The following is a 72,089-nucleotide window of genomic DNA, read 5'->3' as shown; positions in this document are numbered from 1 at the left end:
TGATAATTAATTATAGCTGTAAGAATTCTCAAAATCAATCACTCAAGCATTTAAGAGTTTTAGCAACTTTTCACATCATTTTGCAGATAAACTCAATTTGTGTCAGTAAAACATTAACTATGAGTAGGTAACATATACTAAAAATAAAAAACAAACAAACCTGAAATACAAGATAGTTTACTGCATACCTAATTCATCTATTGAGCTGGCTGTTTGCTTATATAAATACAATGATGCAATCTTAATATATATATATTCATTACCTGGGTGAAACAATAAGGACAATTTAATTTTTAATCATGTGTACACCTTGAAATATTAAGTTATTAAAGTTAACAACTATGCATATTGGTATATTGTTTATAGAAAGTCAAGCCAAAGCCTTTATAACCTTGGAAAGTACAGACCTTAAGATATAAAATTATTGTATAAGCTCTTATTTAATTCTTTAAATTTCCATATTTGGCATGTTGAACATGAGTAGGATGAGTTGTTACTGTGTTAGCAATTTTCATGTCTGTTCTTTGTCAACCTCATTTGTTACTGTAAAGAGACTTTGGAACCAATGGGGCACTGAAAATGTGTGCATTAAACACTAGATTTGTATAAACATACTACATTATTGATCGTTCATTATTTTTCAGAGAGCATTCAGCTATGAAAAGAAGCAGCTAAAAAAGCAGTCTGGGGAGCCCTTGGAAGATTACTGGACAGCCTCCAAGGGTTTCCTTGGGGATATATTGGACAACCAGGACCAGGACAAATGGGTCCAGCTTAAAGACCGAGAAGTCAAGAGAATTGAGAGATATAATAAGTATGTAATATAAATATAATTTACACTTTCGCTAGCTTGTGACATATTATGTATACAAAGATGTCATATTATTTCAATATTCTTCTTTGTCATCATCATGACCAAGCCACACATACTCTCTTGAAAATATTAAATAAGATTAATTCCATAAGAAAATATAAGGAAAAGTTATATGTATTTGGTTCTTTTAATTAAAAGGCACAATCATTTGGAAATAACTTTATTTGGATGTAAAGTTTTTATTGAACTAACAATTTAAGTCACGTCTCTAAGGCATCTTGTATGAGATATGTGTCAAGGTTTGAGTACGCAATCAGAAACTTTTAAACTGTATGTTTTCAGTAAAACAAGTTTTAGGCAAGCAAGTTTTGGAATAATTTATATGAAAAGATCATTATATTTTCTACCATATATTATATTTATTATTTCTAAAATATTAGGATCAGACCCTACATCATACTTTACTGGTTAAAAAAAAATGCATGAAAAGAAGTGTACATGTAAACATACAATATAACGATTGAGCTTAATACGTCATTATACATCTTATTTTTATTTGGAAAGGAAAGTTCATTGTGTAATCATACGTTTTTTGATTGAGTTAAGTCTGCCAATTGATATTTTATCGTATGTTTTTATATGTTGTGATGTTATGCTATTGTTTCAGAAAAAGGGAGAAGGTTTGGGCCCATTAAAACGTTTAATCCCGCTGCAAATGTTTGCACCTGTCCTAAGTCAGGAATCTGATGTACAGTAGTTGTCGTTTGTTTATGTAATATATACGTGTTTCTCGTTTCTCGTTTTGTTTATATAGATTAGACCGTTGGTTTTCCCGTTTGAATGGTTTTACACTAGTAATTTTGGGGCCCTTTATAGCTTGTTGTTCGGTGTGAGCCAAGGCTCCGTGTTGAAGGCCGTACTTTAACCTATAATGGTTTAATTTTTAAATTGTTATTTGGATGGAGAGTTGTCTCATTGGCACTCACACCACATCTTCCTATATCTATATAAAGAACTAAAAATTAATCAAAATCGAGGGTTCATTCTATCTAAGTCTACTTAAAAGATAACTGTATTGTATTTGAAGCTCTTAGGACGTCCATCAGTAGTTTTTATTGTCGCAAAGGTTTACCTTGGGACGCATAGCAGATACAGGTATACGGGTATTTGCGACAATAAAACTACCGATGGACGTCCTCAAAGCTTTTAATAAAATACAGGCATCGCTATTTTAATGCAAAACAAGTTAATATATAAGTTTCAATCATTATTTTATTGTAAAATCTTCATTAAAGAAAATTCCGAGAAAAAATGTTATCTTCTTAATTTGGTCCCTTCACTAGGTGACGTAATAAGTATGCTTCCGTCCTCAAACATAAACACCAGGTGTTTTCTGGCTTCTGTGCCGCTTCAGAATGTATAAAATTTGATAAAAAATAAGATTTATAGGTGCAACATGTGATTTTTTTGGCTTATTATTGTAGAAATTACATGTCAATACATTCAGCAATTTTAAATGTCGGCTTCCTTCGATACAGACAGGGAGATAGAGAATTTTACACTAACCGTCATCCAATCAGAACCATTGATACAAAATGAATGCATTAGAATTAAACATAACTCTTTGTATTCTTCGTTAATAGAATAGCTAAATTAAAATGTGTCCTGTATAAATATGAGAATTCCTTTTTTACAGATGAAGATGGATCGACATGATTAATGGAGTGCTGGAAAAACAATATGAAAACACTTAATGGTATGATTTTCTCTTTATATATTTCTTTCTTTATATGTAATATAAGTATATAATTGTAATTAATTGTTGTTATTTTTTTTCTTATCAATTTAGTGGTTTGCAATTTGGAAAAAGAATTATAGCATCTAAATTGAAAAAAAACATAAGACAAACATAAAGGGAAAGTTTGTTCGTATGATGTACAGGTACACCTCTACCCAGTTTAGAGGAGGATTTGTGCATTAAAACCAGTTTAACTCAACCACATTTTGTATGTGTCTGTCTCAAGTCAAGAGTCTGTAATCGGTGGGTTTTGGTGTTTGCTTTGTTACATATATAATTTTTGGTTAGAAAAGTTGGACAAAAATAAGGCTGTTTACTTTCTGGTTTGTATTGTTTTAAAACCTTCTTAAAATAATTGGCATCTTGTGCAGGTACTTTTCAATACTGTGATTGGTTTGTGTCAACACTGATGACCATACAATACGACTAATACATACATACTTAATACAGATCAACTAAAATGAAATAAACATCAGTGCAAACATCTGCTATAAATCACATAAATCATTTACAAATAAGGATTGATACTCCAGCACAACCAAAATAGTGAACTAAGGTGCCCTGGATATTATTTATAATCTGTGATGATTTATTGCTTTCTTCGTTTAAAACCAAAAACATTTGGAAACAAAGAAAGCAGAAATAGGATGGAAGCATGAACACATGGTCAAGACTAAGAAGAATGTTAAATAAGCTCAAATCCTGTGAAATGTGTGTGATTGAGGCTGAATTCACTTTAATTTTATTTTAAAAAAAGAAGCTCGATTTATGTTAATTTCATGTTAATTTCACATCAGATTCACGGGGAAAGTTCACGCGAGTTTCATGTATAAGCTCGTTTGAGGTGAAAAATTTTGCGTGAACCAAATTTTCTTGTGCAGAACACAGCCTTATACGAATATTGATCATCCATATTAGATGTATGGAATGTTTGCAAAATTTCAATAGAAGCAATGTCTTAGCATGCTTTATGTAAATGTAAATGTAGCGGAATTTGATGAGACTGTTATTAAAGTGAGAGGGTTAGCGCTATAGAACCAGGTATTCACCATTTTCTACCTTTGAAAATGCCTGTACCAAGTCAGGAATATGACAGTTCTTGTCCATTCGTTTTTGATGCGTTTTGTTTTTTGATTTTGCCATGTGATTATGGACTTTCCAAATTGATTTTCCTCTGAGTTCAGTATTTTTGTGATTTTACTTTTTAAAAACATTAATAATGTATCACAATAATGTCTTGCAGTACATATTAATTCGTATTTTTTTTTTTGATCCCGTCTTGTACGGAATTTAGAATAGATAAAAGATGATATATTGATAAAAGAGAGGAAACAGATACCGAAGGGACATTCAAATTCATGAAACGAAAATAGACTGACAACGTCATGGCTGAAAAAAGAAAGGACTAACAGACAAACACTGCAAAGACCTACTTTGACCTATAATGGTTGAATTTTACAAATTATGACTTGGATGGAGAGTTGTCTCATTGGCACTTATAACACATCTTCTTATGTCTATATATCTGAAGAAACAAGTTAAAGGTAAATGATTTAGTATTATTAACAATATAAGTTTTGTGGTCGTCCACGCTGTTTTAAAAATGATTCTATAAGGATTTGTTTATTGTGTACCTTTTCGTATTCAATAAGCAGAAACGTAGCTGACTGTTTTATTTTCAGATTCCGACGTTCCAAATGAAGATGAACCTATGGTCGGTTGTGAGAACCGGGAATTGAAACGAGGCGAATGGTTTCACTTGTCTTGTGTAAACTTGCCCAAACTACCGTCTTGTGGTAATTCACGTTAGATTGAGTTTATAGCTCTGGTTTGTAAAATTGTAGAATTTGCAAGAGCTCTTATTCTATATTGTGTTTGTCTAAATTTTCTGAGCAATTAAGTTTCCTTTTCCTTCATCAAATCGTTCACTTTATTTCAATAGTTTCATTTTGAATTGGACATTATTTAATAATATCTCTAGTTGTAATGTTTCTATCTTTTACCTATGTCTTTGCTTATGGTTCTCAATTGTAATGTTTCTATCTTTTACCTATTTCTTTGCTTATGGTTCGCAATTGTAAGTTATCTTTTACCTATTTCTTTGCTTATGGTTCTCAATTGTAAGTTATCTTTTACCTAATTCTTTGCTTATGGTTCTCAATTGTAAGTTATGTTTCTTACAGATGAAGTTTGGTATTGTTCTGACGTTTGCCGACATGAATCTACCAGGTCTGTCGGTATTGACCATACATATGAATATATTAAATCAGTAATGGGGAAGGCTTGAACCAGATGGTTAGGCATGACGCAATCAGGCAAAATGACGGACCAGCTATAAGATTTTGGCACCATAACATGCTGCAATTTCACCAACACCATCATCCCCAAGACATTATTCCTGGTCAAAGACTTCTTGCTAGTATGTTATTCTATATTTTTATATATCGTATAAGGTCGTGTTTTGTTTATTGATATGCACGTATTTATTGTAAAAGCACCAGCTTTTTCAGTAAACAAATCACCTAAATCAAGAAAGACATTGTTGTCTAGTTCAATGTGTGCCTATGTGTAAGTAATACAGTATACGGTACACACACCAAAAGTGCAATAAAACAGCAGCTTAATTGACTTTGTGAATAGCCGGCATTAAAACTTGGTCACGGAGAAGTCTAAGTATAAAAATATATTTGTTACAAAAAGAGCAATTTCTCTTAAAGGGAGTTTGTACGATGGACAATTATATAAGACATAAGCTCGTGCAATATTCATTACATAGGCCCCAGTTAATGATAATGATCATTTGGAAATATGTTTCCGAAGTAGAAAAAAACCAGAAGTAATAAAAAAAAAAAAGAACGAAGAAAAGAAAAAATAACACCACTAAAAGGAAAAGCAAAATAAACAATCAATAAGCAAGCACTTCTATTTTTTTACAATTCATAGGCATCGATGGTTGGTTTCCAGAGAAACAACACAACGACCTTATATTAAATAGGACGGTCAATTACAGAGGAGGTGCTGGACACAAACGGGAAAGGGATCTTATGAATGAGTATTTGAACCGAGAATTTACAATGTATTATTATACAATTATATATATAAAACAGAAACAAAAACCAAATCAATATTTCATGAAAATGGTTATCAAATTGATACAATTTAAAAGTAGTCCTAAACTCACAAGAATGATCAAGGTGGTCAAAATTTGGTCGTACTGGTGGTTTAACTTATACAAAATGAAGTTTGATTAACGATATTTAAAATAAATAGCAAGAAATTATATTATTGTTATACAGATGCAACGGCTAAATAGGCATAGTGTAAAGTTCATGAAAAGGATACTATAAATGTCATAAAAGGCAGATATAGTTTTGAAAAGTATGTATTACTTGCAAGCAACGTTCACAAAATGGTGGATGTATCTAAAATTATAGGATCGTTATTTTTTTTTCCAAACCAGCTGTTTCTGCCAATGAAGTTTAACTTCGACTTCGACATTACCAAAGAGTTACATAGTGTACGTATTAGTATACAATAAATAAGGACAACAAGTAGTATACCGCTGTTCAAAACTCATAAATCCATGGACAGAAAAACAAAATCGGGGTAACAAACTAAAACCGAGGGAAACGCATTAAATATAAGAGGAGAAACAACGACACAACATTAAAATGTAACACACCAAGAAACGGACTAAGCATTAGACAATAAGATCTCTTAAATTGTTATTGGAATATGAAAATCTGTGACTTAATTTATATAGTTTGCGAAGTTTATACTGTAAATCTTAATACTCATCTCTTCATTTACAGATCGTATATGTTCATCTGCTAATGTGTTGACAGACGCTGTAATTGCTCGGCATGCACAGCTGTCTGGTCGAATTGGCCAAACTATTGACAGTTTGTATCAGTATTCAGTGGCCACGAAGACAGCCGATTTTCATAGCACTGGCTCCAAAAGGGATAATGAAAAGGACATTATAACTTTTGTAAAAAGAAAAACTGACTACAATTGTAAAAGATAGAAAAATTCAGAGTTCCCTACGTTTTTACAAACAAAAGATTAAATCCCCAGGATTTTTTTCTCTCAAGAAAATGGTCCAATTGTCCATTAAATTTGACAAGTGGAAACACCAGATTGCCAATGAATAAAATCTCTATCTCCATTGATATACAACCTTTATTTTATTTCGCTACTGTCACTGTAGACCTTTATGACTGGAGTCTAAAAGTTAAAAAATAGTGATTTGTCCTTGGTGTATTACCCATTTTAAAGAAGTTAATAAATCACAAGTATCGGACAATGTGGTATCAATTTTGTCGTTCTAATAGTAATACAAAATGAATTTTGTTTGTCGGTATTTTAATTGCGGTATAAGGTGAAAGCTGTTAACACCAGCACGATACTACATTCCGTTGATGGGTTAGTTTGGTTGAGCGTTTGGTTTCGGTAAATTTCCTGGACTGTTTTCCATGACCTTAGAATTCAGTATTCTTTGTTAGTAGATATACCATAATTGATGATCATACACAACAATATATATTCGATATTGTCACTGCAATGAAAACCTTTTCAACTTTTGATCTTCAGTGCTGTACAACTTTGTACTTTTTTCACTTTCGATCTTTTATATCTGGGCGTTATGTATTCGGGTTTAGTTTTCTGTAATTAGTTAATACTTCAGTTTCATTATGTATATCTCTTTCATATTCATTTGATTTACTGTTTGCAATAGCATGAATTGTTCTATATAATAAGAAAGTTCTTATCCCGGGCATACAAACAATGCCGTATTTGGCAAAACCTTTTCAACTTTTGATCTTCAGTGCTGTACAACTTTGTACTTTTTTCACTTTCGATCTTTTATATCTGGGCACCACTGGTGAGTCTTGTGTGGACAAGACGCGTTTTTGGCGTATTGAATTTTAAACCTGATGCTTTTTGTTATCTATTAATCATGCTTCTTGTCTAATATGTTCTCCTTTTTATTTGTATTGTAGTCCTGTAATATTATGTTGTCATTTCAATGTTATATTTAACTTTGCCATTAAAGTGCGAGGTTTGGCATGCCATAAAACCAGGTTCAACCCACCACTTTTATTCCCCTTTAAAAGTGTCCTGTACCAAGTCAGGAAGATGGCCATTGTTATAATATTGTACGATTCTGTGTGTGTTGCATTTTAACGTTGAGTCGTTTGTGTTTTCTCTTATTTTTTTTAAGATATTGAGATAAGACGTGGCACGGTACTTGTCTATCCCAAATTCATGTATTTGGTTTTGATGTTATATTTGTTATTCTAGTGGTGTTTTGTCTGTTGCTTGGTCCGTTTCTGTGTGTGTTGCGTTTCGGTGTTGTGTCGTTGATCTCTTATATTTAATGCGTTTCCCTCGGTTTTAGCTTGTTACCCCGATTTTGTTTTTTGTCCATGGATTTATGAGTTTTGAACAGCGGTATACTACTGTTGCCTTTATTTATGTCTGGAGAATTTCAGACAATTTTTTTTCTTCAACTTCTTGGAGACAGGACAACTGTTTAAAGCCCTCTCCTTTATTCCCAAGGCTGTTATTTTTATGCTTTCTGTGAAATTCCATTATATTTGTGTTTCTGTTTACTATGAACATACGTATACTTTTAACAAAGTGTAAATAAACTCATCATAGAGACCAGGATTGAAATTTTATATTTACGCCAGACACGGGTTTCGTCTACAAAAGAATCATCAGTGACACTTAAAGTCAACAGAATCAAACAAGTTTTTTTTTTTAAATTGTGCTTCAGGCTTTGCGAAGACTAGATATGTACCTTATGATACGAAACTTATCCAGATACCAAGCTGACTTTACCTTTCAACATAAGATATAATCAATACCTAACATTAAATTAATATTTATTCGTGTAGTCAAACAGGGTCTTTCCTTGTTCTGTTCTTCAAAATTTAGTAAAATCCTGCTTTTTCTTTAAAATTGAAACTAAAATACGATTTCAGTGTTTGATGTTGGATAATAATACCACTGGTTTAATTGTTTAACATTCAGTATTGTAAAAGACGGACTAAAGATACCAGAGGGACAGTCAATGTTTTGAACACTTTCTTTATACTGTATACATGTTTTGGCCGTTGTTAAGCAAGGAATTTACTTTGGCTATTTTCACTATGGATGGAAGATGACAATGACGAAAAATGATGGAAAAGTGATAAATGTTATTGAAAAAGTAAACATGTATTAATGCAGAAGTGGACATGATAATAAACCTTAACGGTGCTATTGGCCAACCATTTACTGAAAAGTAATATCACACAAATACTGAACAATTCAAAACGGAAAATCCCTTATTATGTATATCATCACAAAGGTTCCGGCACACGTTTTATGCATATTCATCTAAATCAATAATTTAATTTCCAAATATTCTAGTTCTGATAGCTGAAAAACTTGTTCAACTAAATCCTTAAACATGTTTGTTTTTGCACAAGTATCCGAGCGTTACAATTCTTCATCAAAATTTCTATGCTCCTTTGCTTCATATAATCTGTAGAATAGTCTGGTAACAGCGCTGTTTTTTCCTTGATCTAACTGATTTTAGAATCCATTGGTCAAGGCACCATGAATGTAGATGATAGTATGATGATATGATTTTGTAGATTTTAGAAAAGCGTTTGACACAATGTGGAGGGTGGGACTGTGGCAAAAACTATTAAAATATAATATTGGTGGGAAAATGTTTAAAGTTATATTGAGCATGTATACAGATATTAAGTCTCGTGTTAAAAATGGAGAACTGAAAACAGATTTTTTCCCCGTGTGAGGTAGGTGTAAGACAGGGAGAAAAAATGTCACCTTTTCTCTTTGCCTTATACCTTAATGACTTGGAGGAATATCTGGATGAAACCTCTGTGGATGTTTTGTATATTAAGTTATTTATTCTTCTGTACGCCGATGATACAATTATTTTTGCGGAGTCGGTAGAAGGGTTACAAAAGGCTCTGGGTGTTTTTGAGCAATATTGTTTTGAGTGGAAACTCACTGTTAATGTTACAAAAACAAAGATTGTAATTTTTTCAAAAAGAAAGTATAATAAGAATGTTACTTTTTAACTATGTAATGAAATTTTTGAAATTAAAGATTCATATGTTTATCTTGGTCTGCTGTTTAATTACAACCGAAATTTCTTTCAAGCTCGTAAAAAATTGATAGACCAAGCTCAAAAAGCACTTTATGCTCTTAACAAGAAGATACAAAATATCTCGCTTCCGATTGATCTACAGCTTAAGTTATTTGATGCGTTGGTGGTTCCTATTTTGACCTATTCCTCGGAAATATGGGGGTTTGAAAATAAAAATAATACTGAAAAGTTACATCTACAGTTTTGTAATCGCAGTTTGGGTGTGCGATCATCTACGCCAAATGTTATGGTATATGGGGAACTAGGAAGATTTCCACTTGAACTGCAGATCAAGTTAAAAATGGTATGTTTTTGGCACAAGCTAGCAACAAATGATAAAAAACTATCGGGTAAACTTTATAAGTTATTTTGGTACATGCATGAGCATGAAGGTTGTAATTTTAAGTGGTTTAACTATGTAAAATCAGTGTTTAATGATTGTGGCTTTTGTGAACTATATAATTTTCCGGAGCAAGTTGATTATAATTATATCAAAATTAATGTAAGACAGCGTCTCCAGGACCAGTTTATTCAAAAATAGTTCTCAGATATAAACAATTCATCAAGGGGGGGGGGGGGGGGGGGTGTTTATCTACACTTTAAAGAAGAGTTTTGCTTGGAACCATATCTGTTAAAATTAAGACGGGGTCATAGAGTAAACATATGTAAATTAAGGTTATGTAATACAAAGTTTCCCTTCGAAACAGGGAGATGCAGAAATATACCACGAAACGAGAGGATTTGTCCACTCTGTAGAGCTGGTCTTGGAGATGTATACCACTATATATGTAAATGTACCAACTGTGAAGTTAAGGATTTAAGGGGGAAGTTCATACCTCCATATTATTTAAAATATCCAAATGGAAAAAAAGTACTTGGCATGCTTAAATATAGTAATAGTAATGTGCTGTCTAAGCTGTTAATTTTTATTCAAAAGGTAGAAAAGATGCTTGTCTAATTTAAAACTGTAATAAAAACAAACTTATTTCTGAAGATGTATAATTTAAAAAATGTATTCTGTTTGTATTATGAACTATGATGTAATTAATATTGTGTATATAATTATGCTCCTGTTACGCAGTCTTCTGCGGCTGAGTTTTCTCTATTAAACTATAAACTATGAGTATGTACAAAGCAAATTTTCTTTCAGTCATTAAATTTCATAAACAACTAATGTATGTCGGTTTCTGTAACAATAGAGTGTTCAACCAAGTCTGTCCTTCCTTAATTTATAGAATTCTATTATTCTACCGACATGCGTTGTCCAATTGCAGAATGCGACTTTGGGGGAAGATTTTTGACAAAAACCAAGTATTCTTGACATTGGGAGGAGAGGCACATATCATCTATGCAGAAGTATGAATGCCCTAATCAATACTGCCGCGGATGTTCTAAGGAGAAGGTCTGATATAAAATTACACAACTATCAGTATTATGTACTACCGTCAAAGAAACATGTATTGAGAATGTCCATTCTCTCAAATTACTTGGAATTGACATTGATGAAAATTTAAGCTGGGAAGATCATGTTGATTGTAAATGAAAGATTATGTCATCTAAAATATCACTTTTATATAAAATTAAAGTATATTTGCCAATAAACACAAGGCAACTATTTTATAATGCTTATATTCTACCATATATAGACTATTGTAGTTCAATTTGGGGAAATTTATTAAAAAAAGATTCTGATAGAAGCATAAAACTTTCAAAAAGAAAGAGTAGCAAGAATAATACTGGAATGGGATATTTTTATTCCATCTAATTTCATGTTTTCATCTTTATAATAATATAATACCAACAATCAATTCTAATGTATAAAATTTTGAATGGACTAACACCTAATTACTATTAAGCAATGCTAAATATTGATGATGTGCAACACCACAAATTACGATTTGTCTCTTATAATGCTCTATTTGTTCCAAGACCAATTACACATGTTTATAATCATTCTTTTCATTATTCTGCAACCAAAGTATGTAATTATTTAACACTCAAAATAAAAAAATAAAATTATTTGCCATTTGTATATTTGAATGATTGCATTGTCACTGGGGTAAAACTGATGACCGTAACTGCATTCACGGTCATCCAAAGATGTAGGACGAAAAATTAGGTCAGTATTTGTATTGTCTGTTAAGGTGTTTCTACATCATTTTCTTTACAAAGCATACACTGGTACGATGAAAATTTATAAAAGATTCACACGGAAGTCACAAATCTCTACCGAGGAACGTGTATAGAACGGGAAATTGGATTTGAAAAATTCGCTAAGATGACCGTACATCATCTTTAAAATAAAATGTTTTCAAGATGACCGTTACATATAATAAGGATGACCGTGATTGGTAAAATGATGACCGTAATTTCGAAAGGATGACCGTAACTTTCATAGTATAACCGTCATTTCTAAGAAATATTCGTATTTGAATTACCTTTTTTGTAACAAATAATTAATCGTGTTGGTGTAAGACGTATTTATTAGACAACATTATCCTAAAGGTAGACAAAAATAAGACGTGCTTCAAATACATGGTTCGTCATATGTAGCATCCAACTACAAGCCAAAATATTTTTTTCATTTCTGAGATTCCTATTAATTTTATATAATAAATACAGCTTAATTTTTAAAAAATGTCAAAAAGGTAATGGATGTACAGCCATTTATATTATATCGTTTCAACAACTACCATTGCAGATGTTTTTGTTTTTTTTAATTCAGATATGTACATGTGTTATCAATTTTCCACTTCCAAGTTCACCTCATCTAATGTAGACAGCATTTTAATACACGCTATAGACAATCATGTTGGTCCACAAACATTTAGTTTTAGGAAGAAAGTTTTGGATGAAAACACCGGTCATACTGCATATCGGTCCGTACATTTCGGACAAATCAAGATTTTATTCTGCTCCTCTGCTCCTCTGCTCACATGGGCTCAATAACCGGATATTCATAATGTTTAAGGTTCATCTGAGGAATTGAAAAATATGGCCGTTTTCACACACACGTACATATCTATTAAGGGACGACATCAAAAGATCAATGAAGGATAAAAAAACTTAATTCAACATGAAATGAAAATGTGACAATAGCCAGTTCCATGTTCAATGCGCGAAAAAGGTACAAAAAATGTTATCTCATGAAAATCAATGACAATACACATATAGAAAAATACAGAATCTGGGCGATAATTTAAGACTGTTTCTATGTGTCTCTCGCATGAACAAAAAAGTGTACCTATTTTTTATTGGGGTAAAATATGTGTTGACATTTTACGCAGATCAATCGCATCTTTTTCGATTTTATTTCCTTCGTTATTTTCTTATTTGAAAACTTTTTGTTGTGAATTTTTAATGCCTATTAAACCATGATTTACAGACTGGGATTTTATAAAATTTTATGGACAAAAAACATATTTTCTTATGACGATGACCATCAGCCATTGCGTTCTTTTCTTCCGGGGCGGGCTCAGCGTACATACCTAAATCCCTTTTCCAATCTATTTAAAATTAAATCCTTTAAATGCGCCTGTTCTGATATGTCGCGCATATCAGAACAGGAGCAATTAAAGGATTTAATTTTAATTAGATTGTCCCTTTTCTGCAGTGAAATCAAGAAAATTTGAAGGAAAAATAAGTTTAAATAGTACAGAATTGTATCAAAATTTAAAAACTTGTCACATTTACCAATATATTCTACTTTTAGGGCTATTTTATTGATTATTTCCCCGGGTATTAAGTTATGATCGAAGAAGATTCCAGAAAAATATAACTGCTTCTTCATAAATCTTTCATAACGTCAGTGTTCAAGTCTGAAGAAGAATTTCCACTGCTATTAAGCCAAAAAAAAAAGGGGGGGGGGCTTGAAATAAAATAGTTCTTGAGTAGACCGTCGCTTCAACATGTACAAACTTCAGTAATGAAAAAGCCATCTGACATGTCTGAGCGAGTGAGGAGTTGTGAGGCCTCTCAAGTGTCTGTTCATGGCAGACCTCTGGGTAAAACATACAATTTAAGGACAAAATTTATTCACACACAAAGGATTCCTCACCTCTCACAAGCCCCTTGGTACATAATGGTAGCATTTCCTGCAATAAATCAGTGTATACAGGCAAACAAGTCTCAAATAGCATGGCACACCTCATTACAAACATATTTTCAGTATTGGCTAACTTGGACAGGACATCTGGGAAAAAAAATACAATAAAAAACAAGACACAGCTATGCAATCAAACAAAGGTTTACAAAAGAATCCATAAGTAAACAATGTAAGAATGATGAGATTTTACCACTCCAAAAAGTTCATAAACATGTTTTTGGTAAGTCATTTACTTTTATTTCTAAAACAATGCAGTTAAAGTAAAAGAACTTAAACAGTTTATTGAAAAAGGTTTCAGGTATTCAACAGAATATGCAGTATTAATAGACCAGAGCTAGAACATATTTGTCAACCAATGAAATGATAAAATGTAATGATATCCTGAAATTGTACCAACCAGACCTATGAGGTGTAAGAGAAAGCCCAGTTCATCCTGGTGATAATTGTGGACCATGTTCTCTCTGCAAAAAGGACAGTAACTATGGTAAGTCACACCTAGGATCTAAATCTTATCAATTAGAAGTTGTTGACTTGTGAAATCTAATCACAAAATAAGTGAAAAAGACTGCATTTGCAAGTCATGTATGTTAAAACTCAATAGGAATTTTTCACTAAAGCTCTGGCAGAGGAAAGTTTAGACTACGAAAAAACCAAAACTGAAATGTATACTTGCTCCGTGCAACTCCTGTACAAATACATCTGTAACAAGAAATTCACCATTAGATACTGATGAATTAAACACTTGCTTTTCAGTCAGTCTTCAGGAAGCTCAAATTGATTTTATATTTCTTTGTGATGACCATAACTGAAAAGCATACAATTAATTTTGGTTTCTTGTGTACAATTTGAAAATAAGTATGGCGTTCATTATCACTGAACTAGTATACATTTGTTTAGGGGCCAGCTGAAGGAAGCCTCCGGGTGCGGGAATTTCTCGCTACATTGAAGACCTTTTTGTGACCTTCTGCTGTTGTTTTGTCTATGGTCGGGTTGTTGTCTCTTTGACAGATTCCCCATTTCCATTCTCAATTTTAATTATTATAAAAGTTTTAAAGGTAAATGTTAAATGTGCAATTTATTATTATTCAAGAAATAATATGCTAATTTAGAACCAAATTTATTTGCAGCAATAAACTTGATGAAAAAGGCACAACTGACAAGAGGTGATATAATATGCCAAAAATCTCATTCAATTCTTTACAGATATACAAGCCAACAGCAACATGACTAAAAGGCAGAATGTGTTAGTCCTAGATAGTATGTACCATTAATTTCTCCGCGACAATCTAACAACTTTCAAAAAAATCATATCGTACCGTCAGCTATTAAAATCACAGACACGAACGAAATATTATATCGAACATAAAAAAATCGACTTTTAGGAATTTAAATCAATTTGTATTCTATAGGTTATTGCCAAACCACAAAGGCCAATCAGAAACCGAAAGTAACAAGGATCAATGTCAAACCAGCAGAACCCACTTCGTCAGACCCTAAGGTAAGGATGGTTTTACAGAATCAAAGTAAATTTCTTGATATGAACTAGTATATGTTTATAGACAATACTAGCATTTCTTAAACAAAATGTTATGCTTGAGATTAAAAAGAATCAATTACCAACTAGAAGTACTATTATTTTGTTTATAATTAGCCAACTGAATTCGAATAGACGATCACAAGACTTTGAATGATCAAGGAGAAGGAGCTAGCATTATTAATAGTTGAATGAATATGGGGGAAAACTAGAGAAGCAAAATATAATTAAACAAAATGAAATATTGTTTATTTCTGTTGAAGATACTTTCAACGATACCAAGACAGCAAAATTTCTAAAGGATACACGAGTTGCTATGGTGATTCCGCATAAAGCTTATCAGAAATGTGCAATGAAACCCAACAATCATGACATAAAAGGCTGAATGTTTAATAATTTTCTGGCATATCCCAAAATGAATCAATAGTAGCAATCAAGATAGAGCGCGTCAGATAAATCTACAAATAATTGACTTAGGAATAGCGGTAAATATCTTTATTCACGCAAGTTGTTGAATTGTGAGCTTTTTCTTTTAATCTTTACTAGAACACGCCCGCGAAATCGCGCGCATTTAGAGCTTGGTTGATAGAACTTTTATAAAATATTTTAAGACTAGGGAATTTCAGAAAAGATCAAATGTAATATTTTATGTTAAAAAGAATCAATTTCCAACTAGAAGTACCATTATTTTGTTTAAAATTGAAAATTGATATGTTATAATTAGCCCAAAAAGTCGAATTGACGATCACAAGACTTTAGATACATTAAAGAGAAAGAAAATGCATCATGATAGTTGAATGAATATGGAGGAAAATAGAGCAAAACAATTCAACAAACAAAATGATGTTATATGGTTTATTTCTAATGAAGATGCCAGTTTTTAACAATAATAATAAGCAGCAATTAAGGATACACAAGTTGTTATTGTGATTCAACATAAAGCTTAACAGAAATGTGCAACAATTGTTTGGCTTATCCCAGAATTAAAACAATGATAGCAATAGAGATTGTCTGTGAAATCTACATAGGAATAATGGTAAATATCTTTATTTCACTTAAGTTATTGAATTGTGAGCTATTTCTTTTATTTTTTACTAGAACACGCCCGCGAAATCGCGGACATTTAGAGCTTGGTTGAAAGTATGAAAACTGTTGTAAAGAGAGAATTTTTTGGACGGGAAAAATGGCTGAGCAAGGTTATAATGGCAAATGCAACTTTAATTTGTTAATGTCCTCAAACCTTTTATGAAAATACCAAAAGGGCTTATTGTTAAAATCATTTTATGGGAGGCTAGTCCCCTAGTTAGGAAATGCTTTCCTTATTCCCAAACATAGTGTCTTTTTTTGTATTTTTTATCAGTTTCAGGTCATTCCTACACACGAAAAGACTTAATCATGATGGGAGCGATGCATTGGAATTTTATTGCAATTTCTGGCAGCCTTTCAGATAATTTTTTGGTAATAACAATTCGTAATAACAATGCAAGACATAAAAAAAAATCCCCATAAAAATTGCGAAACTGCAAGAAAACAAGTTTTTTTACATTTTTTTTAAAGGGGCTTGCGTGTTTAAAAACAATTTGATTTTAAATATGTAGGATTTTTGCTGTATTTTCCTTAAAATGGAATGTATCATATACTTAATGGATAAGAAATGATTTAAGCTGACAATTTGCATTCAAAGAAAATATGAATTTTTGTTAATAAGAGAAAAATGTCTAATATGAAAATAAGAAAAGAACTAAATAACAGAAATCACTAAATTTTTTCAATTGTTTAGTTTATGTACATCTTTATTGAAAATTTAAACAAAAATAACAGGTCAACGAAATGATTATTTTTGTGAAATAGTGAAATAGATAAATTTGTAATGAAAAATAAAACCTTAAAAGTTTTGTTTAAATTTTTGTTCCCTCAAGCCTCCTAATAACAGCTAGATTTGTTTGGGATCAATAGATCAATTGAAAAGTTTTTGATGTCATAATAAAGTTTTATACAGTAATTGCATCACTGCATAAAAAGAAACTACTTATTTATTTTGAATTTACCATATAAAATTGAGAATGGAAATGGGGAATGTGTCAAAGAGACAACAACCCGACCAAATAAAAAACAACAGCAGAAGGTCACCAACAGGTCTTCAATGTAGCGAGAAATTCCCGCACCCATATATATATTTAAATAACTTAACATTTCTGTATTGAGATTTAATCTACGGTAATTACATTTTTATTCTATACTAAGTGCAGAAATATATCATTATATACTGCAATTGTCTTTTATTAACTTGCAGGGAGTGGGAAATAAAGAAAGGAAGAAAGAAAATTGAATTAATATAATTATACTGAACTCAAAATCAAAAGTCAAGCTAGTTGTTTTTCTTTATCAAACATATTATCAAAAAATAGCAAGCAGTGTAGTCACACTTATATATCGGGGAATGATGATATAAAAATATCACATCCATCATTATGTAACCCTCAATAGTTATTTCTTCAATACACTTAAGGATTTTCACGTGTAATGTTAGAATTTTTATTAGATTTTCAGATTACTCGGATTTATCCGTTTGAGTGCCTTAAAAAAAAATCCCCATTAACCCCATTTTTTTAAATTTTATACATCTTTCAAATGTATCATAAGCCATCTGTAAAAGTCATATAATATTTCAATTATATTTTGACAGTTTTTTTGAAAAAAAACTTGTCAATGCTACAGCTATGAAAAGTCAAGAGAACATTTTCCTGCCAAAAGTTTATCAGCTAAATTCCCAAAACAAGCAGATTGACTTATTTTTGTTTGCTCTTTTGATTCCTTTACCTATCAACCATCAATATTTAATAGTGTTTTGAAAAGCTTATTATTTTAAAACTAAGAAGCAAACTCCATTTAAAATAGAATATAGACAATAGAAATGGGATAGGTCAAAGAGTCAAACATATGAAAATAGAAATAGTGACAAACAAATGAAGACAATAAATGTGGTATATCAAAAGTAAAAAGATAAAAATTTGGACAATATATATGGGATATGTCAAAGAGACACGATATGAAAATAAAAGAAACATCAAATGTATTGCCCTGTCCCCGAGTTCTGTAATAAAAATTATGTGAAAGTTTAATACCGGAAGTCTTGTAAGACTTGTAAGACTTAAAGTTGGTCTGATGACGGAAACAATACACCTAATCGCTATTTATTCCATTCCGGATAAGTTCTAAAATTACACTACTTTTTCATCCAGTTGAAGCTATCTGGGACCCTGTTTAAACAATTCACCATGCATGATACTTTTAAATGAGACCTGTTTAAACTACTGTAAATACTTCAAACAAAATATTTTTTTACTTCAATTTTAATTTCGAAATAAACAGATGCGCCATGAGAGCATGATACGCCCGACGTCTTGTGTGGAAGTTTTATGCAATAATCATAAATAGTTTCTGCTGAGAAAGTTTTAAGCAATAACCATATATTGTTTATGAGACACGGCGGGACATGTAAACCCCCAACCCTGTTTTTTTTTTTACAAAAAACTAAATATCACTAAAATAAAATTTTGAATCAAAACCAAAAAGTATACAGATCTTTAGATTAATATAAGAAAGAAGTGTGTAAAGTTTTTAGCAATAATCATAAATTATTTTTGAGATACGGCGCGACATGTAAAAAAACCCTCCTCTGTTTAATTAAATACTCAATAACTCCAAAATAAAGTTTTGAATCATCACCAAAAAGTATACAGATCTTTAGATTAATATAACAAAGAAGTGTGTAAAGTTTTAAGCAATAATCATAAATTGTTTTTGAGATACGGCACAACATGTAAAAAAAACCTCCCCCTTTTTTACAAAATACTCAATAACTCAAAAATGGAATTTAGAATCATCACCAAAAAGTATCAAGATCTTCGGATTAATATAACAAAGACATGTGTAAAGTTTTAAGCAAAAATCATAAATCGTTTTTGAGATATGGTGCGACATGTAAAAAAACCCTTCCCCTTTTTTACAAAATACTCAATAACTCAAAAATAAAATATTGAATCATCACCAAAAAGTATACAGATATTAAGATTAATATAACTAAGAAGTGTTTAAAGTTTTAAGCCATAATCAAGAATCGTTTTTGAGATACGGTGCGACATGTGAAAAAAAAACACACCTGTGTTTGAGTTACAAAGTGCCGTAACTCAAAAAGTTTTGATCTTATTTTCATTAAAAAGTATACAGATCATTTGACCATCATAAGAAACAACTATGTTAAGTTTCATGAAATTTGGATAAGTCGTTCTCAAGTTACGGTGCGACATGTTTACGACAGACAGACAGACGGACGGACACCGGACATTTGTATACCATAATACGTCCCGTCAAAATTTTGACGGGCGTATAAAAAGTGGATCATACTATATCAATGTTTCTTGATGATCACTTTCTAAAGTTTTTCCTCCCTTAGCTCACTGCTGATGACCTCCATTTTCGGCCCGCGTGACCTAAACAGGAAGTTGTATAAATGACTGTTTTTCCAGGAATGGACTAAATAGCGATAAGGTGTATATCCGGACAACTTCATAGATATAGGAAGATGTGATGTGAGTGCCAATGAGACAACTCTCCATGTTTATTTTTCTCCCAAAATAACTCAACCTGAATAGTCATAAAAATAGATGACAAATGCGACTATGCATGATTAGTTTATTTTGGAAGGAAGAAAAGCGACACACAAAACGAGGTCTTCTCGTTTAATAGTATAGATTCCCCGGAGTTCAGTATTTAAGTGATTTTAACTTTTAAAAGGCGAGTACCCACAGGGCATTCACCTTTTAACAACGTAGTTCGCCATTAAACGTCGCAGGCAATGGATTGCAAGTTCTTTTTTAAGATTTAGTTTCAATTTTGAACCCAAGAAATACTTAGGATTTTGTAAACGGGGAGTATAAGATCGCAGCTGTAGAGAGGTTTGCAATGCTCTCACTTTTGACTTTTTTTATAAAGCATCGTAGAAGATAATTTAATTTAAACATATTTATTTAGAGTGGATTGGGAAACAAGTTTTGCAACTTATATTAATCCCTTTCCACTTTGCGGGTGCGAGTGCTGCCTTGTGGCGGCATTAGCCTACTCTTTTTCGAAATCTACAAAGGTGTCTTTAACGTGCAAGAGATATGGCTCTCTCTTAACACGGGTCGGCCATTTATCGTCCCCTACCGACGGACTATCATCGTTTCCTTAAGACCATACTGGCAAATGGTGTCAAGGGAGAGCCGAAAATTGAGTTCCTGAATTGTTCATCCCAAACGGGAATCGAACCAGGAACCTTTGTGTTAGTAGTCCGATGCACTAACCACTACACCACGGCTCTCTACAAGAAGATAGCTGGGGCTGACGTTAGACAGACCTTTACGTAAAACATAAAATAACATTATTAGTTATCAAAAGTACCATGATTATAATTTTATACGCCAGACGCGCGTTTCGTCTACATTAGACTCATCAGTGACGCTCAGATCAAAATATTTAAAAAAGGCCACAAGAAAAATCAAAACGGAAAGTCAAATGGCTAATTCAAAAGCTCTACACATCAAAGTATCTGTTGTACAAGTTAGCGTAACCTCTCACTTGACTGTTCCTCAGGTATATTTCACCCCTCGTGTATAACAGTTGTTTCATTATACTGAGAAAAATAAACAGACATAACAGAGGTGTAGCAGTCAACATTTGTCTTCTAAATTGAACATATCCTTATAATCACTATTCAAACCGAAACATTCCTACAAAGATGAAACAAAATGACTTTATAAAGACACTTGATAGAAAAGACCAGAATACCAAAAGTTACCATAGCACAATAACGGGATGAATAAATACCGAGCCACGCATTGAGAATATGACCAAAAATGATCGAAAATATGTCGTTGTTGAACCCCAACTGAAGTAATTTCTCTGGCATATAATCTGAAATATTTAATTTAGTAGGGGAAGACCGTTTTGCATATTTTAAAATAAACGACAAACACTGTTGAACTTTGAGCCCCTAAACTACTATATTTATGAAATCTGCATGTCCTTGAAAATTTTACTCTATAAGCTTCGGTCCTGACTTGGAAGTTATGCTATTCCCCTGTAATTAATGATGGGGTCACTTTTTTCTCCCGATTTAAGCACCAAAATTGAATGCGAGTATTTCCACATTGATTGGTAAATACCTATATTCAAAATAAGGTGAAAAAGATTAACAATGCTTTCGACAGATATATTAGAATCCTTTTTTCGACCTAACAAGGCTACGTACTTAAACATCTCGAGCAGCCAATTATACTACCCTCTTTGTTATAACATCATTCAATCGTCGCATTCAAGGAGTGAGTTGGTGCATGACTTTCAATTCGTCAATTTCAAACATTAGGGTGAAATACTCATCGGATTTTGTCTATTATATAATAAATGCTTAGTTCGTTTCTGTGTGTGTCACATATAAATGTTTTGTCGTTGTTCTTCTCTTATATTTAATGCGTTTCCCTCAGTTTTAGTTTGTAATCCTGATTTGTTATTTTCTATCGATTTATGAGTTTCGAACAGCGGTAAACTACTGTTGCCTTTACTTATAGCATTTCCCTTATTATTTTGCCTATCGTACATTCATAATCATATTTTTAAAAATTAGATATCAAAGGTACCAGGATTATAATTTAGCACGCCAGACGCGCGTTTCGTCTACACAAGACTCATCAGTGACGCTCATATAAAAAAGTGATATTAAAAGCCAAACAAGTACGAAGTTGAAGATCATTGAATATCCAAAATTCCAAAAAGTTGTGCTAAATACGACTAAGGTAATTAGATCAGAAAATCCCAGAAAAATTCAAAGCTTTGTTCACAGGAATTTAATCAAACAAAAAAATTGATATTCATGTCAAAACCAAAGTGAAGTGTTGACAACTGCAGGCCTTGTCATATAGTGTCCGTCTATTAGTTTGGATGTCGTTGAAAATCACTGTGACGTCATACGCCAAATGATTGCGTCGTTTGGTACAACAAAAGTATCTTCCACTCCCCAAAGTTCGTCCACCTAACGAATATCGCGATGCATTTTCAGCTACGTTTCCCGTATATTCCCGATAATTTGCAGTAATAAAGATTCAATAAAATTATAATCTTTGACATGAAAAAGAATCAACAGAAGACCGTAGTATAACGGAAATGCAAAAGTGAACACTTACTTGAAATCAATGCCTGTTCTACTTTCGCCCCTCAAGTTCGTCCACCGGATGTACAACCTTGTTACGTTACACAGGTTAGGCCAAACACATTGCATTTTCGCATTTTTTGTTCAAAGTTAATTTAAAAGGGTAAGTATTGAAAAAAATCAACAAAAATAAATAATTAATAAAATTTTCAACAAGTAACAATAACAAGAAAATTTGGCAAAACCTGTCTATTCCATGTCCTTGCAATGCATGCAGTAAAACTTGGTATTTTTCCTCACAGCCCTCAATTCTGTACAATATTTCAGATGTGTCCAGTGCTTGCACCTATAATTGTCACACTGTACCCATTTGGTAAGTTCAACACCAACCCCAAGTCTAATTTGATTGGGAGTAAACTGTTTACACACACAGCATAATTCGACTTCTGGAATGTCTTCATCGTCTGTATCGCTGAAGTCCACGGAATCATCAATGTATATGTGACTAGGTCCTGGTTTATCAGATATGTTGCTAGGTCCAAGTTTAGTGTGGCTAGGTCCTGATGTAAGTGATGAAGCAGAAGTGGACGTATTCTTTTTATTTTGTTTTTCAGTTTTCTTACAACTCTGGTTGCTTGGTTTATTTTTTCCTTGGTTTTCAACGTGCTGTTTAACCTTTTCTGCTACCTCACTTTCAGTTATTGGCATACCAGAGACAATCTTTCCAAGTGTTTTTCTTTCTTTCTTGTCATTTTCGGACTTCATTTTTTTTAGTTTGTTTATTCGTTCCGCAAAGAAGTGTGGTACAGCAGTATCATGGTCTTGCATATCTTCAACAACATCAGTCACAGTCACAGCACTTTCAACACAGCTTCTGTTACTTCTCTTTTCATATCAACTTCGACTAATTCGACTTCTTGCATTTGGATCTCATCTGTTTTTGGTTCATCTGTAGTCTCTGTAGTTTCTTTACATTCCTCATTTCTTGTTAATACCTCTGATGGTTTCAGTTGATCTTGGTTGATGACAGTCTTATCTAAGGGGTATATTCCAGTCTTTCTAAATGCTGACTGAAGGTTTTCTGGGCAAAGTGCTGTTTGGTATGCTTTGCAGGCTAGTTCACATATATTATATTTGGTTATTACTGAGGAGTTTTTACGTATGGTTTTGTGACATTCATTATCGTAAATACGCTGCAACGGCCCATAACATCCAACATCCAAAGTTTGTAAAATATGTGAGGTATGAGCTGGTAAGACGTGAATGATCATGATGTGATGTTCCTGTGCCCATTCAATTATGTCAACTGCTACATGTGATTTATGTCCGTCGAGGAGAAGAAGTACGTTGTCATTGTTTCTACCAGGGATGTATTTAAGAAAATGATCTGTTAAATATTGTCTGAATATGTTGGTATTGGACCATCCTGAGTCTGATACTGCACCAACAGCACCAGGTGTTAAACCTTTCATCAATTCATTATTCATTCTTTTCCCTTCAAATACAAAATATGGAGGAACAGCAAATCCTGAGGCACTGCCACATCCAAGTATGGTGGTAGTACTAGACCTTCCAGATGTTACTGATGATGTGTTACATTCAATTCCAGATACAACATTAGGTGGTTTGTGATTCAGTGTTATACCCTTCTCATCAACATTAAATATGAGATGTGGTTTATCTTGAAGATTGTATTTTAGGACGACTTCCTTTAAGCTTGCAAAGTATTTTTCAACATTAGCAACAGAACCACATTTTGCACGAAGAATCTCCAAACTTCTAGGTTTCACCACTCTAAGTTCTGGCCATCTTTTTATGAAACCCTCAAACTATCTCAAGGTAAATTCTTCACTCCTTGGTTTTATTTTGGTTGTGTGGGCAAAATCAGTAGCTAGATCTGTAACTTCTTGTCTAGTGTACCCATATCCATATGAAGCCATGGACTTTACATGTTCCACAATTCGTGCCTCCTCTTCAAGCGAAAAGACAGGTGACAAAATCTGGACTTATTTTGCCAGTGATTCTATCACGAAGAGTTTGCCTTGAGACATTGAATTGAAGAGCTGCTTTTCTTTGTGACATTTCATTATTCTTTATTGATATATATGCATTTGTCAAAGCTGTGGGACTGTACAACCTGTACTTTTTATCATTTCTGAGGAAGGTAGGTTTAGCCTGAAATGTAATGAGATGTCTTTTGTTTATTGCTGTATTTTTTGTTTTAACATTGTGTATGTGTGTATATCTATTTCTTTGTATGTAAAGTGTAAATTCTCAGCTAGATTTTGAGCCCTCTATTGTAAATATTGGTCTGGAATTAACAAAGCCTTATCTTTTTTAGCAGCCATGATGCTGTGGGAAAAATCACATTCGGCAGTAGAAGCCATTTTATAGCGATAATTCATAATTTTTCCCGAATTTTTCATAATCTGTGCAAAAAAATCATTAAAATTTTCATATTTGTAAGATACGATTTTTACGTATGCTAGGCCTGACATACTTTTATAGGTCATCAGTCTTGATCACTGGAATGTAAACAAACCGGCAACTCAGTTTAGAAGGGATTTCCCCTGTGTTTTACTATTAAAAAATCCATTTAAAGATAGATGGAAAAGGGAATTAGTAAAAATGGCGGTTTTGACAAAGATTTTTTTATTTTAATGATTATTTACCTGTTTCAATCTCATGTTTTGGTTTCACTTTTCCACGTTGTTCTTTACTATATATAGAACGCTGATCAGCTGGTAAGTGACGTCACGGGTCTTCCGCATGCGCGATAAATGAAAACAATGATGGTGGACGAACTTGCGGGGTTGAAGGATAATATAAAAAAAATACTGAACTTAGAGGAAAATCAATTCGGAGAGTCTATAATTACATGGAAAAATTTAATAACAAAACGCATACTTGTGTACAAGAGGACAATATATACAAACATATTAAGATAATACATGGCGAGACAGGACAAACGAAACACAAATACATAGTATTTTATACTTTTCTTCATGAAATGAATTATCTTAATTCCAAACCAATATACATGTATTAAATACTGTCAAATTTACCTATTTTGACGAGCGGAGCGAGGCAAAACTTTTTTTGAAGGGTTTTGGAACAACTGAAGGCCCAAAAAGCTAAAGACCTGCTGAGTTATTTATTTTCAATACATAGCAAGTCAGGAAATTTATTTTCAAAGTACCAAAGAACAAACCATTCATTTTTGTGATTATCAAGGCTGAGTTATTTATTTTCAAAATCCTTCCCCCCCCCCCCATATTAAATGGTCGTCCCCTAAACAAAGCCGTGTTCTAATGAGCACAAAATATGTTTGACATCTTCGCACGAACCTACTGTTCATATTAACGTTATTTCCATAGTAATACTTTCAAATATATACATTTAAGCAGCTGGCATAAATTTTATTATATATTTTTATAAAACAACATATATTTACCCTGCTCGTAGTTTTTAAACTTATCAAATATGAAAAGTAATTTACAGACTCCTCGTGGAGGAAACGGGAACAGCCAATCATTTTACGATATTTTCGTACGCTTCGATCTAAGCAAATACTGAATTTGTCCTATTAAAATCGAAATAATTCTTTCATGTCATGCTCATTTTAACATGGGTAGGCATTATATTTGACCACATTTTACACCTCGCTAACGCTCTGTGTAAAATATCGACAAATATAATGTCTACCCATGTTAAAATGAGCATGACATGAAAGAATTATTTCTTAAATTTAACAGACCACAAACATTGATTTGTGTGTCCGACGTCATAAAATTGTATACGGCACATAGACTTGTCGTTCAATGTGCAAACAAACAATAACAGACTAGTTTGGAAGATTGCAAAGATTTTAAAGACCAAATATATTGATCTGAGCGTCACAGATGAGTCTGATTTAGACGAAACGCGCGTCTGGCGTATTAAATTATAATCCTGATACCTTTGATGAATAATTATTAATTAGACAAAGATGGCAATGTCAAAAGCTCAAACATAAGAAACGAATGGAAAACGAGTGTCACATTCCAGGCTGGTAACAGACAATTTTGCTATGTAGAAAATGGTGGATTTAATCTGGTTTGAAAGCTAGCCTAACCTCTTATTTGTACGACGGTCGCATTAATTTACAAAGATATAGTTTTGATGTTTGGTTGTACCTGACGAAAGCTTATTTGACGGAATAGCACATCCTCAAAATTGCGGAAATATTGTTTACCGTGCCAGGAAACTCAGAAACGATCCAAGTAAACTTATCGATCCTTTACATAAACTTATTTTAAGAGGTAAACAATTCAACACTGTAATTAGATCATTACAAGCTGTCAATACCTGTATCTTAGCTTGCACTAGCTCATATGTTTCTCTGTTTATGACGTCTTGACACTTAATTCATTAGATGTTGGATGTGTACTGATTGATAAATAAACTCATCATAGCATTGCTATGAATGAATATGATATACTGTTGTAATAAAATACTAAAGAAATAAAGGGTAAATAAAAGCATCAGTAGTATACCGCTTTTCAAAACTCATAAATCCATGGACAAAAACAACTTCGGGGTAACTAACTAAAACCGAGGGAAACGCATTAAATATAAGAGATCAACGACATGACACTAAAAATGTAACACACACAAAAACGGACCGAGCATCGGACAAAATTCTACAAGAATAAAAATATAACATGAAAACCAAATACATGAATTTGGGATAGACAAATACCGTGACACGTCTTATCGCAATGTGAATTTACACTAAAAAATAAGAGAAAACAAACGACGCAACGTTAAAATGTAACACACACACACACACGAAACGAACTATAATATAACAACGGCCATATTCTTGACTTGGTACAGGTCATTTTAAAGGAAAAAATGGTTGGTTAATAGTTATCAAAAGTACCAGGATTATAATTTCATACGCCAGACGCGCGTTTCGTCTACATAAGACTCATCAGTGACGCTCAGATCAAAATAGTGAAAAAGCCAAAACATATACAAAGTTGAAGAGCATTGAGGACCAAAAATTCCAAAAAGTTGTGCCAAATAAGGCTAAGGTAATCTACTCGTGGGGTAAGAAAATCCTTAGTTTTTCGAAAAGTTCAAAGTTTTGTAAACAGAAAATTTATAAAAATGACCATATAATTGATATTCATGTCAACACCGAAGTGCTGACTACTGGGCTGGTGATACCCTCGGGGACGAAACGTCCACCAGCAGTGGCATCGACCCAGTGGTGTAAATAGTTATCAAAAGTACCAGGATTATAATTTCATACGCCAGACGCGCGTTTCGTCTACATAAGACTCATCAGTGACGCTCAGATCGTTTAAACCTGGTTTTATGGCCTCGCACTTTTATGGCTGAAATTTAACATTAAAATGACAACACTACAGGACTACAATAATAATAAATTGGAGAACACAATTGACAAAGAATCGCACGAACAACAGCCAACAAAAGGCAATAAGTTAAAATTTTATTACGCCAGAAGTGCATTTTGTCCATACAAGACCTACTAGTTACGCCCAGATACAAGTACAAAGATGAATAGCATCGAGGACCAAAAGATCAGAATCAAAAACATTTTTTTTCCCCCAAAAACTGGAATCAAACTTTTTTTTCCAAAAAAAAACATAAATTTTCCAATAATTCTCCGAGTTTCTGGAGTATGAAAGTATCTTCAGAGAACATTAGCGAAATAAATTGTGATTTAATATCTAAACCACTAAAAATTTTAAACCGTTGTTTTATTTCATTTAAAAAGTTGAAACGACATAACCAGACATTTGCAACACAAAAAGTATGCACATCCGAATACGTTTAAATTTCACCGCCAAGTGACGTCATATTTGAAACTTGAAAAAATGACTTCATTTGAAATTGTAAATCAGATCATAAAAAAAAATGAAAAATGACGTCATATTGGAATGAATAAGATAGAATTGGGATTGATTTAAGATTATATTAGAACTAAATGCTTATTAATAGCAAACTAAGGTAGCAATACAGCTATGTCCGGTTTGTTTTGAATCTAACTTCAAACATAAAATATCGTACTCATTACGTTGAACAAAATCAAATCTAATAAATGAAGGCGGTGATTAATTTTCTTTACCATAACACATAAATATAATAAAAAAGACGTCAACACATATGACAAAAACCGATGAGAATTACACATATAACATTAAACATTTTTAAGAGCTTGTCTCACAGAAAAAAAAAAGTTTTGCAGCGCCATCTATTTTTCACCATTTTTTACGGGAGAATTGGCAAATTTAAGTCTTTTTTAATCATTTTCAATGAAAAAATAAGCATTTAAAGGCAGGATTAATATCCTTTGTTTTACCAATTCATATGACAAACCATTATAAAAAGAATAAAAAAACAGAATAATTAATATATATTTATTTCTATGGCAGTCCAATTTCTCTATTCATAGTACTTGTGTTCAGTGAATTGGCTATTTCAGCCAAATAAGCACCTGACAAAAATGCTAAAATGGCGAAAAGGTGAAGCTGTAATTAAAAGTTAACTGTATCAAAATAAACCTCTCTGATAAGTTAAAGAAATAAAAAAAATCCACCCACGGCAAATAATTAGAAATATCGGTAGTTTGTTTTTTAGTACAGCTAGTCCTCTTCATATTTCAATCTGTATTTGTATACTATTTTCAGTGTATAAACTCATTCTTTTTCTAAATAAAGCAATAACTACTGGTTTAGATTTTACAAATCAAGTGCTTTATTAATATAAATGTTGTTTTCTGTAATTTAAAGCAATATTATACTGCAAACATAAAATCAAAGTGCTAAAAGCACTCATTAAAAACTAAATACATGAATTTGGGATAGACAAGTACCATACCACGTCTAATAGTATAAGGAGCGCAACTCCTTTAAATAAAGTTGATATGCACATCTGCTTAGTATTTTCTTATCTATTTATGAAATTTTGTTTTGAGTTTCACAGAAATTGCAACAACAAGAACAAGAATGACAGATAAATAGGATTAAGAATCTCAAATAGATCTCTCCATCAATGTTATACATACGTCTTGGTTCAATAACTAAAATATTTTCTTCTTCTGTACTTTCTTGTTCTGTTAAGATATTCACTCTATCTTTATCCAAAAGATGCCCTGCTTATTAACTAATTGTTGTAGATGCTCTGGATCTACAATGTAAGGATACAGATTTTTAAATGTGAGGTGGTTTAGGTGAGACACATTAAAAAATATAGTTTATTATAACAATACAAAATCGAATTCAAATGTGTCAGAAAAATGTCTATTTTTTCTCACATGCGAATAATTACATTACATTTATATGGCATGTTATTTTGATTGGCTTACATTTACAACAACATCGTGTTATTTAAAAATCAACCAACATTTAATTTCCAATCAGAAATGTAACATTAATGATGAAAATACATTACATTACATTGAGCTACAATAGCTCAATGTGCATAATGTGCATAAAGTTAAATAAAATAAAAACTCGAGAGGAATTGTGTTTTCATATGATTCTATCAAAGAAATGTTATTATAAGAATTAAATATGGTGCGTACATGTATATGTTTATTTGGGTTTTTTTTCCTGTCCTGATACTGCCGTTCAGTGGTTGTCATTTGTTGATGGGGTTTCTTGTTTTTTTTATATAGACAGGATCAAGGCCGTTGGTTGACCTCTTTGGATTGTTCATTGTTGTTTGGCACAGTAAATTGTTTGAATTTTAATACTTTGTGTTTAGTTTGAGCCAAGACTCTGTGTTGAAGACCATACTTTAATCTATATTTGTTTTTACAAATTGTGACTTGAATGGAGATCAAATGTACCAGGATTATAATTTAATATGGAGAGTTTGGCCTTCGGGCTAGGGTTTAATTTACTTTTCGGTTAACCCCTAAAAGGGTTCGTTTAATATACATGTAGCTGTATAGGGGTTTGAAATTAAAAAAAAATTGAAAAGATAAACCAACAAGTTACAGGCTACACAATTAGCCTGATTCTCCAGACTGGTTTAATTTCTACATTAGAAAATGCCTGTACCAAGTCCGGAATATGACCTTTGTTATCCATTCGCTTGATGCGTTTGGACTTTTGATTTTGGACTTTCCTCGGAGTTCAGTATTTTTGCGTTTTACTTTTAACTTTATTCAAATTTTCAGGTTGTTTGTTTTACAAAAACTTATCATTTGCTTATCATGTTTATGACAATGTATGATCTGACAATATCATATATTATTTGACAAACAGTTGGTTGAAAATAAATTTTGGGACACAGCTTGCTTATGGTTTAAAAAATTGTCAATATTGAGATAAATCATTTATATAAACATGATTTTCCTTATTAATACTTACTTTCATGGTAAAAATTCATCATATTCCATGGGGATTGAAACTTGTAATCTTTAAATTGATAGTTCAATACGTCCTTTGGTTGCATTGTCTGTAAGTGTTCATTATCTTATATTTAAACAAATGAATTGACTTCAGTCTAAACTACCGGAGGCAGTTGTCAGATGAGTAGAGTGCAGACGACAATGAAACAATTAGAATTCAATTTGAAAAAAATAATGATCCTTACATATCGAGGGCACCTCAAATTTATAACAAAAAGGTGCACAAACGATATAAATAGACGATTTTTATTGCATCTCAAGCAGACGAGAATACTGTCACTTTCATTCGTGTATTTGAATGAGCTTTTATGAATGGGCTGGAAAATCCCAAATATGCGGCATTTTCATAAATGAAAACCCCCAAAAATAACTCGGTTGTGTAATCATATGTTTTCTGTAATCTAATTAAAAATTGTTAACAATTTTCTTAAACTCTATTTTCTGCCATCTTGGATCGGGGAAATTAAACAATAAGACGAACCGTATGGTACGGCGCGTTCCATTTCAGGTTCGAGGGGTTTAGCTGTACGTACAGCATCATGGAAAGCACCCCTGGACTAAATTTAGTACATACGCCAGACGCGCGTTTTGTCTACAAAAGACTCATCAGTGACGCTCGAATCCAAAAAAGTTAAAAAGACAAATAAAGTATGCCGTTGAAGAGCATTGAGGAACAAAATTCCAAAAAGTTTTGCCAAAACAGCTAAGGTAATCTATGCCTTAGGAAGAACAGCCTTAGTATTTCAAAACTTTAATCTTAGATGTTTGATTTTTTTAATTAGCTGTTAGTGGCTTTGAACTATCTGTCAGTAACTGCGATGATTCTCAGATCACTACTTTAATAGTGTCATTTTATATAAAAAAAAAAAGCAGATGTGGTATGATTGCCAATGAGACAACTATTCACAAAAGACCAAAATGACACAAACATTAACAACTATAGTCACCGTACGGCCTTCAAAAATGAGCAAAGCCCATACCTTATAGTCAGCTATATATACAAGTTGTTTGTATATGTTGTTTATATATACAAGTACCCGTCCTCGTCCACTCTGTTTTTATTAGATGTATTTCTATTTTTATCCATCTGATGAGTTACGCATTTTTCAACTGATTTTTATAGTTCGTTCTCATGTTGCTATGTTACACCACAGTCAAAGGTTAAGAGATGGTTAGGATCCCGCTGACGTTTGTTATCTCCCCACATTCTTTATGTTCGTTCTGTTCGAAGTCAGGAGTTAGTAATTCAGTGGTTGTCGTTTGTTGATGTGTAACATATTTGTTTTTCGTTCATTTTTGGAACAGAAATTAGATTGTTAGTTTTCTCTTTGATATTTGTTTTACATTTGTCATTTCGGAGGATTTTATAGCTGGCTATGCTGTATCGGCTTTGCTCGTTGTTGAAGGCCATACAGTGACCTATAGTTGAAGATTTTTGTATCATTTCATCTCTTGTAAGGAGTTCATACCATATCTTCTATTTTATATGAAGGCAATACGTGTCTAAAATAAGGGCACAACAGTCAACATTGAGTTTTAATCTTGCAGGATGTATAAGTACAAATCCGCGTTATATAGGTATCATAAAAAAAAGGCACACGAGGTTACATGAGCGCAATTATTTGTAATGCATTTACCATAGAAACCCAGTGGTATTTAAATATTTATTTCTTGAAGAATAAACAAACTAGAGAAAAATTGATAGCAGTTCCTGTGGCTATAGATGTCAGCCTTGTATAACAGCTAAAAAAAGGATATGATATCATGCGGCAAAAAGTTCCCTGAAATGATTAAATTCCTAATTCCGCACTCTATTGGAAAGGTTGGTTTTGATTGCTCCTCAATTGTTAAAATAATATTTATCTTCTAGAATTAAGAATCTTATTTCCATCTATTTTTCATTAGCTTTCAAATAAAAATTATTTCTAACCTGCATCATCAGGAGCTTCAAAGTTTCTGAGCACCACCTTGTGGTAAAAATTATGCCGGTTGAATAATTGCGCTCTGCAATCATGAGGGAAATGAAAGACGAGTATAGTTACGATATTATCCAAGAACAATGTCGGGATATACAAGTACCAAGCCACGTCAAATGGATATCAATATATAGCCGAGTGCTACGCTCTCTGCTTGAAATTAAACCTTTCAACAAATACAGAATGGTGGTGATTACAAGCACATTTTACCGTAACATTTGTTTTAAGTATGTACAGTTCATTACATGACATTCTTTAATCGATATTCAAGAGCTTGCAGCTCCTACTCAGACTTTGTAAAACGTCATCGGTGTCAAAGTAGAAAGTTTATGAACCAGGGGTATGTCAAAGAACTCGCGTCCTTTTTCTATAAAAGTTCATCGGAAGGTACCTAGACCTTGTTGATAAATATTCCGTATCATCTTCTCAAATAATACACGATGGTCTTCATGTATAGTTTCTGCGTACTGATGTTGTTTATCATCTTAACAACGTGTTTTATTGATCTTTCATTTGTCTTTGTTCTATTATTAATATTACTTTTACTGCTGAATGGTTTTATGTGATATCCGTTTGACGTGGCTCGATCGGTACTTATACATCTCGTCAATGTGTTTGTAGCGGTTTGTTTTCTGTATGCGACTCTTTGTATTTCTATTGTTCTTATTACGTGACTCTGTACGTTGAAAGATCCCGTCAGTATGATATTGTTCTATTATATATCATTATGATAATTATTATATTTCTATTATGAATTACTACATACGTTGAACCACACATGTCAAAATCATCCAATCGGTAAAACTTGGTTCTATAGCGCTAACCCTCCCACTTAAATGACAGTCTTATCAAATTCCGTTATATTTACACTGATGCGTTAAATACACAATAAAATAGTCAAAATATGGGTACATCAGTCATCTTCGTATTATAATTTTAAAAGGAACAATTTAACAAAACACACAAACATTACTATCTACGAATACATTTTTTGTTTTGAGTGTCTGACGTCAGATATTTTTTATACGTCACATAAATTTGTCGTTCAATGTGCATCCAAAACAATTTAAAAAATTTACATAGACAATGTTAGGATACAAGGTTAAAAAAATCAAAAGTATGCAAGAATAAATTTCAGAAATAGACCGAGATTTAAAATAGTCCAAAAGTTATATATAGAATTTATAAGAATCCCAAAATAGTTGATTCCACTGTGCGAATGTTTAATCTACCATTTTCTACATTTGAAAACGCCTGTACCAAGTTAGGAATATGACAGTTCTTGTCCATTCGTTTTTGATGCGTTTTGTTATTTGATTTTGTCATGTGATAATGGACTTTCCGAATTGATTTCTTCTAAGTTCAGTATTTTTGTGATTTTACTTTTTCCTATCAGTGTTAAATGGTTGTTCTCTATGATATGAAATTGTACGCAATCTTGAACCAAAATTTGTGAAGGTCAGAGTGTAGGACTTAAATGTTGTTTTCTCCAGAGTTGGAAAGGATTAAGACAGGACAAATCCCACGAAGAAGTAACATCTTTATCCGTTTAACTGTGCGGAATGCATCGATACGCAGGCAGATCTAGTTGGATTGATAGTGTTAAATGTGTTGCCTCTCACTCAGCCTGTGTAATAACTTTCTAACGGGAGATAAAACAAAATAAATGGGGATGACAGGAACCATAACGACAAGAACTTGATTGTTGTATGCAAATATTTACCCTTAAATGTTCTTTCCAATGCTTATATTTCCTGGTAGTCGAAATCACACATAAAGAAACGTGGCTTATAGTCCGGATTCCAGGTAGCAAAATTCCGAAGAGCCTCTGCTATGTTGTCCTCTGTTTCTCTTTCCACCATGAATGCACCAACTGCCTGGTAACCTACATTACTGCAGACAGATAGAACAAAGAGTGGCCTATTTTGAAGTTTTATATGTTGCATCCATTAAAACTATTTCTTGTCCATATTTGTCTTGCCTTCTTTACTAATCATTGGTACTATCTTGATAGACCTTAATTTAAAGCTTCATTACAACTGTCACTTAAACTCAACATTAACCAAGAAAACAAAACATTGATCAATGAACCATGAAAATGAGGTCAAGGTCAGATGAACCATACAAGGCAGACAATACCTCTAACAATTCTTCAATACAACAAATATAGTTGACCTCTTGCTTATAAATTAAAAAAAAACCAGACCAAAACACAAACACAAACACTTAGCAATGTACCGTGAAAGAATTTTCGGCTTAAAGAATGAGAATTGGCTCGCTCACCCCCGTTATATAAACTCGTATTTTGAAATAAATTTATCGCCTCGCCCGCTCTTACAACTAGAAATTTATTGCTGCTGATGCTTCACAATTGGACAAGAGAACTTTTGGTGAATGAGAATTGGCTCGCACACTGTTTTATGAACTAGTATTTTGAAAGACATGTATCGCCAGCTCTCAAAACATACAAGATTTCACTGAAGATTGATTGACTAGCCTACAATAATTATTGGGTACGAACTAAATCGCTTAATGATAAGTTATACCTACAATTTATGTTTAAACATATTTTTATGCCCCACCTACGATAGTAGAGGGGCATTATGTTTTCTGGTCTGTGCCTCCGTTCGTTCGTCCAGCTTCAGGTTAAAGTTTTTGGTCGAGGTAGTTTTTGATGAAGTTGAAGTCCAATCAATTTGAAACTTAGTACACATGTTCCCTATCATATGATCTTTCTAATGTTAATGTCAAATTAAAGTATTGACCCAAATTTCATGGTCCACTGAACAAAGAAAAAGATAGTGTGAAGCTCAGGTTAAAGTTTTTGGTCAAGGTAGTTTTTGATGAAGTTGGAAGTCCAATCAACTTGAAACTTAGTACACATTTTACCTCTGATATGATCTTTCTAATTTTAATGCCAAATTAAAGTATTGACCCCAATTTTACGGTCCAGTGAACATGTAAAATGATAGTGCGAGTGGGGCATCAGTGTACTATGGACACATTCTTGTTTACTAATTTGTTGATACATTATGACTGTATTTTGAACATTATTCTTTTCAACTGTAAACAGCTCTGTCGAAAAACATATTCCATCAAAGATCCTACGAAACAAACATCGATTATTGTGGATATCTGATAAATTAAGACGTCAAATTAACAAGAAAAACAAACTTTTCAAAAAGCGAAAAAAACAGCGAATATACTGAGAAATATAAAAAGATGAAAGCTGAGGTACAAAAAGATCAAAGGAAAGCCTACTGGGAATATATTAAAAAATTTATATGTGATCTACCCATTAATGCACCAGACATTCAAATACAAAATCAGAGCAAACCTAAAAAAACACTTTCAATACATCAAGTCAATAAGAACTGACAAATATGGTATCTCTGCACTAAAGAAAGACGGCAACATCATTACAGACGCTACAGAGAAAGCAAGTCTTATAAACGAACAGTTTCAATCTGTATTTACCCAGTAAACAGATGACCCAATACCAAACAAAGGCATCAGTTCACACCCTAAATTCAGTGAACTACAGATAACATGAAACGGAATCGAAAAGCTCTTCAAGGTACTGTCTTAGGTCCTGCATTATTCTTGGCGTATATCAACGTCCTTCCAGACTACCTTACACATAGCAAACTTATACTATTTACTGATGACAGTATCATATTCATGCCAGTTAAATCCCAGAGTGACTGCCTAAAACTGCAAGCTGACCTTGACGCAACTGCAAAATGGGAAGAGGACTGGCTGATGGCCTTCCACCCAGACAAGTGTAATGTTCTCTCTGTAACAACTAAACGTCAACCTTTACAACATAATTACACTCTACACAATCATATACTAGAAACTGTTACATCTGCTAAGTACTTGGGCATTACATTACAATCAAACCTTAGTTAATAATAATAATAATAATAATAGCTTTATTTAAAGAGAGTAACTTATTTGGATTAAACCAATTTTCAATAAGGCTCTCTATTTATACATACAATGTTAACAATATGAATAAAATATAATTAATCTACTATTACACACATGTAAAGAATAGACGTATAGAAAGTAATATAACAACACCACCTATGGTATAAATTGTGGCTTAACTTAAAAAGTTAACACTTATCAAAATAAAATGACTTGTAAGAGTTTTTAAATGCAGAAATACTTTTTAATTTTTTAATTTCACTGGACAATGAATTCCACACTTTTGGACCACTAAAAGAAAAACTTGATTTGTATAATTCTGTATTTGATTTAGGGACAATAAAATTATCCGATGATGAAAGTCGAGTATTGTACGATTGTTTACTACTTGTAGGCACACTAAGATTTGATAAATATTTTGGTGCCAGTTGGTGTTTTGATTTATACATTAATAATGATTTGTGGTAAGATATTCTCTTAGTAAGAGGAATAATTCCAGATTCCTTAAATAGTTCAATGGATGGTTTATGAATATCGTGTTCGTTTAAAATAATTCTAGCTGCCCTTTTTTGCAATTTTAGTAAACTGTCAACTAAAAACTTGTTACAGTTTCCCCATACTGAACAACACTAATCCAAATGTGAAAGAATATACGCATTTTAAAATAGAATTCGTGCATTGTGATTCAAGAATTTCTTGATTCTTTTTAATAAAGCTAATGAAGAATTAACTTTTTTGATTATATGATTAATTTGATCATACCAAGAAAGAGTTTTGTCAACAAAAATACCTAGGACTTTTTCACAGTGACTTTCATTAATCTTTTGGCCATTAATGGATACATTCAATGTGTCATTACACATCACAGACAGTTTTTGTTTTGAACCTATACACATTGTCTTAGTTTTTGACACATTAACTAACATTTTGTTTTCATCAACCCATTGACAAATATTTTCTAATACAACATTGAGTATCCGACTTATATACCTTTTGTCTTTTCCAATTACAGAAATAGTGCTATCATAGCAAAAAGATCAATATGATTATTAGGATTACACAAATGCAAATCAAATCATTAATAAATATCAAGAATAATATAGGACCTAAAACGGACCCTTGAGGTACACCTGCTTTTAATGTAGATACATCTGAAAAAGTATTTGAAATTGATACGACTTTATGTATATCAGCTAAATACGAAGTAAACCAATGAATAGAATTATAAGAACATTTATATTTTTGTAATTTTTGAAAGGAGTAGTTTGTGATTTAGAAGATCAAAAGCTTTACACAGATCTAAAAATACTGCCCCTACTAAATTTCCTTCATCAATGGCTTTTAACCATTTATCTAACAAAGAAGTCATAGCAGTTTGACAGGAATGGTTTGCACGAAAGCTTGATTGCATGACATACAATAGATTATATTTGTTTAGAAAATTCATCAAATGAGTTTTTACGTGTCGCTCAAGGATCTTAGATAGTAATGGTAAAATTGCAATAGGTCTGTAGTTAAAAACATCATTTTTTTAACCTTTATTTTTAAATACTGGAAGAACTTTAGCCAGTTTGAATAACGATGGGTATGCTGATTTTCTGATGCGTGAATTAAAAATGTGGCATAATGGAACTGAAATTAGGTGTGATGACATTTTTAAAAACTTTGCACTGATATTATCAAGACCTGTTGCTTTTTTCTCATCAAGTGTGATTAATTGATGGAGAACAAATTCACTAGTTATTTGTGATATGGTAAAAAAAAACATGTTCTGGCACACGACATGAAATATAATTATTAAGTTTTCCAGAACAACTGGTGCTTGAGTTTGATTTAAGATTAACATTTTCAGTAATATTTGTAAAATAATTATTGAAAGTATCAGCAATGCTTTTAGGGTCTGTAATTGATTTATTGCTACAGTCATTTAAGATTACATGGTCATGATGATTTTCACTACCATTTACATTATGCAAGTGTTTCCATAATTTGCTGCTATTTCCTTTTTCTTGTTCTAATACTTAGTATAAAAATTTTGTTTTGAATTTTCTATCAGGTATTTAACCTTGTTTCTCCAAAAATAGTTATATGTGTCTTTTTTCTTATGATACTAATTACGTTTTTTCATGCCCTCCATAATTTCATCATTTATCCACTGATTTTGATAAACATGCTTAACTCGCTTTTTAATGAGAGGAGCATGATGATTTAACACTTCAGTAAAAATATTTATAAAACTTAGTAGCGCTTCATCAGGGTCATCAATTTCTAGTATACTGTCAAAGGGACACTGAGATAAATGGTGAATAAAATCAGTCTCGTTGAAATATTTTGTAGATCTATAAGTTATATAATCATGGATTTGTTTTTTCGTTTTGAACCCTCTTTTATGAGAAATACATACTGGATAGTGCATGATCACTGATTGAATATTTTGGAACTGCAATATAATTAATATTTTCTGGCAGATTACAATACACATGGTCAATTAAAGTAGATGAAGTTTTAGTTACTCTGGTAGGTTCTGTAACCATTTGACTCATGTTGAAAATATTTTAGCATGGTTTTTACTTGACATTATATCAATATTACAATCTCCCATAACAAGAGTTTCCTTTTCTTCAGTGTCAACTTTTAACATCATGGTTTCAAACATAGTAACCCAGTTAGCATAACTGTTAGGTGGCCTATATACATAACCCAGTAAAATAGGCTTTTGATGAATATTAATAATTTCTATCCACATTGACTCAATTTCTTGCATTTCCAAATCGTCCCTTCTAAGAATATTTATTTGTTTTGAAGTATAAAGTAAAAGCCCACCCCCAGATTTATCAATTATGTCTTTTCTATGTAAATTTTAACCTAGAATATTGATCTCTTTATTTTTGACACTGTTTTAAAAAAAAGTTTCACTCAAACATAAAATATGCGTGTTTGATTTTGATTCCGAAATTAAGTATTTTATTTCGGCAAATTTTGGTAAAACATGGTTTATATTTAAGGGACAAATGTTAAGGTATTTGTGTGGGAATATAAAAGGATTGATCTGGGTATATTTGGAGCATTCTGATTTTTGCTCAAGAAGAAAAATAGCAATACAATGAGAATAACTATAGAATGATATAAAATACAATCGTTTGCTTGACTTGAGCAGAATTTAAAAGTTTCTTTTAATTCCAGACGTTTCACGTTTGGACGAAATGAATGTGGATGTTGTTAATCTTGATCGGTTGTCTCTAATGGCGCATATCTCCTCCCTGTTATCCTATTCGAATAAAAATTTTGTTCAAAATGTGAATTTGAATTGTACAATCTAAGCATTGTGTTAACACAAGAAATAATGTTATGGCTTAGAACTTAAGCACCGTCTACGTTGGTATGTACATGGTGCTGAAAAAGCAATTGATTAGGACGATTGCCGTACAAAAAGTCTAACGTGTTATCAAGTATTTTCACTTGATTGTCTTCAACTGTTAGTAAATGCTGGTTGACTTCAGAAATAATTTGGTTTGACTTGTAATCTGTAGGCCTTGGTAGAATTTATGAAATACTTATTTGCGTTTCCGGTAAGCTCTGTTTCACCGTGTGAATAAGATTCAGAGTCGAGTTTGCCTTCAGATATATATTCTATAAGGGAATTCTCAATATCCCTTATTCTTCCTGCTTGGATTGTCTTTACTTTTGTTGTGATGCTATGTGTTGTCATTTTTCTAGCCGACATTCGTTTTAGTGTAGAACTTCCTATTAGAAATAAGTTTATGGGACAAACACAGAGATGACAATATCTCGAAAGCTAACAAAACTCTCGGCTTCCTTCGAAGAAAGCTGAAAACATCAAGAGCTATGCATACCAAGCACGTGTCCCTCACAAACTGTAAACAGCAATAATGTTAGATTCACAAATTAGTCAACATGACCCTTTTAGGAGTTATTGCACTTTATAGTAAATTTTTAACCATTTTTCGTAAATCTAAGTTTCTTACCTTTTTTTTTCAGAAAGATTTGACAGAGTCCTCCCTTATTGTGAATATTTTCAATAGAAAATAACTGGTCTTACTATTTTTGAGAATTTTTTTTACAAGAGTCCTTCCTTTTTGTCAATATAGAAAAAGTGACGAAGAAGTAGCATATTCGGGCACTTTTTAAACTACCCGCGCCGCACATTTCACACGTTTTAGATCAATTGTGCATTTGCAAATCACACATCCATAGCCGAAAGGAATAACAGAACCAATGTGGCTATCACTCTGAACGACTGCTTTCATGATTTGGAAGATCTGTATCCTTAAGAGAGTTGTCAAATTGACCGGGGTGAGCCAAAAACCTCTGCCATATTTTTGCATTGCTCAGTTGCGGCTTAATTTGCTAGGCAATGCCAAATGATTACTATCCTTTTTTCTTTATTGAGGTAACACTATTCATATGTTCCTCAATACCAAGATTAATAATTACAGGTGAGGTTGTGGTACTTGAAGCCCCTTTGAGTCTGATGAGAAATCAATTTGTTGTCCCTGATGACGGTTTGGACTCGTGGTTTTTGGTTTTGTTGACTAACGATTTTACTTTTGCAAAAATTCTCTATTGAATGGCCTTATTGTGTTCTTAATTCTCTCTGTCCATGCAAAAGGTGTAGCAGGTATTGGGTCATTACAGTTAATATCAGCTAAAGGGGAATGGATGGTCTTTTCTGAGGGGTGTAAAATTTATGCATATTAGGTGTGAAATTTATGGGTTTTGTTTTCATCTGACACATACATTTATACCCAAAAATTTCTGAGGGTCTTGCAACAGTAAATAATTAAAAAATAAGGTATGAAAAAAAATCTCCCCATCCATCCCTACCTGTCAGAAATTAACTGGAATGGCCCATTGTCACTTGAGTAATACAGTTTGGGTAAACCATGGTGAGTCTTCATGCTATAATTCAAGGTTGATGCTACTAGATGAGGACACGTGTTACACTTCAGCATTTGGTTAGGATGACCTCATCAGGGTCTGGCAATTTACTATGCGGCCCCACACTTGAAACAATTATCTAAGACCCCGTTCACACTAGCAATGTTTTTTTATCGATCTAATCTGAATCGATCTAAATAAAACCAGTTAGCGTTCACATTATCTTTAATCATAACGATCTCTATCGGTCTAATCTAAACCACTGCGTTCACACTACAATTAAAAACGCAATCGATCTAACCTTTTTGCCCGTAAAACTGTAAACACTGTGTATAAATAGAAATGATTTATAAAATTCATGTGTTGATACACTGATACATAAACTTGGGGGGAAAAATTGGATAAATTTATTGTTTCTCTTGAATCACAAGTTAAAATTTTGATATTGGTGTTATTGCAGTTTAAACTTTTCCGTTTAATATTGAAAAAATTACTGTAGCAACGAAGTTACAACATGACGCCGGAAATACTGCGGTTCATACAAAGAAAAAATAATCAACAGAAGAAAAGAAGACACAGAATTCGCAAATCTATGCTACGGCGAAGACAACAAGTTTTCAGTTTGTTTTAAATGTCTTTTAACAGAGAAATACGGGTTAAACAACGAACCTTTGAGATAGTTTTGCCGCTACACATGCGCATACGTTATTTTTGATTCAATCGATCTATGCGTTCACATCTAAAGTAAGATCGGTTTACTTTAGATCGATTCAAACAAAACTACCTCTTATGGTGTTTTAGTTTAGACCGATTGAAGATCGATTCAATACGTTCACATTAGCCCTTAAACCGATCTTCAGAGAACCGGTCTAGTTTAAATCGATAAAAATGTCCTAGTGTGAACGGGGTCTATTTTGTCTTAATTCTGAGTGATAAAACATGTAGTTCCTAGTTGATCACTTATTTCAGAAAGTCGCGTTACCAAATCGTCATCATCTTCCTGCGTTTCAATTTCGAACTGCGGTATACTACTGTTGTCTTTATTTATTCATATCTTGCGTAACCCTTGTTTTGGGTTATTGATTTTACTTCCATGTAGGAGGCATAGATACAGTGGCTGCTGGGTTTTCTCTAAACTACAGAAGGCAGACTAGTAGTTTGTATCTCTGCTGGTGCCAAGGTTTTACTCATGTGTCTTTTTATTTTGTGGTTCTTTAGTCTGTAGGAATCGTACCTAGAACAGGATCATGTAACAATATATCCGACTGCCGTGCATATGTAGCTCATGCTTGGTAACTTTATGCCTGTTAGGAAATTTCTTCCAACACTCCTCACACTGGTATAGTTACCCTCACTCGACCCATTTATCGAAAAAAATTATAAAGGAGAACAGCCTCAGCAAGGGACGACATCAAAAGTTCAATGTAGGATAAAAAACTTAATTCAGATATTTTTTTTAATGACCTTAACTTAATAATTTGGGAACAATTGATTGACCCATATGGATATAATTAAAATCGATGTAGGATAAACAAAACTTGCAGCAAGTTTAACCCCCACCCCAAAACTATTTGAATTAAGTTTTTTTATCCTTCATTGATCTTTTGATGTCCCTAAGACGTAAAGGCGTTTCTTAATTTTTTTTATTGGTTTATACCGAGATGTCTGTCTCCGATATAAATAGAGAATAATACATGGCAAAATCCGTATCATCCCGAGATACCAACATTAGCCTCGTCAAGTTACTGGGTAATAATTGTTTGGAAAAAAATCGATTTAAGTTGAAATTATAGGACCTTTTTTTTAAGAAATAAGAAATCATTGTTTTCCCTAAGCCTGAAAATGCAGCAGCTGGACGTCATAAGTCAAACGATGACGCCACTCCAGGTATGCGATACAGATTTTGCTATGTGATAAGGGTTTAGCTGTGCGATACAGGGTAGGTGATACAGACTTAAAAAAAGAACCTTTATAAGATATACAAAATTGCTGTATTATGTACTAAACATATGATAAATATATAATATACATTATACGGAAGGTTTAGTGGCAATTCGTGACATTACTATCAAATTACTATAGCCTTTATTTTTACAAAAATGGTTTGAATAGTATTATAGCAATACGTTTATTCTCTTTTCTCAGGAAATCTGGTGAAATCCAGGGGCCGTGTCAATGAAAGTATCCCAAGACATGTCTAATGTCTTATGACAGTGTTTAGGATGGTCTTAAGACGTGTCTGAGACATGTCTTAGGATGTAAAACAAAGCTATCTTAGGACAGTCCTAACTACGATGGTCCTAAGACCATCCTAACTTTTATCAATAAAATATGAAGTGAATGAAATCAAATAGATTTTGAACCATTTCTTTATATATTTTGTTAGATGGGGGGGGGGGGGGGCTTATTTGTTATGAAAAAAAGTACACAAAATAAAGGTTTTCATATATATTTATAAAACCATGATATAAACTGTTAAAATGAGAGAATACAATTCTTTAAACGATTAAATTTGATTGTCTCAAAACTTTTTAGAGGCTATCGTCGTGCTGCAATTTTACTATATAAACTAGTTTTGTACTTGGGTCCACTCGATTTCAATTCCTTTATTGAATTACAAATTATGCTGACCGCAGTTGAAAAACATAAGGCAATACTATTCAGCAAGATGTCAAATGTTGCTACAAATAACATTAAGAAGAAAACATGGGATGGTATATGTACCAAGATAAATTCTTCAAATACCCACCACCAAAGAACAGTTGAAGAAATTCGAAAGAAATGAACAACTTACATGAGAAACGCAAAACAGAAAGTGTCTCACAATAGACGTGAGGCAAGAAAGACAGGCGGAGGTTCTCCCCAGAAGAATTTCCTCCATGGAAGATCAGGTGGTAGGAATTATTGGAGACACGCCTATAGATGGAATAGACGGAGGAATAGATACAGCCTCTTTTACAGAAACGTCGATGGATTTTTTTATGCCGTCATGTTCATCTTCAAGAAGAATCTCCTACTCTTTAGCAGACGAAAAAGATAATTTGTTTATTTTCTTATAGTTCTTGGGTAAAATCGAGCGAAACAAATGGGGGGGGGGCGACATAATGGGTTCGACACGCACGTCTTTGCACTTTTTCCGCTCGTGATATGCCTGTAATATTTGCCACTGATTGTGATAATCAATTGTGATCTTTTCAATATTTGAAATATATCTAATAACCATCTGTTTTGGATTCAACTATTTGATAATCCACAAAAAAAAAAGAGATGTGGGTGTATATAGACCACAACGTTACACATATGCGCGCCAAATTAGGTATCAGTTTGCAGATTCCCGAAAACTCAGATCGAGCCAGTGGTCACGAGTGATAAATAGCTTTTTCTATCAAATCGATTAAATATACTTTTGGTCACAGTTCAATATTCAATACTCATATAGTTATCATTTCAGTAGATAATTTAACTTATTTCCTTTGACAACTAGAAGTATACAATGATAATTTCCTTTGAAAACTGTAAGTTTACATTTGATAATCGCTATACTGGTTTGTGTCGCTGTTATTTATCTTGGACGTTTTCTTTTTTTTTGTTTTTGCCATGTCTTTTGCAGGTTTTTTTTTCGACTTGTGAGTTTGAGTTTCCCTAAAGATTCCTTTTTCTTTCTTTTAAACCTACTATTTGTTAATTCCTGTGTACCACCAAATGAAATGTTATTAATTGGTTATATGTCTGTGAGAGAGTCATCCATGTTTCAGAATACAAGAATAAATGCAATGAACAACCCATATAAAAGAAGGATAAGTTTTTTTTTTTTATTAATTGTTGAATCTGTTATTTATCAATCTAGTACGAATAACTGCACCGTCGTTTTGTTTACCAACATATTGCTACCCACCAATGTTTCCTTGATCTCTTGGGTTATCGTTTCCTGGAGGCAACGAAATTCTATTGTTTATACACATGTTGTGCAGAGCAACAATAATGTCACAAGTCACAACATCTGACTGGGCTGTACAACGATGTTCCTGCAGTGGTATCGATGCATCAGAACCGAGATTTCAACACACCAAAACTTCTTTCAACAGCACCGGTTGTTCTCATATGGCAAGCGTTGTAACGTTGGTCCTATTTAGTTGTTGGGTTTATGACTGGTGTGAGAAGTCATGGCCGAAGTGGATAACCACTGTCCCCAAGAAGCCATCCATCGCTTATGTCCCCGTCTTCAAACATTTCACGAAGCCTTGAATTGCGTAATGCAAATGAGTCATGTGTACTACCAAGCCAGTTTGCTACAATGTTTAAAAACTTCAAGTTTGAGTCACAAACTCCCATTACATTAAGCGAGTGGTAGTTTTTTTTGGTTTACGTACAAATATTCATCAACAGCTGGACTTTTGATTCGCACATGAGTTCCATCAACAGCACCAATAACATTGGGAAAATTCGAAATGTCATAAAAATCTTTCTTTAACGCTTGTAGAGATGCTGGATCTGTGGGCATCGAAATGTATTGATTATATACATTTTTTTAAGCATTGGGTGACGTCATGTGTAATAGTAGAAACACTAGCTCTAGAAATACGATGAACACAGCATTTACTATTTGAAACCTCCCAGTCGCATAAAATCTTAGGGCTACCATTAATTGTAATGACACGGGAAATGCATGGGATTTAGTGCGCCTAGCGAACTGATTTTGGAACATTCCACAAAGTCCTAGAAACATTGGTCTTGAAAGTATATTTACGTACAATATCAGCATCGTCCAAATAGTCTAATGGATTGTCTCTGTCCCTAAACACTCTGTTTCGGCGAATATTATTCTCTCGTCGTCTTACATGAACATACACAGCGGCCATATTTGTTGTTTTTATTTCAACTTTAGGACATCATAACTCTTGGGACTATCCTAAGACCATCCTGAGACACCTATTCGTATATCCTAACTTTAGGACCAACTTTAGGACATATCTTAACTCAGGAGACTTTCGTTAACCTGACAAAGAACTAAGACCATCCTAAGACCGCTTCGTTGACACGGTCTCAGGTACATGTATAACTGTAATTGTAATTATTTTCGCGGTGTATCTATTTTCACAAATTCGCGGTTGGTTTATTATCGCGAAAATAAATACACGCGAATCCAAATCAAACCTTTCAACTGAACTGCAATAATTATAAAATCGCGAAAAAAAAAACCGCGAACGTGTTTAAAATACACAAAAAAAAGTACAGTATTTAAAAATTGAATATTTTAATCATGTTGATCTATATGATTCCCAATAATTTGGTCTCCAAAAAAAATAAAAATCCAGCATTTGCAATTCATGGTATTATCAATAACCCGAATGCACTTTTACTATGTACACATTTAAGTAATAGTTCTCTGTAACCAAGAAGTTATATAATATAACTTTAACAATAAACATGAACAAATAGTGGGTGGCCTGGTTTTCGAAAGTATCATAAGAAATGTCATAAGATATATCTTAGGACAAATTTTATGACTATCTATCATATGATATGTCATAGGATGTAAATCAAAGCTGTTCTAAGATAGTCATAGCTATAATGCTCTTATGACTGTCACAAGTGGACATATTTACGTTATTTTTAATATTTATTTATATAAAACATGTAAAAATAAATAAGGACTGAAAAATAAGTATGACGATAATTATTATTAATATTTTTTATGAATATTTTCTTTTTAATTATATGTTTAAATCTAGTTTGTTTATATATACAATATATTAAAGATATTCAAGTTCATGTATCATTATACATATTCAATATGTTATTGAAGTCTCACCACTTGTATATTAATATACATGAGGTTTTATTCAATTGTGATTACTTTTAAGTATTGGCACATCGAATACCGGTGCAAATACGTTACAAAATTACTATATAAAAGAAAATACATAATTTAGATATGTATCATACGCAATCATGAGTAGGAAAAGAAACCCAAATTTTACGTCACAAGAGATACAAATTTTGACTGACGAAGTCGAGAAGAACAAGTTCCTACTATTCAGCAGACTCACAAATACAGCAACCAACAGTGCCAAAAAGAGAGCATGGGAGGCTGTATGCTCAAAGATGAAAGCAGTCAATGACACAGATCACTTCAGAACAGTTGAAGTGATTCGAAAAAAGTGGACCTGCTACATAAGCAGTACAAAAAAGAAGCTAACAGAAAATGAAATAGAGTCACGACGGACTGGTGGTGGTCCCTCTCGAAATAAAGTATCATCAGTAGAAGAAAAAGTAGCAGGGATAATCGGCAAAACTCCTATCAATGGAATTGACACCTTTGTATCTTCTTCATTTGAGAAACAAGACTCTTTTGCTTCCGTTCCGTCGCCTGAAAAGTCCAAAAGGCTGTCATCTTCAAGCTCCAGCATTTTGCAAGGTATGTACAGTTATGTTTATAAGCATAAACTAAATGACAAGTCGATCGATTGTTGATTGTGTAAAATCCAGCGGCAAATTGAAGGCAAGAACCAATCTATGTTGCTGTTTATTTATCAAATTTTCGGTTTCTCCTATAAAACTCTATTTTTTCGGCTTAGTAGAAGGTATGAGATTTGGTATTGTTAACGGTCTTATTTTGAGACATATTTACATCTATGTCATTTGAAATGGAATGGGTGGTTGTCTCATAGGCAATCAAATAGTGTGTTATCGTTTTAGAAGGACTCTTGTGATCCATCAAAAACTATATCGTGAAAGGAAGGTAAATTGTACATAATAAAACAGTATGTGTGTCCTAAAACGACTCATGGATCAATGTTCTTTCAAATTTCAATACCAAATTTTAGGTTTCATATCTTACGGGTTATATTGAAAAAACTTTATAGTTCTAACGAGTCATTCAACAGCAGAGATATTGAAACATGAATGATTGATTTGTTTTCCATTAATACTAACGACATATCAAATAATAACAGGATTTCTCTGCCTTATATTCTTCCATAATAGAAATAAAACACAAACTGTTCTATCAAATTCAATATGGTTATCTGCTGTTTATTTCAAAAAGACCAAATCAAGTACACCTTTTAGAGTGCGCTCGACTCAAGAAGGGGTTTTTTTGGAATTCTATGGTTGTTCGAACTCAACAAGAGTTTTTTTTTTTAATTCTAAGGTTGTTCAAAACCTTTTGTGAACAATAAACGCTAGCACATCATAGAAACACCAGTGAGTAATTTATTTTTAAATAATCTATGAAATAAAAATGCTTTGCATGAAGTTTCCCCCTTGGTATATGTTCACAATGGCCTATCTCTTTTATTCATTAAATTTGTTGTTTTGATACTATTACAGATTGAAATGTTCGTACTTATTAAACTGCCTACCGAAGGGGTCATAAACCTAATATAGATAAAGGGTTGGTTATGGCATGTATGGTGTAAGAACGCGCAGTTCAGAAACATTTGTAATCTTAACATTTCATTGATCCACGAAAAAAATATTCACATCATTTATGGAGTGCTTTTTATTTGCCTACTTGAAATAGAAATACTTATCTTATTTTGTTTCAGCCTTTCCTCTTATTTCGTCACACGATGATTATGCTGTTGAGGATGTGAATATTACCCAGGATATGCCATCTTCAAGTAAAGTTGCAAAATTGGACATACCAACAAAGAAATTTCTGAAGGAAACTGACACATTGCGCCTTATTGAAATTGAAAATGAAAGATTGAAAGTGGAGAGAGAACGGTTACAGATAGAAAGAAGTAGATACGAGGTAGACAAAGACAGATACAACTTAAATGTGCAGAAATTAGAGATAGAAAAGGAAAAACTGGAAATGGAAAAGGGCAGATATAATTTGGAATTGTCAAGGCAGTAATTACAAATAGCAGAGCTTTGCACAACACAACCATCCCTCTTTCAGATGTCTAATCTGTGTGTGGCTACCAATCCGTCACAAAGCAGCTGTGATTCTTAATTTTTGATGAAGTGTGTTTGTAGTTATGTGTGTTATGTTATGCGTGTTGTGTATTTAAAATGTTTTCAATTTTGCATTTCGTTGGAGGATTTAGAAGGTATATCATTAACATTTACAGCATAAATGATTGATTATCGGTTGTATTACACCCATTCACAATGTCATTATTGAAAAAGTTAAGTCGGATAGTTATAATATGAAAGTTAAGATTTGTGTTTGCATCTCCATATACTACATGTAGTACTAGAAACTATATTCAAATTCAAATATAGAAAACAAGCAATAGTATTTGGGGTAAGATTTAAAAGTAATAGAAATATTGATAAAATAAAAAAATAGTACAGCGAATGTATTTTAATTGGAAAAAGCGTCCATTTATAAGTCGTCTGCGTACAGTTGCACCATCGTTCAAATGACCAAGGTACTGCTGCTCTGCTATATGTCCAAAGTCAAAGTGATATCTGGAGGTAGTGGTATGCCATGGTTAATGCACATATTGTGAAGAACTGCTACACCAACGGTAATGTCACAGCTTTTTGTAGCTCCGTACAAAAGGGTTCCAGCACTCTTGTCAATGCATCTGAACCTAGACTTCAACAAACTCAAACTCCTTTCTACAACACATCTTGCCCTCATATGTCCCATATTATAGCGTTCCTGGGCTTTAGTACTGGCATTCAGTATAGGAGTCATCAACCATGGTCGTAATGGATAGCAACTATCCCATAAAAGCCTTCCAATGCCAATCTTTCTAGAGTCAAATAATTCATAAATGTTTGAATTGGTCAAAATAAAAGAATCATGAGTGACACCAGGGTATTTTGCGACAATGTTTAAAAACTCCACACTAAATTTTATCTGGATTATTGCGGCGATCATAAAGTTGAAAACTTCTTTTGCCGCCTCATAATTTACTTAATATTAAATTACTTATTTTAACTATGAGCTGTGCGGATAATTAGAATGAATAATTTTTCGGTACTGATATACATGTTGTACGATGGTTTCCACAATATTTTAAATACTTTAAATACATTTATATACTGCTGCATTTAGATTATAAATGTTATCTAATGGAATGTAGGATTAAACATCTTCCCATTCCAATGACCATCATTAATATGATTTTTAAAAATATTGACAGATTCTGCACAAACTTTTACTGTTGAAAGACTATTCAATTATATAGGATTAAACTTCTTCCCATTCCAATGTTCATCATTAATATGATTTTTTTAAATATTGACAGATTCTGCACAAACTGTTACTGTTGATAGACTATTCCATTGATCAATGATCCTTTGTGAAAATGAATGGAGACGCTGAGTTGACTTGCACCTCTTTTTACTTAATTTCCAAGGATGTCCTCTAATAGAATTTGTAGATAACTCAAACATATTTTGCCATTTAATATCATCCATCCCTTGTATTTAGCTTTATACACTTGTATCATATCATAACGATCTCTTCTGTAGGCCCAAGGCTCTCAATCTTTCAACATAACTTAACATTTTTATACTAGGCACTAATTTGGTAGTTCAACGCTGGATCTTTTCGATTCACCTTATATCTTTCTTTAAATATGGTGACAACACTGTACTGGAGTATTACAACAAGGGACGTATGATTGATTTATATAAAATAATAAACATATCTTTTTCCAAATAGTCATAGGAATTACGGATTAATTCCAAGACTCTGGGCTTTATTCACACAGTTAGTAATATGTTTATCAAACTTTAGGTTAGGCCCAAAAGTTATTCTTAGTCCTTTTCTTCAGTAACAGGATTAACCTGGACATAATCATCTTCATTATCTGGTGTTGTTGATCATAAACTACATATGAATAAATTGTTGTGTCGTCTGCAAAAACATTAATCAACCCAGCAACTGCATCCGGCATATCATTAATAAACGCCAAAAATAATACGGGCCCCAGTACACTGCCCTGGGGTACGGCACTAATCACTTCAGCTCTAGTAGAGTTTGTATTATTAATTCTAACTCACAAAGTGCTTGCACGTTACTTGAATGGAAGTTTTTTTTTCTATTTACATAGAGATGTTCATCCTCTGCTGGAGATTTTATTCTGATGTGTGTGCCGTCAATGACACCGACTACATTTGGAAAGTTGTTTTTTTCATAGAAACCACTCACTATATTGTGCAGTCCAGCCTCGTCACTTGGCATCTTTTTATAGTTCCTGCAAACCCCCTTTTAACATGAGGTAACATCACTTGTAATTTTAGATACGCTAGGCCTGGATATATTGTGTACATCGGCATTGACCATTTGGAAGCTTCCAGTGGCATAAAACCTGTGGCTAATGTTGAGAATAGTTCGAAGTTATAACGTTACGTTTCCCGTATTAACGTTCACATGTTTGTGACGTTGCTTACACCTTGTAGGGGCTTCGCCATTGTAAATATTATACGCAAAGTAAACACAACGCAAATTACATATACGACTTACTTAGTTTATTCCACACATGTATGGTGCCGTGACCAGGATAAGATGGACACTAAAGCGCAGTAAAGAGACTTACGGAAAACGGAAGATGATTTAAACTTGGACAATGAAGAAAATGCTGAACTTTTAGAAACATTAATTCAAAAACAGAAAACTATTATTGCATTGAACGAAGATAATATGAATTATGTAAAGGAGGAGGACATCGAGGAAGAAATTCTTAATGCAGACGAGTACCAATTATTTTTGAACACCTAAATACGTTATTTACGGAAAACATTCGCGAACAAAAATTGTACTGATATCCCACAGCATGATCACGCATTACCTTCTCACACTTTTGAAAACATTAATCAACACAGTTCTGTTCCGTACACAACACAAATGTATCCCGTTCAGCAACCTAGCAACCAAAATCACCATTTGCCGAAACTTACACTACCCATGTTTAACGGTGAAATTCTGACATGGGACTCTTTTGAATCTTCCGTCCATTTCAATGTAACACTCACAGACGTACAGAAATTTAGTTATTTAAAATCCCAGCTTGTTAATGATGCTGCAAGAACTATTGACGGGTTACCGCTCACAAACTCAAATTACATGGAAGCTATTACACTTTTAAAGGAGCGCTTCGGACAACCGTATAAAACTACAAATGCTTATATGCAAGCTATGTTAGAACTTAGAGCACCACAAAACAACCTACTCTGTCTACGTGTTTATTACGACAAGTTAGAGGCATATATAAGAGGTCTTGAATCGTAAGGCTGCTCCGGAAAATCGTATGGTGCATTACTTATTCCGATAATACTGAACAAGCTTCCGTCAGTATTCGACAACACTTAGCTTGTGAAAACGGTTCCGATAATTGGGAATTGATTGATTTGAGACGTGGAATTTTGAAAGAAATCACTATAATTGAAGCTGGACAACGCTCGTCGTCGTTTATGGGTTCAATGCAGCCTACCGCAATGACCGCATCGTTTTTGACATGCGCTGATAGAAAAGGTGAACCGATTCGATAACCGTGAGAGACAAACACCAAATATTCGACTGTCACATAAACCTTGCATATTCTGCCAGAATTTACATGACCCTGCTAAATGCCCAAATGTTGCAGATCACGATACACGCATCTATCGTCAAAGAAAAGAAGTTATGTTTTTACTGCTTAGGATCACACCGTTCCGTAGATTGTAAATCGAAATTTCGCTGCCGACAGTGCCATTAAAAGCACCACACAAGTCTCTGCCATGAAAATACATGTACTAATGATGAGCAAACATCAGTTAATGCCGTAGTTAATGATAGCGAAAATACTTTGATCGCCGCAAGTTTTCATTCGACTGAGGAAAATCCCGTTCCAACGTGCTTCTAAAAAACTGCAGTTGCATAAGTTGGGGGAAATCGATATGTTGATACGCACATTTTGTTTGATGAAGGAGCACAGCGCTCTTTTGTTACCGAGGAGTTAGCGTCGAAAATAGATTTAGAAATACTAGGAACAGAAACCATACATTTATCGGCATTTGGAAGTACAGACAGCAAAGTCCGTCATTTGTCAAGAGCACGCGTATACGTGGAGTCGATAAATAGAACGAAAATTCCAGTTGAGGTTCTAGTAGTACCGAACATCGCAACCCTGTTAATCAATTACATCGGTAATGGTATACAAGAATTCAAGTGCCTGAAAGTATTACGTTAATGTCATCTGTTTACAGAAGACAACTCTTCTTTTTTAAATCTCCTTGCTCATTGGGGCTGATTTCTTTTGAGATTTCGTAGAGGATACAATATTAAGAGGAAATGGTCCAACCGCCGTAAATTCAAAACTTGGTTATTTGTTGTCTGGTCCAATTCCGACGTCTTATCGTCAACAGAGTAATGTAGATATGTAAAACATATTGACATCGCACAAACCAGAGGAGTTGAATTTAGAAAGATTTTGGGTTGTTAGGAGTAGATAGCAATACGACAGATGTTGAAACGGTAGACTATTTGGAAACAAATCAAAAGTCTGCAATTGAATTCCGAGAAAACAAGTACATAGCAAAGCTGCCATGGAAACCAGATCACGAACCCTTGCCTTCCAACTTCTTTGTTACGAAACGAAGAACTAAAAACGTCATTCGAAAAATTAAGTCAAGATCCCGAAATGCTTAAGGTATATGGACAGATAATCAAGGATCAGGAACGCCGAGGATTTATTGAGAAGGTAAAGGATCCCGATATTAGTAAAGGTATTGTACATTATAACCCACACCATCCCGTTAAGAAGAAATATACGAAGTAACACCATCTGATGAATATATTGAAGAACCAAACAACGAAGAAATACCGATAAGAACATTGCCCTTGCGGAAGGCATCAATTCGTGCAAAAGAAAGAATAAAATCATGGACTCGTTAAAGTTTAATTCAAATTCCTATTTTTGTGTTTTGAAGAGACAGTAATTCCTGCAAGTGTAAAATTAAAGTTCTTTTCTTGATTGATGAACATTTAAAGTAATATTCTATTGTTTTGTACATAAATACACTTTGTGGGTCCCAGTATGTTGAGAATAGTTCGATGTTATAACGTTACGTTTCCCGTATTTACGTTCACATGTTTGTGGTTGCTTACATCTTGTAGGGGCTTCGCCATTGTAAATAGTATACGCAAACTAAACACGACGCAAAGAACATATACGACTTACTTAGTTCATTCCACACAGCTACCATGATCTAAAATGATACTGGAAAAGCACGATTTTTTGCTGTTTGCCGTGCTAAGTAATTTTCAAACATTCTACAAAATGGGCGTGAAAGTCTATATCTACGTGCAATTTGATCATCGTCCATGTAATCTAATGGGTTGTTTCCGTCTCGGAAGACTCTGTTTCGGCGTACGTGTTCAGCTCGTTGTCGAATGTGCATGTAAACAGCAGCCATATTATTTCTTTCACGTGATGTCGCAACTTTTATGATAAGCATAAGACCATCATAAGTCAGGTCGCGAGGCGTCTTAAGTTTATGACATATCGTAACTTATGACACTTTCGAAAACATATTTTACGACTATGACTTGTCCTAAGACCATCATGAGACATGTCTTAGTCATAAGATACTTTCGAAAACCAGGTTCATACGTCTCAAGATTGGGTTTAACTCCTGGTATTCAGAGCAAGACTCCCCTTGGCTTGGTACCAACTAGTCATACTACCGGTGTAGATTTTCAATCAGTTATGAATTATCTTTAGTTGAGTTTTTGATCCTAGTTGTAATATCATTTATTTATAAATGGTAAAGGGGCCTTCCCATTTAAATTGTATTTTAGGGCTTTTCCTATATTTTCGGTAGTTCCTCAATATGACACCCTCTGCAGGATGATAATTCCTGGTCTTAGTACATGTAAAATCATAGCGTCGCTTTTTTTCTCCGAGACTTTAGTACTCTAAAGTACGATCCCGAAGTGTATACAATCATCAATGGTCTTTGGTTCCCTTTGAAAAATGGAAAGCTGAATTTTTGAGTAATTAATTCCTTTACAAGACACTTTTCCTAACTGATTTCTTTGTATCTACGAGTTTGACTGTGCCTCTGGTATCTTTTGCCCCTCTTATGGAGTGTTGAAATCTTAATGTAAATAATAAAATTGAATAACATATGTACTATTTCTGTTAAGTGTTATAAAAAGAACAAGTTAGATATGAATAAAGGCAACAATAGTATATTGCTGTTCAAAAGTCATAGATAAATTAGAGAGATAACAAAATCCGGGTTATAAACTAAAACCGAGGGATACACATCAATTTTAAGAAGAAAACAAAAGAACAACAGAAACACTGAAGTGCAACAAAAACAAACTCCAACATACATAGAAACGAACTATTTGATAACAATTGAAAATACCTCAACTGCTTGTCAATACAAAATAATTCATGTTGAGAAAACTCAAATAAACAACATATATATGTACAGTTAAATATACAAATCAAATAATCACGGTGGGTATGGTTGTCCTGCGAGAGAACGTACTGTGCTGGTGATTCGGTCCTGACGGGTGCTGGTGATCAATGAAAAAATGTAAACAAAGACAAAAATGATAATTTTTGACGTTTTCACTAATAAAAAATGGAAGAAAACAGTTGAGATTTTTCAATTTTGTTTCTTATGGGTTCATATGTAAACCACTGAAAAGTTGACCCTCTAAACTGTTTCAGTAAGCGTAACACAAAAATGCTCATTTTCAGAAAATCTCGAACTGAAAAAATAAAACAAAAATGCTTATAGAGTCCGCTTTCTATACCGCAATCCATACGACATAACTATTTTGTAAAAAAACATTGCAATTTATAAAAATTTAGCATTTTCTCAATTTACTCATGTCCTGATACTGTGCTGGTGGGACCTGTCATTGTCCTGGTGGGTCCTGATACGGTGCTGGTGATTTTGGATTAGAAGTTGGTCATATTTGAAACAAATGTTACAAAATCAATAAAATTGGGCAGATAATTGTTGTCAATAGGATCTATTACTCCTATTTAGCTCTTGTGCATCCATTTGGCTGTTTAATATGTGTTTTCAAATGATCGTAACTTGTATAACATAATTACATAAAAGGGCAACATCTTTCGTCCAATATCAGAGAACAGTATCTAAAATAAGAAGTTTTATTAAGATAATAAATGCTCCTCACATTGATGCCTCAACAATGATCAAAGCCCATGCCGCATAGACATGTTTGTCAGTGCTCCGCATACGCCTCCCCGCTTCCACCCAACCAACCCTCCTCATTTCCTCCTTCATTGTTACAGTGGTGTACAAACAAAACAATTTATCACATTAAATAATTACACAAAGACACACATTATTGAACAACGAATGCTCGCAGGTACTGAAAGCTAGTTCAAATCCGCATTTTCAACTAATAGATAAACCATGTTCTCATATACAAAAATCTCAATCGTGTCGATTAAAAATCTCAAAACTTAAGATCACATTTAAATGATTGAAGAAGCAGAACTTTAAAAGTGTGCAGTGAATCTTGTGCTCACAACAGTTATTGTCATAATTATGTTTACATGAGACTTATAAAGGAATTAAGAAGGTACCAAGAAATGTTTTACAGTTCAATTTAATTATCATGAATGGAAGGTGAATGGAAACTGTGAGGGTCAAAATCTTAAATTGCTTATAAATGTTGCTGGACCCAGTTTCGTTGTCTGATATGAATGTTCTGAAATGTGCAAGGTAGAAAGACATTTTTTTTACTCGGAAAGTTTTGCCCTAATTGCTTCAACTTTTGCAATATTAAAGCCGATTTCAATGAGTGTGAAGACAAAGGGAATATCTTTGGTTATATTGCTTGATGGACAGAAAAGTCATTGTTAGGTTATGTAAACTACCCTACTTTAAGAGTATACTAGTCCGACAAATGACACATCTTTCTGTCTGTAGGACCAGGCTACTTCGAAAGGAGGGTACGGTTTAGCTTACAAGCAAGCTAACCAAAGATATTATGTTTGCCTATATACTCGATGGAATCGGCTGTAACTAAAAACTCGAATACATTTTAACAGACAGTGGTCATGTTTGTTGATGAATATTGTTTTTCCTAGATTCACTCTTGAAAAATCATTTGGTAACATTTGGTCAAGTAATTTCAGAAAAGATCTTTTAGTAATTGCGGACGCCAAGACAATACATGAACCTCACACGACCCCTCGACACAGGTGAGCTTATATATGATCTTATAGCGATTCAGGTTGATAACCATTTGAAATTAAGCTAGTTTTTGTGTGTGTGTGTAGATTTGTATTGTTTTAAACAGTTATGACCTTTTAAAGTTTAATGTAGGTGTTTAATCTAAGAATTTCTTTTTTAAACTCAATTGGTAGTATGAAGCTATTGATTGATTGATTTTTGGTTGCTTAACGTCCAGTGGCAAATATTTAATGCATATTCAGGACGAGAACAAGTTCACAATAAATACAATAGGTAGGTCTTGTCATAAAAGAGGCCAATAGTCGTGGAATTTTGGACTGCCACTGGAAAATGAGGATGCATTGGATAGGAACAGAAATTTTGCCTTGCAGCAGGCCACCTACGGACCCCTCAAAGAGTTGCTGCAAGGGTTATTAACGTGCAAAGAGCGTGGCACTCTCTTTACACGAGATTTTTCTTCTAAAAACAGTAATGAACTATAAATAATAATGCTTTGTAAGAAGTTTCCCCTTGATATATGTACAAAATTATGTCTCTATTATTCATTGTCTGTGCTGTTTTGATTCTTTATCAAACATATTTATTTATTTTGGAATTTTGAAATGAAAAAGCTAAGAAATCTTAGTTTTGTTAGTGGTCTCTAGGTTATCTCTTTATTCATTCTTCATTCTCTGACATATTCTAGTCTGCCCTTTAAAATAGTGATTTGTTTAAGGGTTCTATCGAACTTTCGAAAAAAAAAAACTGATAACCGTTCAGACAAAAAAGTTATGTTGTAAAAATCTTACAGATACAGCAAGTGATTCTTAATGGCTATAAGATACATTTTTCTTATAAAAAACAACTTTTTAATCTTACGGAAAACTATTCCAAGCTTAAAACTTTTACTGCAATCTCGCTCTTACTTATCCCCATCCCCCCCCCCCCAAAAAAAAAAACAACAACAAACAAACAAACCCGCAATACTGTTGTCATTCTTTAATATAGTCAGCACTCAATTGTTCACACAAAAATGTGATTTAAGCTGCTAAAGACATATGATTCAAACGCTCAGAAAGTCCTTTGTTCTATATTTTTTCTCTCCATTTTTATGCAAAACGGAACTTTTACATGTTTATTTAATGGGTTATTGTTAAAGGTATTACGATGACGTATGGTTTTTAACACATACTTCCTTTGGTTTCTTCGGGAAACTTGTCCATTAACAACAAACATACCACATCATCTACTTTATATATGTATTGTATAAATTACAACGTATTTTGGTGATCTTGCAAAATAATCGTAATCCCGAAAATCGTAAACATATTTTCTTATCTTAAAAGGGGACAAGAAGGGTTCCATTAACAGACCAATGAATAAGATTACAGTTAATTTAAAAAAAAAAAAAAAAATAGGGATATTTTTTCTTGCATAATAACAGTAAACGGATTCAAAACAATGTCAATTTCAAGAAAGCAGGCAACAGTTAATTAGTCAATAACAGTACAGCATCAATGATCTTGAATATATACCACTTTTAACTAAAATATAAAGGCACAGAACCAGGACATCGGAGCACAGAACCAGGACCGTTTTTCTTATCACCAGCACCGCGTCAGGACAATTCCGTTAAACGAACTTGTACGACTTTTGCAATATAATATTGTTGTCATATACTTTGCATGGAACTTATGACGCATCAGAGAAAAATTAAGCAACAAAACAGTCGTTTTAATGCCGTTCTGATACAATGTAAACAAACCCACCAGCACAGTATCAGGACCCACCAGCACCCGTCAGGACCGAATCACCAGCACAGTACGTTCTCTCGCAGGACAACCATACCCACCGTGATAATTGTCATATAACACACACACTATTATATTAACCTTTGCATTCCGATATATGAGCAGGGGCTTGTGCTTTCAAAATACTACATACATATATTTCGTTTCGTTTGCTATTTGTATTACTTATTTATAGATAGGGAATTGAATAACCAGCACTCTGATTATAAATAGGTCTACAATAGTACTTACAATTTATTAATTGTGATGTTCGGTGAATTAGACACAAGCAACGTTTTTCCGGTTTCTACGGGTGGGTTTTTATAGTACTATGTTTGTTTGGCTTTTACATGTAATCGTAACTAAGGTGCCCGCAACCAAAATGAATGAAAGTTAAAGCAACCCAGGGTAGGGGGTTCCAGCCATACGTATCCATTCAAAAGCATTCCAAATCTGCGGCAACACCCACCCCCTCTCCCAAATCCGTGTCATGTTTAGATTTGAATATTACAGTTTTCAGGTCAAAATCAAATAATTGATACTTGGATTTTTGAGGAAATGGTTTATTTATTAGTTGTAAACTTTTTTTTAGTGATTCTGAGATCGGTATTTGGAATCTGTTTTTCTTAAAATTATTTCATTTTTGCCGATCTGATATGTAAAGCAATTCCCAATGGATTTTTATAGCAGTGCGTTGTAAAACAAACATGTACACAAACATGTATAACCGCGACACCTTCTGAATGGGCCATTTCCTATCTTTGGCATATATTTAAAGGCTTTCTGCCTCTCATATTTGTTCGTCGTTTATTTTAAGTCAAAAATAAAATCACTTGTTTTTTTCTCGTTTGAATGGATTCATGTTTTGTCATTTCTGATATTATATAGGTAACTTTACGATATGAGTTTTGCTCATTTCTTTAGGCCGTATGGTTACCTATAGTTACTATAATAAACCTATTTAGACTTGACTGCATGGTTGTTACATCTGCAATCATAAATCTATTCAATTTATATTACGATTCCGTAAAATTGTCATAAAAGGTCAATAGCTCCTAAACGAGTGGATTGACAATTTCGGCGTTGTTGCATTTGTAGTGATTTTATTTACTATTAAAGTTGTCATACATAGTGGTAATTATCTTATCTGCAATGAAATGTTTTGTGGAAGTTTGTCTGTAGTACTGGACAGGATAAATCTACTCATGCAAAGTATTTTTTTATTTGATACAAAAGAGGGTTGAAAGATACAAGAGAGGCATTCAAACTCATACATGTCATAGATCTAAAATAAACTGAACACGCTAAAAAAGAAAAGACAAATAATAGTACACAAGACACAACATAGAAAACTAATTACAAGACTAAGCATCACCAACCACGCCAACTGTGTGATAACAGGTGCTGCGGAAGGGTATGAAAACCCTGCTCCACATGTGGCATTCGTCGTGTTGATAATGTTATTACAAACCCGGTAATTAGTCTAATTCGGTAGGTCACAAAGAGATCGGGATTGCTGTGACGACATAAGTAACACAGATAAATTCTGCACAAAGTTTTGAAAAAATGCAAATTTAACAAAGACTAAATAGGGGGAAATGGTGGAACATGTTTTACACCTGGACATTAAGGATGTCCAAATACAAAACATTTGAAGGACAGGGACTATAAGAAATGTATAAGCACAATACTTTTGAAATACATGAAGGCATACATACTGAAGGAACTATAGACTGAAAAAATCCTGAACAGAAAAACCAAAACCTGACGCATTTAGAGTTGGAATCAGTTATACATCTGAAAATAATCTGTCATAAAATATTTTTTCAACTCCTTAATTTTGATTTAGATTTTTTTCCAACGCTACTGGTGAGTCTTGTGCATACGAATCGCACGTCAGTTGAACCAAAACTTAAATCCTGGTATGTTGAGTGTTTTAGTCGTTTTATTTGGGAGATAATATATCTCAAAAAATATATAAAAACAGATATTAAACACAAATGAGATTATCAAAACTAAGAACAAAAACAGTTAAAAAAAAACACCAATAATTAAGTCCTATGTTTTCCCTTCCGTCAAAGTGTAGAATCACTTGACGAGAGGGTTATAGATGTGTTGTCATTGTTTGAATTACAAAGAGATATGAGGTAGTTGTATACTGGAGTAATTAGATAAACTACTATTGTTAACAAACATAGACATCCGGCAAACAGTATTGCGATGTCATAATTCTTGGTCCATTCATAGAGAACTCCTTCAAAAGAAAAATAAACCATATTAAAACTGATATCTATACTTCTTCAGTATAGTTGATTCTGCTATTATACGACTACTGGTATACAATTGTAAAACAGATTGACTTTGTAGGTGTGATATTATACGTTGCAGAAATACATTCATCTATAGAATAAGGATAGTGAAAGTAAGAAATGCTAGTATACTATTCTGTTAAGTGAACTAAAAAAGAAAAGGTCATTCGCGTAACTTTTGCTGCTTTTTAAACCGATATATCTAGTGTTTTTTTTAAGAAACAGTCAAACCATGTTAAATATACAACACAACCGCTCGTCAATAATTGTTCTACTTTCGTTTAACATATTTCTGAAATTATTTATTTGAGTTTTAATTCCCTCTACACGTCGAAAGTATCTTTTAACAACTGATTCCGCATTTCCATAGGTGCTTTATTAATTCACAAACATTATCCCTTACTTGTTATAGAGTACTTTTTACCTGCAAAAGGTGGTCCAAATACAGCCGCTGGTGCTTTAAGAACAGTAAGTACCCCTAATCCTTTAGTTAGGTTGTCTAATCCAACACTATCTAGAACCATGATTGGTTGTAATGGACAGTAAAATGCTGAAATTAAAAAAACAACTAGTGTTACAATGTTTCCAAAATTACTGCCCTACATCGACCCATTTTAAAGAGCCTACCTATTTTGTTGTTTATTATTATTTTTTTATTTTTCTTCTAAATATGCTTAATATATTCGTTATTGGCGTTAAGAAAACAATAATCAATCAATACCAAGTACTATTTCTTCCTCCACAGTCCCCGAGTTAACGCATTGTTTCCATCTGAAAATTTAATTTGCTGTGGTATGTACTTTGGAACATTTTTTTTTACCCATGTCTGTTGAATATCTGTTAGAATCGTCTTACTATTTTAATGATCAGGCAGATTGAGGAAAACAACATTTTGATAGGTACAATTTAAAATTTCAATCTTATTTTAAAGCAGCGAAAATGATTAATCTTCTAAGACATGCAAGACATGCAAGACGAACAGTGAAATAGTATATAGTATGACGTTTATATAAATACATACCTATAAAGAATCCGAAAAAAGAAGAAAACGCCATCAGAGATGCAAATTGGTCACATAACGGAAACATAAAACAGGTAATGGTACACCCAACCATACCGATAACACATAGGCATACAGATGATAATTTTGTATTGTCGATGATAAAACCTGGCAGGAGTCTACCTAAAGTATTGACCACACCTAGATAGAAAAATAAAAAGAACAAAATCATTACTTCACATAATTCTAAATAACATTGGACAACTTTTTTTTTGATTTATTTATTTGAATTTATAAGTGCTACAATATGTTACAATTATGTCTATTATTTAGTCTTGACTGGGATAGAAATATAGTTACAAGTATCAGAGTCTGTAATGAGTTAAAAAAAATGGTAGAAATGTCCAATCATATTGAACATGTTGAAGATGTTATTTCTTAGTATACAAGGGCGGATCAAGGATTATACGCCGCCGAGCAAAGCGATGTGATAAAATTTTGGACGACTGTAAAAAATCAAATTGTGAAAAGCATGATATACATTATGTTTGGGCGCTAAAAACGGGGGCACACTTTATCCCCTTCTTTACGGATCCGCTACTGGTATAGACTATTGGTTTATAATTCGCTATACAACACAAACTGTTTAAACAATCATGCGGTACAGGTTAGTTCACATCAAGGTTCGACTGTTGAATGTTTAAAGTATAAAATTCAACTGAATACGCCGAAGAGCTATTATGTTAAAATGTTATCCTAATATGGTCAATTGTCAAAAAAATGTACGGTTTCAGCATAAAACAATTAATTATTGAGGTATTAGCATGTCCACCGTACTATGCAACGGAGAAAGAAAGTATCCTACCTTTTACAAACCTCTTGTATGCATATATGTTAAACAGGAATAAAAATGTTTCATTTTAATTTTTTTTTAAATAGATATAAAGATATTAAACAACTACTGTTTTTTGTGTGCTAAGATACATTATTTTGGTCAGATAAGGTTGGCCATTTTCACATGGCAATACTTCGTATCGGTGTGTGCATCATTAGTTTTCATTCCGGGTCGGGTTATAAAATGTTGCTAATAGATCATAAGTTAATTTTGTCCTACCAAAAACAGAAAATATCCAAGACACTTGCATACTGCTTAATCCAATGGTTTTTCCATAATCACCAAGGAACATGTTCGGAATGAACTGTGCCATCTGAGAAAGAACTGCTGCGATGGCGATGAACCAAAATGTTTTATTAGCACACAGACCTTCGTTGCATACTTTATGGTCATATTCACTTCCATCAGAAGAATTGGAAGTATCTAGAGATACTTTGCTATAACTGTATTCGTCTCCTCTAATAACTATTGAACCAATAAGGCTTTTTGTGTCACTATTATGTTTAAGACGAGTTAAACTACCACAGTAGAAAATGTCTTTTTGAGAGAGAATGCCTGTCTTTACATTTTTGAATAGAGATGATGAATGCTGATGAGGTTCACTTATACAGTGACTAGAGCGGAATGGGAGAAATGAACTTTTCTCATAAGGTGTTCTAAACATGTTTTGGGGTAGACTACTAGTACTATGCTTAAAACTTTCTGTTTTCGCAAACTGCAAGGCATGTTTTTTACAACATTTTCCTTCAAAATGAATTTTTGTGCACTTTTCACTCAATTCTGTTTTCTGTAAACTTCCGATACTCTTTTTAAAACTTTCATTATCAAGGGATTTCACAGACTTTATGTGGCCCTGCTCTACAATCTCTGAATTTGGTTGATCAACTAAAATTTCAATTTCAATTTCTTTGAAAATTTCTCCCATCGCTTTCGTTTCTTTGGCATTCTTGGTTCGAGGTGATATTACCTTGTAAGTCCTAAACATCGCACACGCAACACATAACTGCAGGAAGAAACCAGCAAGAATTAAAAGTGTTCCCCGCCAGCTATAAACGTCGAGCAACTTTTCTGTCACAGGCGATATAACCATCAATCCGATACCGGAACCAGCAGACATGATGCTCTGTGCAATGCCTCTTTTCTTGTCGAAGTACTGATTAACCATTACTATTGACGGTAAATACATAAGTCCCATACCACAACCTGTGATAAGTAGTAAAACGTCACTTTTAAATATCATCTTTCTAATATATAACAGATTCGACTATGAATACATATAGCATATATTTAATGTTAGTTATCAAAAGTACCAGGATTATAATTTTATACGCCAGACGCGCGTTTCGTCTACATAAGACTCATCAGTGACGCCCAGATCAAAAAAGTTATAAGGCCAAATAAATACAAAGTTGAAGAGCATTGAGGATCCAAAAGTCCAAAAAGTTGTGCCAAATACGGCTAAGGTAATCTACTCCTGGGGTAAGAAAATCCTTATTTTTTCGAAAAATCTAAGTTTTGTTAACAGTTTTTTTTTTAAAAAGACCATATAATTGATATTCATGTCAACACCAAAGTGCTGACTACTGGGTTGGTGATACCCTCGGGGACGAAACGTCCACCAGCAGTGGCATCGACCCAGTGGTGTAAATAGTTATCAAAAGTACCAGGATTATAATTGTATACGCCAGACGCGCGTTTCGTCTACATAAGACTCATCAGTGACGCTCAGATCATAAAAGTTAAAAAGCCAAATAAATACAAAGTTGAAGAGCATTGAGACTATTCTGTGCAATACACAATGAAATCAACACTGTAAGTCTTCAATTTAGATAACACATTTATTTTAGATGAAGAACGGCCGGAAGTTTTTTTTCTCTATCTGTGTGCAGGCATTTTGTGTCAAATATTAATATATGATACTATCCCGTCTTACTTAATATGTCCATATATAGTGTGATGTTGTTAACCGCTTAAATGGTTCCTTATCCTTATGTTTAGGGAAATCGACCTGATTTTTTAATTAAAAACATTGTGTACTATAACACATAGCTTTATATGTTCTTTATCCAAATGATTCGTCTATTCTTTTTTTCAAATTTTGTGTCAATCTATGACCATGATGACTGTAAATTTTAGATTTCTCTTTTCTAAGAGCCTATCATTATCCCGAAGACGTGATCTGCAATGCAAGTTGCTTGATCAATTTACGGTGACCTATAGTTGTTAATGTCTGTGTCATTTTGGTCTCCTGTGGACAGTTGTCTCATTCGCAATCATACCACATTTTCTTTTTTATATTGAAAAGTATTCCTCTCAAACAGGAGTTAGGAGCCGTTATCAGCATAGATTGAGGTAAGTTTTTCGTGTTAAGGGTTCCATTGGAACTACTAGATGAAGAACAACAATAAAAGCGTTTTCCTTTTGTTCACATAGTTTGTCTCTGTACGAAGATTCCTCTGTTTGAGACTATACTCTTTACATTTTAACGGTTGTAACGTATGCATTCTAGATATATAATTTTTACGAGTAAGACTATCTTTTCTTTTTTCGCCCGTTTGTTTATCAAAACTGCAATTAACAAACTGATCGAAGGATTTAAGCTAGTATGCTTACATTATTTCATGTCTAGCTACATGTATATAACATCTTATTTTGTGCGACGTGATCTACATCTGACAATGATTTTCACAAGAACTAACTAAAAGGGCCGTTTTGATATACATTTATTTGCAGTTAATTGTGAGCTATAGATCCTGTGACTTTACGATGGAGAAAGTCGAGAAAAGCGATGTTCTTTTGCTTTTTCTTAAGAGTGTGTAGGAATATTGCGGACCTTATGTGTACATGATATCATGTATGTTCCGTTGAAATAACATATTGCATTAAATGCTTATTTTCACGAGGGAATATTCTAGTCATAAAATGAATAATTTTGTTACCAGGTTTAACTTAATATATACCTGTGACTACTCCATAAGTCGCCAGAAACATCCATATATTAACAGCCATAGAACTTAAAACTAATCCTAGTGTGGCAATCAGTGCTCCGGTTATAGCTACAACTCTGCAACCAAATCTTTCTATTAGAGGACAGGCAACAATTGCTACAAACAGAATAATAACATTTTGTACTACGTTTATTGTATATCCTATTTACTTACATTCAACATACTAGTATTTTCTTTCCTAATGCACTTTAAAAAGCTACATACTAATAGAGTCAACTATATATGTTTTCCCATCGGTTTAAATTTTATATATAGTTATCAAAGGTACGTATAACAGGCTTATAATTTGATACGACAGACGCGCGTTTTGTCTACATAAGACTCGTATCAGTGACGCTCAGATCAACAGTTAGAAAGTCAAAACAAGAATAAAGTTGAAGAGCATTGAGAACCCCAAATTCCCAAATTATGCCAAAAACAGCTAAGGTAATCTGTGCATAGGATAAGATGGTAAGCACACTACACAGCTATTTTTGCATAGGTTTTATTTCTGTACTAAAAATCTTGTAGTACTAAAAATCTACTGTTAATATTCAGTACTATTTTGTTACTTTTAAATTATTGTAATATTGAGGTACCTGTATTAAAACAGTACTTGATTTGTACTTGTTTAAGTACTACAGATTGTTGGTTACACCGTTACATTTTCAGCATTTTGAAGGTTTGATTATTTCAAATCTCTTAACGTTATTATTTTCAAACATGGAATATTTTTTATCACTGTTGGTTTTATTTCTGTACCAACTTTTTTAGTACAAATCAAGTACTGTAAAATACAGGTACCTAAATATTACTATAATTTTAAAGTAAAGAAATAGTACGAGATATTAAAAGTAGATTTCCAGCACTACAGATTTTAGTACAGAAATAGTACCTTTGCAAAAGTAGCAGTGTTGGGGAGAATATCACAATATAATCTAATAGTAATTAGGTATAATAATTAAACAAAACGTGACAGCTTAGTTACTTTTTTACTATCGATATACTGCTAGATACAATTCCAGTGACTTCCCTTTGACCATTTACCGGGTATTTATAATTTCAATGAAATCCCATGCGTAAGATGGCTAAAACAATTGCACTTTGAGTCAACGTAATTTTTAATAGTGATTTTTTTTCTTCTTTATGGCACTCTGAACAAGTGTGACTTTAGAAAACAAAGTAGGTTCGATTAATTAGGGCACCCTTCCCTATAGTGTAGAAAAAGTACTTACCAATAAATAAAAGACATCCAACGATGACCGAGCCAGCTAGAGAAGTCAACGAAGGACTAGCATGTAAATTTTCCATTAAAACTGGAAGTAAAAGTCCGTAAGATCCGAATAAACCATCAATCATGAACATTACAAAGAACGAACACACTAAAACCACCCATCCGAATCCTCCGTCGGGAACTTTGTTTTCCGTTAACTCGTAACATAGCTCTTGGTTATCAGTTTTCAACTCTTTAAATTCTTCAGCTTCAGTTGTCATCGTTGCTTCTGTAATTCGATGCTGGTAGTATGCTCGATGTTTCTGTCATTTGTTAACTCACATCAACGATGTCATAGCTTTATCATCTGTAAATATTTATATCAAAGACTAATTGGTACATCACATTCATAATCTATCTAACTTTTTTCAAACACCGCACCTTACATATGTATAATTTGTCAATTTGATCATTCTTGATGTTCATGACAGTGGTATGTTTTGTGCATGCGAATTAATAATGTAAATAATTCGTTTATAATTTGATGATTTTTTTACGGAGTATGTTCATCTCTTCTTTGTACAATAAAATGCATTTTTTTTTATGTTGTTCAAAATGAGACATCTGCTCTCTTTAGTCAATCGGGTTGTAAAAAAGAGTAAGAAGATTCCAAAGTTCTAACCAAACACCAAAAACGTCCAACAAAACACACAACATCATGGTAAAACAACACTGAGATTGAGTAAGTTTTAACCAAAGAGTGGGGTTAACCCAGGTGCCCGGGAAGGGGTAGTAGTTCCTGGTATAGTTAACGTACATATCAAATTGTGTAGTCATTTGCTGCATTCGATGTGAATTTTAGAATTCGGGAAAGATGATCAGAAAAGTTATGATACCCAAGGAGGGATACATGTATGAGCGTCTTTATAGTTAAAACAGTTTTATTTAGTAAACTTTGGCGGGTTGAACTTAAGTTTTTGAATTTAACTTGTATGCAGAATTTCAAAGACAAACGGTTATCACATTCGTTGCAAACTTTAAAATTCTATCAAAACTTTATTAGTTTTTAATTAATTTTACGAATCCAGTATTTGGAAAATAAGTGGGTGGACCGGGGCCCCCTAACTATAAAACAATGAATGTAACCGAATAGGTAAAAACTCGGAATTAATCATAGATAAAACTCCATAAGAGGAACGAGCACCCAGCTTCTCCGAAATCAGACCCAGCAATGAAAGGAGTACGTTTCCCTAATTTTTGCCTCTTGAAGTGATTCTGTATTCAATACCTAATTTAAACTGAAAATGCATATGGAAAATCATCGTTAGTAAGCGTGTACACATAAGGAAATTGTGTAATCTATTAACTCACGAGAATGTAAAGTAATCAACGAAAATGATTACACTTAAATCAATGTAAATATATAAATAGATATTTAAATGTTAGGCGAAATGATTAATCAGAAAATATAGCTGTAACGGTTCTATAGTTCTCGTTCTGCACTGCACACTCGCATGCACAATATTCATGACTAGTCTAACTTTGTATAACTTTGATAAATAGTAATGTAATGTCACTCGTGTTGTCCACCACGGCCAATAAGTTTTCTTGATTTATAAAAATTAATGTTAAATAAAATGAATGTATCATATGTAAAATATTCAAAATGGAACAGCTGCATGTATAAGTTTGTATACATTATAATATGAAACAGAAAGTCGTTTATATCGTGACTGATCCAGTTTTCATTTGTTTACCATATCATAATTTGATTGTTTCGAAAAAGAAAATCATTATAATGATCGTAAAATACATTTTTTTTCGTCTTTGATACAACAATGAGAACAGATATGTAACCAAATACACACACACACTATTGATTTATCCTAGCTGTCGTCATAATATGAAACACACTATAAATACACACAGACATGTTTAGAAAGATATGCATATCATGTGTGATATTTGAACAAAGAAAATACGTATTCATATTGCTTTTTATTGATTCAGAAAGTCTAAATAACATGAACAACACATTTATTCAGTAAAAATAAAACCAATCGTTTGCGTAAATGCTACTTACAACCCAGATACGTCAAGTCCTAAAAAAATCATTGGAGATAATGAATTACCAGAAGCATTGTTAATTTGACCTTATTCTAGTTTGAACCGGTTCTCGTGCACATGCGTTTGAGAACATGGATTAAACCTTTATCAACACTATGCTTACTTTCAGTTTATTCTTGGTATCTTTCCCTTTCTTTTCGCATTAAAGTTCTTGCATACAAACCGAGAAAAATAGATAATATGACAATGCTTATATTAAAGGGGGAATCGCGTAACTGTCTTGTTTCAAATGTCTAGCAGTATTTTAAACACTTGACGTCGAAGTTATCACAGTTGATACAGTTGGGCTCCTGATTAGCAATTTATACTAGCTCAGCGAAAATGGACGTACGTCACACTAAACTCCGATATATATATAAATGAACGAAAGATACAAAAGTTTAAACTATAATAAAGGCCAGACTGGAGGATACTGACTTTGAACAGGCTCATCCAATTTATCTGTTGATGACATTTGCCAGAAAACTTGCATTTGGATTTGTTCATCCGTTGATGGAGATAATATTGAGAATTTCAAGTTTAGTTATTCAATAAAATTTTTGAAGCAGTAAACGGCCAAATTTTTAATTTTCGGGGGAGGATATTGTATTTTTTTAAAATAAAAATTAGGGTCTGGTAAATACATAATAATTTGTACAAAAGGGAAAATTAATTTCAGCGGAGAGAAAAATAAGCATGTGAAGAAGTATATTAGATATTATAGATGAAAATGAATATTCAATCCGTGTATATCCTCCTGCTCACCCTCTCCAAATATCAAATGGACATCCCGTAATGCCCTTTTTTAGCTCACCTGGCCCGAAGGGCCAAGTGAGCTTTTCTCACCACTTGGCGTCCGTCGTCCGTCGTCGTCGTTAACAATTTTCATTTTGAACTTCTTCTAGAGAACCACTGAATGTAATGGAACCAAACATGGCATGAATGTTCCTTATGAAGTGCTGGCCAAGTGTTGTTACTTTGTAGCCGATCCATCATCCAAGATGGCCGCCAGCGGGGGACTTAGTTTAACATAGGACACTATGGGAAATGCATACAAATGACTTCTTTTAGAGAACCACTGAATCGAATGAAACCAAACATGGCATGAATGTTCCTTATGAGGTGCTGACCAAGTGTTGTTACTTTGTTGCCGATCCATCATCCAAGATGGCCACCAGCCGGGGAATTAGTTTAACATAGGACCCTATGGGAAATGCATACAAATGACTTCTTTTAGAGAACCACTGAATGGAATAAAACCAAACATAGCATGAATGTTCCTTATGGGGTGCTGACCAAGTGTTGTTACTTTTTAGCTGATCCATCATTCAAGATGGCCGCCTGCGGTGGACTTAGTTTAATATAGGACCCTAAGGGAAATGCATACAAATGACTTCTTTTAGAGAACCACTTAATGGAATAAAACCAAACATGGCATGAATGTTCCTTATGAGGTGCTGACCAAGTGTTGTTACTTTGTAGCCGATCCGTCATCCAAGATGGCCGCCAGTGGGGGGACTTTTGAATGGAATTAAACATGTTCCTTTCCGAATGAGGTTGTGTTGTCACTTTTAGCCAAATTTTATATTTTTTTTATATGATTTCAAAAACACAAGTAGAATCAGGTGAGCGATACTGCAGGCTCTTGAGAGCCTCTAGTTTCCTTGTGCGAATTCTTTTCAGATTTCTTACACATAAATATTTCTTAAAGATGAAAAATATTAGTATTCAGTATATTCATAATGCATAGTCTTGATAACAATTTAAAAAATTAAAAAATAAATCAAGTACTTCAAAGTTGGTCAAACCGGAGGTACTGCGTTGGT

The 72,089-nt window shown here is 33.2% G+C and overlaps 3 protein-coding genes and 2 pseudogenes across 3 annotated transcripts; 1 reads left to right on the top strand and 4 right to left on the bottom strand.

Moving 5' to 3' along the window:
- Window positions 1–22,854: 22,854 nt before the first annotated feature.
- Window positions 22,855–25,292, bottom strand: LOC134709467 (uncharacterized; annotated as a pseudogene).
- Window positions 25,293–45,659: 20,367 nt separating this feature from the next.
- Window positions 45,660–46,176, bottom strand: LOC134709455 (putative nuclease HARBI1). Its single transcript, XM_063569613.1, is given in 2 exon segments — window positions 45,660–45,837; window positions 45,839–46,176. Coding segments are annotated over 2 exon segments (516 nt in total).
- A 1,584-nt stretch (window positions 46,177–47,760) lies between these two features.
- Window positions 47,761–49,708, top strand: LOC134709445 (myb/SANT-like DNA-binding domain-containing protein 4). Its single transcript, XM_063569604.1, has 2 exons — window positions 47,761–48,262; window positions 49,395–49,708. The coding sequence occupies exons 1-2, from the start codon at window positions 47,797–47,799 to the stop codon at window positions 49,706–49,708; spliced, it is 780 nt and encodes a 259-aa protein (XP_063425674.1). The 5' UTR covers window positions 47,761–47,796.
- A 400-nt stretch (window positions 49,709–50,108) lies between these two features.
- LOC134709437 (putative nuclease HARBI1) lies at window positions 50,109–50,686 on the bottom strand (annotated as a pseudogene).
- A 10,994-nt stretch (window positions 50,687–61,680) lies between these two features.
- LOC134711503 (monocarboxylate transporter 9-like) lies at window positions 61,681–70,310 on the bottom strand. The gene is made up of 7 exons (XM_063572130.1): window positions 70,241–70,310; window positions 68,180–68,524; window positions 66,918–67,061; window positions 64,177–65,160; window positions 63,084–63,263; window positions 62,487–62,612; window positions 61,681–62,007 (listed from the first exon to the last, which is right to left on the bottom strand). The coding sequence occupies exons 2-7, from the start codon at window positions 68,436–68,438 to the stop codon at window positions 61,829–61,831; spliced, it is 1,872 nt and encodes a 623-aa protein (XP_063428200.1). The 5' UTR covers window positions 68,439–68,524; window positions 70,241–70,310; the 3' UTR covers window positions 61,681–61,828.
- Between the last annotated feature and the right edge of the window lie 1,779 nt (window positions 70,311–72,089).

This window comes from Mytilus trossulus, chromosome 3 (assembly GCF_036588685.1).
Source record: "Mytilus trossulus isolate FHL-02 chromosome 3, PNRI_Mtr1.1.1.hap1, whole genome shotgun sequence".
In the NCBI taxonomy this organism is placed as follows: domain Eukaryota; kingdom Metazoa; phylum Mollusca; class Bivalvia; order Mytilida; family Mytilidae; genus Mytilus; species Mytilus trossulus.
The sequence above is the reverse complement of the archived record's forward strand: the minus strand, read 5'-3'. Positions and strand labels throughout refer to the sequence as shown.

Excerpts from the sequence above, each read along its gene's own strand:
- LOC134709445 (XM_063569604.1), top strand. The coding sequence starts at position 47,797 with ATGAGTAGGAAAAGAAACCCAAATTTTACGTCACAAGAGATACAAATT. Across the intron at positions 48,263-49,394 it reads AAGCTCCAGCATTTTGCAAG|CCTTTCCTCTTATTTCGTCA; the intron begins GTATGTACAGTT and ends ATTTTGTTTCAG.
- LOC134711503 (XM_063572130.1), bottom strand. The coding sequence starts at position 68,438 with ATGACAACTGAAGCTGAAGAATTTAAAGAGTTGAAAACTGATAACCAA. Across the intron at positions 65,161-66,917 it reads GACTTATGGAGTAGTCACAG|GTTGTGGTATGGGACTTATG; the intron begins GTATATATTAAG and ends TACTTATCACAG. Across the intron at positions 62,613-63,083 it reads TTTTTTCGGATTCTTTATAG|CATTTTACTGTCCATTACAA; the intron begins GTATGTATTTAT and ends TTTTAATTTCAG.